Below are 71,811 nucleotides of genomic sequence, written 5' to 3'. Positions count from 1 at the left end.
AGGTTATACCTTCTATGGTGACGATGATGATAAAAAGACAAATCCAAACAGTTAAAAAACAAAATGAAGTTAACAAAGAAAAGAACCTTGGGGATTTGTAGACACGTGTCCCAGAGCCAGGCCTTCCCTGCCATGCTTGGCCGCTTTTAGTGCTAACAGCTCAGGTACCCCTGTCATCTGAGGCTTTGACATAAAAGGGAAACCAGGCTTTTCCTTTACCACTCGGGGATCTTCACTACATTTCCCAGAGAGGACGAGTTTGAACAAGTGCTGCAAGAACCTGGCAGGAGTGTTGCCCTATCCTCCATTCTCACGCCTACATCTGGCATTGCCAACCGATCACTTTGCTTCTTTCCTGCTGAGCACAGATGCAGTCTCAAGATCCTTCTTCATACAGTGCACTCCTCACCACTGATCAGAGCTGATGCATGAGATGAAACCTGTTTTGTACCTGGGGGTTTGGAGGTCAAAAGCTGGGCCTGCAGCCAGACAGAGGATGCGCATCAGAACTTCTGGCCCTGTCCCTGGCAAGTGTAGCTCAGTTGGTTGGGTGTCGTTCCACACACTGGAAGGTTGTATGTTCAGTTCCCAGTCAGCGTACATGCTTGGGTTGTGGGTTCAATCCCTGGTTGGGGCACATATGAGGGACAACCGATCAACGTTTCCCTGTCACATGGATATTTCTCTCTCTCTTTTTCTTCCTCTCCTCCCTTCTCTCTAAAATCAATAAGCACATCCTTGGGTGAGGATAAATTTTTTTTTTTAATTCCTGCTCTGTTCCTGTTCCTATGTCACCTTTCTCCAAGTAGTCTGGCTACTTCATAGTTGCTCAGGACAACACTGGGCTTCTGCTCTTGAAATATATTAACTATTTTATTTAGGAAATGTACTAAGGATAAAGTACCAGTAAATTGAAACTTAAATGCATTACTGAGCTTGGGAATGGCAAATAAGTGAGCATATGGATAATACCAACTAAAGAATTTCCCCCATATTTCCAGTCATTCCCTTAGAGCAGCTAGAAACCAAGGTGCCCACTGCCTCCTGGTTGGACAATTACAGCAGAACAGAGAAGAATCATGGAGTCAGGTCTTTGGCACACAGGGTTTCAAATGCCTCGGAGCCTCTTGAGTTACAAGACCTGGGCACCAGGTGCCCAAGTCCTACATGAGTCAGGGTGTAAATTTTCTGCTGTAAATGACAGATCTGGAAGAAATGTGACCAGTCTGAGCCCCTCCTGAACACTCCCCAGACTAAATCACTCCACATGCTGATGTAGAGGACGAAGCAGAACTCTCAGATATGGGGAGACCCCACGAAGGTGGCTGGTACCCTGTCCACTTTCCACCCACGACCCGGGCCAGGCCTCAGGGTAGGAGAGGCTGGCATCTAAGAGCAGACTCCCCGGGCTCACTTCTGGGTGAAGCCTGGGCAGGTAACAAGTCCGTGGGCTTTCCCCTCCCAGAACTCAGCAGGGAAGGGAAGGTTAATGAAATAGTTGCAAGAAATGTAAACCTGCTTTGTTTGTTTGTTCGTTTATTTGTTTGTTCGTTTGTTTGTTTGTTTTTACCAGAGTGGCACAAATCTAATCTCAGTCAATTCCATGAAATTTCATTCAGTCGGCGTTTTGTTAGCTATTCTCCTTTGTGTTATTTGTTTTGTCTTATTTTGTTTGGGAGTTCCAAGGCATGGCAGAAAGATGTGTCCATTCTCAGTCATGGTTGGTCCCACTCAGCCACTGGTGTGTCCCTGGGCCCATTTGCTCTCTGCACTTCAGTTAACACAAATGGCTGCTCCAGGGAGCCTTGGGCCAAGGCCTGCTGGCACTCCATGTCCCGGTGTAAAGGACCACTGTCTACTGCTTTCCACAGTTCGTGTGGCATATGAGGACCCTGGGAGACTCTCTGACTGCTTAACACTCTCTCACATTCAGTGTAAACGTAGGCACATTACATAAATTACATAACCTCTCCATGCCTCAGTTTCCTCATCTGTAAAATGGACCTCTAATAATAGTACACACCTCAGAGAGTTGCTGTGAGGACTCAGTGAGTTGACACGTTAAATGTCTAGAGCACAGCAACATGCCCACTGATGTTATTATTTGCTACTAGTAATAAAGGGGTGTATGTCAGACAGGCTCCATATACCAAAACCAAATATTGGACACTTACCACAGGCATTCTGCTGCGCCCTTCTGGGTGGGGGAGGAAGGGTGGGGTCACAGCCAGGGCTTTTCGGAGCAGTGTGTCACAGAACGCTAGAAAGTGCTGACATTCAAAATCAGGCCCAACAGAACAGTGCTGGAGGCCACTTCGGGGCCAGGCATGACGCCTTCAGTTGCTGGATGGTGGAGAAGACCTGGGGGCCCCAGGATGAAAGGGCAAAGGGCCAAGGCTGTGGGCAGGGGAGGAGAAGTGGGGACCTCCAGGGTCTCAGGACACTAGCCCTTTAAGCAACCAGTGTTAAAACTGTTTCACTCTTTTCACAGCCAGTATGGCCTCACCGGTGTGAGCTGGCTGGTCCCCTGCCCTGGCCACGTCCACGGGAGAATCCTGTGCATGTGAACACCACTGTCATGAGGCTGGACCCACCACGTGACAGCAGCAGGTACAAGGGCTTGTTAGGCTGCCCCTTGGCTAAGTGTTCAGCATGGGTACCAGGTAAAGGGAGAGAACAAGTTTGAATCCAGGTGGTACAGATGTCAGCCTGAGCAAGTACCTTGAAACCAGCCTACCTGTCCCCTTAGGGCAGGGCCAGCACCCAATCTGAATAAGCCCCTGGAAGTGGGGCTTTGTCCTAGGCCCACCATCAACCCCTTGACCTTAGTCCACGTCTGGGGCTCTTGGATTCTGAGTCCCCAAACCCTCCATTGGCCTGATGCCCTGGGGGCTTCACTGGTGGAGCCTTACCTACTACATCAGTTTCCATTGGCAATTCTCCCCTGAGTCCCATAGACTCCGGGAGAAATGACCCAGTCCAAAATAGTCAGTAGGTCTTACCTTTTACATCAACTCATGCTGATTGATAATAAATAGGTCTTATCTTTTGTGTCAACTTACTCACTGACAGCACTCACCTGGAATTCAGCGTTTGGAAGGTGGCCAACCAGGACAGTGGAGGGAGGATCATTTAGCACTATCTGTCCCGGGGTCAGGACACAGAGGAAGTGATAAGCGTGTGTGGTGTGTTTGTTCTCTCTGCCTGGGATCCATCTGTGGGAGAATTGGACACATGGATAATTAAGAAGAACGAAGGGACAGAATTAAGCTCTGGGGGGCCCAAGTTGTCACCAGAGATGGGTTCACCAAAATCTGGAAGCGATCACCTGAGCCTCATTGGAGACCGTTAACAAGGTACCAGGCACAGCCTGGGATGCCCATCTAGCCCCACCTGTCCTCAACGGGAGGCTGGTGAAACATCCCAGCTGGCCTGGAACTGCTCGGGTCTGAGCACTGGAAATCCCACCTCCCAGGAAACTCCCCAGTTCCAGCTGGTTGGTCACCCCACCAACAGGAGCTATAAAAGCTTTACCTCCACCCCTTTGTCTCCCTCTCCCTGGGAGCCCAGGGCTCATCCTGCAGCCTAAAAGCCAGGAGGCCACCACCCCTCTTTAGAAGATAGCCCTGAAAAGCCCATCTCAGGGTGTACCCAGGGCCTCTTATATAAATTGTTTACCTGAGATCCTATGGACCTTTGTTCATTCCCTTGATGCTTTCCTTGTGAGTGAAGAGGAAGTACCGGGACTGTACGGAGACGGCCATCCGGAGCCAGTGTGCTTAGCAGCCCTTACCCTCTGCAGGAAATAAAAGCTATGAGATGGCATCCACTCAGCGCATGGGCTGCTGCTGAACTCCTCACAGAGAAAGCACAGATAAAACGCCAGATGCCCTGGCCGTGGGTCTGAGCAAGCATCTCTCCCCTATGGGGGAAGACACTCTTGGAGTCAGACTAGCTTCACGCACCCACTCCTTCCTCCTCCAGCTCTGCAGATCAATACAAGACCTCCCAACCCCTTAAATTCCCACGTGCTCTCGCCCAATAAGCCAGAGGCAATTAACAAGAATCTTTCTCAGGTGCTCAAAAGACCTCTTTCTGTGGCAACCAGGAAAGAACACATTCTTTCTTGCTTCTCTCGAAGGAAAAAAAAAAAAAAGTACTTGTCAAAGCCAAAAAGGCAGGAAAGGGGAAGAAAGCAGGATACAGAGTAAAATCATTTGCATTGGTCAGACGTTCAAAAATAGCTATCCAAAGGAAAGGAGAAAATTGAAAATTAACTACAGCTCCCTGGTTCGTGTCCCCGACGCCTGCAGCTTGCTAAGAATCATCCCCGGTTGCACTCTGCTGTGCCTGCCCATGGTGACATCTGTCAAGTTGGGAGTTTAATTGTCGGTAATAGTATTTCCCTGTTATTGAGACACCACGCAAATAGCATAAATATGATTTAACCACCCTTGCCAGAAATCACAAATTTGCATCGTGCATGCTGAATGCTAAAGCTGATTAGCACAAAATTTAATTTGGTTTAATATCAGCCCAAGACAAGTAGAGCATGAAATTAACCTGATGTGTTAATATTGTGCTTCATAGTTCCAACTGTATCCTGTAGATGTTCTCACTGGAGACAGGTGCCGCTCGGCATGGGGAGGAACTCTGGCAATCAGCACTGTCTGCGGGACAGCAGGAGCTGGCCCAGGGGGCGGGGCTCCCCGCAGCTACCAGTGTTCAAGAAGGCATTGAATGACAACTGGATAGTATGTTGGGAATTAAGAACTAGCAGCCTCTGTGGTCCTTTCTAATGCTGGGGTCCTGGTACTTTAAATCTTAAGAAAACTTCCACAGGTCAGATGCTATTATCTAAGACAGGAGTTGGCAAAGTCCACGTTGCAAGATAAATCCAGCCTGTTGCCTATTTTTGCACAACCAACGAACTAAGAACAGTTTTTACATCTTTAAAAAGTTGAAAAAAATCAAAAGAAGAATAAGACATCAAGAGGTGAAAATTCTATGAAATTCAAAGTTGCATCTATAAATAAAGTTTGATTGGAACTCAGACATGCCAGTCATGTTCCTATGATTTTTTTACCATGTCTGGCAAATCTAAATAGTTGCAATGGAGACCACAGGGGCTGGCATCCTTAAATATTTACTATTTTGCTTATGACTCCGGACCCGAGACAGTAATAATTTTCAAGTGGGCTGCTTAGAGAAGGGACCAAGCACATCAGGAAAACAAGTGGGGCTCCAGGCTTCAGGTCTTCATCAGTTACACACAGCAAACTTTCGTTTGAAGAAAGGGATTGTAGCTAAAGAAAGGTTCGGGATACATACAAAAGTCCAACAATGGTTTTCTTTTGGAGACCCTTCAGAGAGATCCGTGAATGGTGGGCTGCAAGGGGGCCCCAGCTCTCCAGAAGACCCCAGCCCAGGCCCAAGTGTACCTGAAACAAAAGTTGGGTGTGTGCATGAGTGTGTGTACACTTTGTGCATGAATGCATGCACTCCTCCAACCAAGGGGTTGCAGTTGGGGGTGAATATACGGTTAAACACAAATATTATAATCCTCATGGAGCACACTGCAGGAATTCCACACACACTGCCTTCCTTTCCCCTTCTGCCCAGCAAACACCTGCTTATTCATTTTTAACAAAATGGTTTATGTGATTAATTCAATTAAAACATTTGTAGTAGGCCAATGTCTACATCAAATCCCTGGAAACTGTGAATGTGACCTCATTTGGGTGAAGGGCCTTGAGGATGTGATTGACTTAAGGATCTTGAGATGAGAGAGCCCTGGATTATCTGGGTGGACCCTAAATGCCATCCGAGTATCCTCATAAAAGAGGGAAAGGCAATGTGACAACAGAGATGGAGATTGAAATGGTGGGGCCCCAAGCCCAGAGATGCCAGAGCAGCCACCAGACATTGGAAAAAGCAAGGAATAGGTTCTTCTCAAGAACCTGACAGGTTTCAGATGTCTGGCCTCCAAATTTGTTAGAGAATTAATTTTTGTCAATGTACTAGGCCAAAATTTGCACTATGTGACCCCATCTTCCCTCCTGGCCAATAGTGGCCAGACACAAGCATTTGGCCAAAAGCCAGGTAAACCATAGGCCAGCTACCAACTGAGACCCCCTTGCATGAAAAGAAAAAGGAGCTGGACCAATTGCAATAGATTCCCCTCTCTCAGAAATGAAAGCAACAACACAAAGAAAACAGCACAGTCCTCAATAGGAGCAAATAATGAAAAGCTAGAATGGCTATGATTAATCAATACAAGACAAAAACATGAGAAATTAAGAAAATGGAAGCTATAACAGAGGGACAACACGGGGTAAAGTGGGAAACAGCCAGCTGAGACCAGAAAAGAAAGAAGTGGGTGCCATTAGAATATCAGTGAACTAGAGCATAGAGCCCAAGGCTACATCCCAAGGTCAATAGACTGACCTTGGATCTAGAACCACCCTCCAGTTTCCAGCTCCATTAGGCACTAGAGTAAGGCCTGCTCTTGAATCTCCATGATAGTCTATCTCCCTTTTCTTGCAACAAATAAACCCTTAGCATAAACCCCTCTTCATTTTAGTTGAACTAGCCTGAGTGAGCTTCTGCTCTCTGTAACCAAAAACATCCAACCATCATGCCTGGTGTGCAGTATCAGTGGGTGTGCTGGTAGATGCTTAACAAGCAACTCTTGGCATGGAGAACCCTGATCCGAAGTGCTTGCTGATATCTGTGGTGTAAATACTCTACCGTGGTCAATTCCAAGCTGCCAGTGTGACATCATTGAACACAGGTGGGAAGAGATGGGAAACAGCTCACCAGTGTATACTATTTTCACCACCCAGCTGCAGTAAATGTAAATAACCTGAAAAGCATAAATAGTAGGACAAAAATTAGTTGAGTATTTATATACAATGTGAGTATAATGGAGTATTTATTACCTGTGTTTTTAATATAATTTACTTAGTCATAAGTCTATATAATTTAAGTATTTATAATGGTGGTGTTTATTAACTAGCTTACAAAATTCCTGAAAATGTACCACCACTGAAGTAGATGCTCACTAAATGCTCACCGAGTATTTGAATCCCTTCCTGTCTTCTGTGCAAACGGCACTACCGCAGACTCCTCACTGTGCGGGTTTCAGCTGCCTGGTTCCAAAGCCGGGGGGGCACATGCAAATAGAAGCAAAACAAATCATGTGATCGAAGTGTTGTACTAGATTTTCCACTGGAGATTTCCACTGGAGATATTCTAAACCATGGAAATAGACATGTCATGGCTATATTTACCCAGACAAAAGCTCGCAGCTTTTTGGTTTGGGAGTCTGGTTGGTTTCGTTTGCTTTTGTCTAACAGCGGAACACAGGCATGCATGTTAGGTGGTCCCAGGAAACTCTGATGCACTGAAGTGGTCCCTGGTCAAAAATGCAGCAAATACCAGAGCTCCTTCCACATGCCTACCACTGTGCTGGGCACTGTGGGCACATAAGTGCAGTAAAAGCTATAGGCTTTGCCTTTCAAGGGCTTTCAACAATAATGATGCTGATGATGAAAGCTGACATTTATTAAGTGCTTACTCTATACAAGATTCTCCTGGCTGGTGTAGCTCAGTGAATTGAACATGGGCTTGCAAACCAGAAGACTGCAGGTTCAATTCCCAGTCAGGGCACATGCCTGGGTTATAGGCCAGGTCCCTGGCGGGGGGCTCATGAGAGGCAACCACACACTGATGGTTTTCTCCCTCTCTTTCTCCTTCCCTTCCCATCTCTCTAAAAAATAAATAAGATCTTTTTTTAAAAAAGATTATTTTCCAAGTACTTTATGTGCATAAACTCAATTAATCCTCAGAAAAACCCATCCTGGTACTATATTATCTTCCCAATCTTACAGATAAGGAAACTGAGGAATAGAGAGGTTACGTAGGAGCCTCTGGTTAAACATAGAAATCCAAGTATCCGAACTCAGACTGTGCCGCTAACCACCGGACAACCTCTCCTTAAGGCAGGAAGGAACCAGCGTTGTGCTAGTAAATACAGGAGACACAGAGAGACTCTGTATTAGTACATTAGGATCAGAGAAGGACGTGGCAAGCATGCGCTGGATCATTCTTAAAGGATGACTTGAAAGGTTCTGTGAGCCATTTGATGGGTTAAAGGACAGACTTGAACGCTGGGCAGGATTTGGGCAGACCAGAAAGATGAGGTGGGTAGCTTTGAGCGGGGCGAAGACGAGAGCAGAAATGAGCACCGTGTACCGGGCAAATGAGGAAGCTGTGGGTGTGCCCAGAGCCATGGGAGAGCAGGCTGTGGCCGGATGGCAAAGGGAAGGATCACGAGGGAGCATGAGGACATTTTTACGGTGGTGGCAATGTGCCCTGTCTTGATTGTGGTGATATCACAAGTGTACAATTTATTAAGACATTCAAATGTACACTTTAAGTACGTACAGTATATTGTATGTCAATTACACCTCCGTGGTGCTGTTTTTAAACTGAAAAATAAAGGCCATATGCTGCATGATTCAGTTTATATGACAGTCTGGAAAAGGCCAATAGAGGCCACACAATGCCAGCAGTTGCTGGGGGCTGGGAATGGGACAAAGGGTCGATGACAAAGGAGAATGAGGGAATTGGGGAGGGAAGGAAATGGAAACGTTCTATGTCTTATGTTTTATATCTCGGCTGTGATAGTGATTACATGATTATATTCTGTAGTCAAAACTCATAGACCTGTTATGCCTAAAAAGTGTAATTTTACTGCATGTAAATATTTGTCAATAGACCTTTTTAAAAAAAGAAAACTACACACACACCCCTCTACATTTGTTTGTTTATTAACAGAGGTCTGTAGCTAAGTCTTCCTCCTCTTACCTGAGATGCTGGAAAATCCGGTGCAGGCTGCCTCCCCACCCGCGTCTCCCCTTTACTGGTTGTTTTCATACCCAATATGTCATTTGATCTGGTTGCCAACCCCAGGAGGAAGGCGGCAGGAGGGACCCCGCACTGACTGGAGAATGAGGAAACTGGGGACAGAGAGGTTGAAAGGCTCTCACTCATCATTACACAATCCAGAGGTGACTTATAGTCCGGAGCTCTTCCCATACGTGGCTGCCCCCCACTGCCAGCTCTGCTGGGTCCTTCCGCGTCAGCAGTCCACGGTCTTGCGGGTCCACAGGGCAGGACCCAAAATCCAGATGCCCAGCTGGAGGGGGCTCCTCAGGGCCTGCCCACTGCCTTCAAAACCAGGGTGGAACCAGTGCTCATGCTGGCGGCACGTCACTCAGGACGTGGTGATGAGCTGCCAGAGGTGGGGGTGGGGTGGGCAAAAAGGGTGAAGGGGCTCAAAAGGAACAATATCCCAGTCGTAAAATAAGTCATGGGGATTTAATCCCCCAATTACGTACAGCATGACTCTACTTAATAATGGTGTATAAAGAGAGTAGATCTTGAAAATCCTCGTCATAAGAAAATTCTGTGCCTATGTATGGTTTTGGATGTCATCATTTCAGAATGTTTACAGATGTCAAATCATTATGCTGTACACCATAAATGAATATAACTTTATATGTTAATTATACCTCAGGAAAAAAGAGTTTTTAAAGGATGAAATCAGAAGAACACTTCGCCTCAGTGGTCTTCCTCCCCCAAAAACTCATAACCCCAGTCTCCACATGAGAAAGGCATCAGACAGACCCGAGCTGAGAAATGTTCTATTAAACGCCTGGCTGGTGCCCCTCAGAACTATGGAGGTCATCAAAAACAGGGACAGACTGAGATATTGTCACATCCTAAGAAACAAAAGAGACTCAATTGAATACAATATCACTCATGGAATTCTGGACCAGAAGAAGGACATCAGTGAAAAACTAATGAAGTCTGAAATACGGGTTGGGGCTCGGTTTACAACAGTGATGCGCCTCGGCTGGCGGGTGCCTTCGTGTGGACGAATGTGCCCTGGTGATGTAAGACAGTAACAGTAGGGAAACCTAAGACAGTACATGGAAATTCTTTGTGCTATACTTGGACTTTTCTATGAAGCTGAAATTATTCCAGAATTAAAACTTTACTTTAAAAAAAAAATCACTCGAGGCAATAGATGCTTTTGTTCTTCTTACGGAATCTTTTCCCAAGATGTAAAGAGTGTATTTTATTTTTTTTAGCCAAGAATTAATTTGCCAGCCAAGGACAGGAGTTTCTCAGCTTTAACTCATGAAACTACCAGGGCAGCCTCATAGTGGGAGTGGCCCAACTCTTTTCCTGCTCACCAAAGCCCCCCTGCTTTTTCCCATCAGCGGAGCCACCTGACTCTTTGAACTCAATAAAGGCATCCTAGTCACCCAGAGAGCCAAGGGTCAGAGGGCAATGCTGGCCTCATGTGCTGCTCTCTTGAAGTCCTACTGGTCAGGTCTGCTCTGGGCAGGACCACCGCAGGGGCTGGGGGAGGGGGAGGGTGTCCCATCTGAGGACAGGGATTGCCAGTGCTGCCTATGAATAAAGTGGGGTATGTGTGTGTGAGAGAGAGACAGACAGACAGAGTCGTAAGAAATTGAGCCTGGAGGAAGGCTATGGTCAGCGACCTGAAACAGGCCCCTGGAAATAATCTCTCAGCAGAGGAGCGGTGAGTCCTTTTGGAAACCAACGAAGCAGAAAAGTGATGTTGACCAACCTATTGTGCAGGCGTTTATTACGTGTAAATAAAGGAGAGGCTGATCCTGTCCCCTGCCTCTCCCCACCCCCACCCTCCATCAGCCCTTGGTGATCGGTTTCCCACCCGGCATCTGCCATCGACACCCCCTTCACGGACCCTTCTCCTCCTGACTGGAGCAGTCACCACTGCTCTCCTGCTTTCTCTTCTAAACTTCCCCCCTTTCCCCTTCCTTCTCCTCTCCACATGTCCTAAAGGATTATTCTGCTCTTCAAACCTGGCCACTCACACCGAAGCCTTAGCGCTGCCTGCCCCATGCTCCCCACTCAGCAGCCCTGGCCCTCGAAGCACAGCCACACCCCATGGCCCCGAGCGTCCAGGTGCCAGGTGGCCCGCTTGCCCGGGTGCTTCTGCAGAGTCTGCACAGGGAGGGCTTGAGGAGAAAGGCCCAACATCCTCTGTTCAGAGCAACATCAGCACCTTCACTCACAAAATGTGTCCTTTTCAGCAAACTTCTCAGGGAAAACGAAGTCTGGGTTCTCAGAGAGGGTCCAGTCAGAAAACAAAAACCACGTCAGCTATTTTAACAGATACTTTAGTGTAAAAAAAATGGCCACAACTCATTGTGGTAACCACTAATATATACATTATACATGTTGATAATGTTGACATATAGTAGATAATGTTGATAGCTCCATAAAACTCGGGGCAGGTGGTGGGGGAGGGGGGAGACAATTGTTCACCAGGGATTAGAGAACTGAAAAGGCGAACAGGAGTACTGAGGTTTCCCTGAGCCGACTGCAGGAAGCAGCCGTGGCCGATGGCCGGAGGAACAACGGGAAGAGTGCCAGGCTGCTAGGACCTAGGTGCGTGAACCGGTCCTCCCAGAGAAGGAGCCCAGCCTCCGGGGAAGGCAAACCGACTGGCCAGGGCTGGAGTTCCCAGGGAGGGACAATGAGCCTGGTTTTGAGAGAGAGAAAAATAAAAACCAGAGTTACCTGCTCTATTGAAACAGTCAGCTGCCACTGTGAAGGTTAGGGGTGATGCCGGCAGGAACTGGGAGCAAACAGGAAGAAGCCCATCCCTTCCCTCCTCCTGCCTCCCAGTCTCTATCTAGCACCCCCTACTGGCAGAGCCTATTTTTGATCCAGCTGCCAATAAAAGAGGAGTTTACAGCATCCCAGCCCAGCTTCACAGAACAGAGTATAAAAAGTAGGTTGGAATTCGAGTCACACTAGTGTAATAACCAGCCAAAGCCAATAGAAACATAAGGTAGAACAGGTATAAACTTAAATTTATCAAATTACTATGGCATAGACAAACTGTATGTGAATGTATACACATGTGAGTATGTAATGCATGTCTCTGACTAGTAATGCGTCATGTTTCACGGTAGCTCCCTATTTGTAAAAACAGTATCTAATACATACTAAGAGGTTGCCAAGTAAAAGGCAAGCACCAAACTCTTCATATCAATGATCTAATTCAACATTCACAAGAACTCAAGGAGGTAAATACTATAAGAATTTTAATTTGGAAGCACAACTACACAACCACATAAACCAAAGGAGCAGCAGGAGTGCTCGCATACCCGTTCAATAGCATAATATGCAGGCAGTAAAATGATGATGTGGAAATACAGGTACCGACGTGGGAAAATAGTACCATTTAAGGAGAGGCCCCCAGGTGCTAGATTCTGGGCTTTCAGATGAACATATTCAATCCTCAGTCCAGTGCTGCAGACTCCATCGTTAATATGCTCATTTCACAGATGATGAAACTGAGGAACGGGAGAGGTTATACGACGTGCCCATGGTCATGGAGCAGGAATCGATGGCCTCAGTTTTGACACAAGGCAGTCAGGGCTCGGGGCACACGATGCTGACACCACCCTATCCTGACACCAGGAGGGCGGAAGAATTTTTGTGACAGGCTACTCAGTTAAAGAGAAATCAGGTTACAGAATAGTGTGGGTAGTGTTTCTTCATGTTTGAGATAAATATATATATGATTTTTTTGTCCATAAAGGAAAGTCTGGAAGAATTTATAATAAAATATTAACAATTGGTATCTCAGAGTGGTGGCTTTAATTTTTTTTTCTTTCTTAATTTTAAATAACTGTATGCTCTGGTTTTTCTACAATAAAATAATTTCTAAAATAAAAAATTTAAGATTTTAAAGAAATGAGTGTCATCTCAGGGAAAATGATCTGGCAATTTGAACAGCTCCTAATATTTGGGGTGGATGAGAAGAGGCCCCTGGTGTTGCCAATGCACACGTACAATAGAAAAGAGATTCACAAGCCCCTACCTCATCCTGGCAGGGTCGTCGAACCCTCCCTGACCATCATCCCCACACATGAATTAGCCCAGGAGCCAAACCCCAGTGCGTTGTTTTAAGCATGTCTCCTTTTCCACTGCCTCTAAGAAGGGTTTGCAAATTATTGAACGTGACAACAATGAGTCCACTTCGAAACTCATGCCACCTCAATTCTAATCAGGATGACTCGGTTGCTCAGAACACCCAGCAGTTGCGTGCTGGATAGCATCATTGCGGTTGCTGTGATGTTATCCCTCTGCACCAAGACTATTCTCTCCAATTTCCCCAAGCCATGTGTTGCCTTGGAAACATCATGATTCTCATAGAGATCTAAGCAAAGGGAAATAATAAAAATAATAAAATCTTACAGCTGAAGTCTATCTTTCATGCCACCAAGGCGCGTTGCTAAACCCTTCTTCTAGATGAAAAGACAGACAGGCAGAGCGGCTCATGCCAGTGTCATCCTGATAATTAACAATTACGGAAAACACACTGATCTCTGTTCTCTGGATAATCCAGGTCAAAGTCGTTTTCCACCTGAATTAAGAGGGTTGCCAAGGCCAACAATTTCATGAACAGGAAGATTTAGTCCCATGTCTAAAAACACTGGCATGAAAGAGGCCTCTGATCTGGGGAGCAGCAAAGCCTTGTGCCGCCACGGCATCAGCTCCACTGCTGTGGGGCGCCAGCAGCCAAAAACGAAACGGAAAGGAATGAGCCTGGCCGTGTGCCAATGAAATATTTTGTATGAAAACAAGTGGAGGGGTAGGTTAGGCCCATGGACCATAGTTTTCAAACCCTCACTCCAGAGAAAATACTGAGGACCCTCGAGGTGTGTCTACCATTGTGAAGAATCACCCTCGGAGAATGTCAACGCTGGCAGAGCTGTTCTCATTCATGTATTTGGTGGCACACCTCTGGTGGGCCAGGCTCCGGCTGAAGCACCGCCAATCAGAAGTAGGGAAGCAGATCGAGTCCCCAGAGTCTGCCCTTGACAGAGGAGGACATACCGGGCAAGTAAACAAACAAACAAACAAACAAACAAACATGAGAGACGTTCCGGTCATGATGAGTGATAGAAAGACAACAAATAGAGGTAATGGGTTACTTGGTGGGAGAGGGGAAGGTCCAGTCAGAATGAGGTGGGCAGAGAAGACCTCTTGGGGAAAAAATTTTGAGCTTACATCAGAGCAGGGAGACAGAGCTCAGCCAAAAGGATCTGAGCAAAGAGCAGGCTCCAAGATGGAAAGAATGCAAACAGGGGGAGCCCGGCGGCAGGTCGGACCAGGCAGGTGTGAGGAGTATCACGAACAAGGAGAGCATGGTCTGAGAGCAGGCTGAAGAGGCTGGCGAGAGCTGCAGCAGACAGGGCCTCTGGGACAGAGGGCCCCTCCCTGCCTTACTCTGCCATGGTCCTGCGGCTCTGGCCGCCACTGTAACCTCCATGGACGTTCCCAGCCTCTGCCTCTGCCCCTTCCTCACTGTAGGTGGAAGCAGGTGGAAAGACCTGCTTCCATCAACTGTGGCGAGTCCTGGGGGTGTTCTAGAAACACTAAGATGGAACAGGTTCCCCCACCAAGCAAAACACACTTCTTTTCATTGGAGCCACTGGAAGACAGACGGAAGTAAAATAAATTAACGCAGTAGTAAGATTTTAGGCATCTGGTTAAATGTTTTCTATCTCCCCTTCTTAAAAATCAGTGATTAGATCAAGAAGAATAAGGAAGAAATTAGCTGAGTGCTTTAGGGCCATGTTCACAAATAAAAAAGGGGGGGGGAGAAAGAAAGAGTACTTAATTCCTTTAGCTCTGTCAATGATAATAATCTTTAAACTAGAAAGCATAGAATATACATGTTTAGGAAGACATTGAAGCACGAGGTAGAGAACTACTAAGACAGTCTTAAGCTCCGTTATTTTTTTATTTAAATTATATTTTATTGTTTATGCTATAACAGTTGTCCCAATTTTTCTCCCTTTGCCCCCCTCCACTCAGCCGCCCCACCACCGCTCCCTCAGGCAGTCCCCACACTGTCATCCATGTCCGTGGGTCAGGCATATAAGCTCTTTGACTACTTAAGAAACAGATCATAAATACAGAGAACATTTTGATGGTTGCAGGATGGAAGGGGTGGAGGGGGAGGGTGGAAAAGGTGAAGGGATTAATCTGTTTTAAATGAGACGGGCCACCCACACCCAGAAACCCAGGGCAGGAGACGTCTCCTGTGCCAGTGTTACAGTGAACCGGGTCTGTGAGGCCAGGAGAGGAGCCAGAAAGGGCAACATCCATCTTTTCAGAAAAGGTTGACTGGCAGATTTCAAAAGCCACAACCTATGAATTGAATATCACTCCCTAAAAAGGACCTATCGGGGATCACTAAACAATCACATTTCATGAGCCAGAGGCAAGTGGTAACAGTGTGACCAGCATGGGTTGCTGGGAACAAACTTCACAGAATCAGCCTCATTTCTTTCTTTGATATGATGGTTACATTCAACAAATGTTTATTATACCACTCTTACGCTGGGGGTCGATGCAACATATGAGCAAGGCAGACACAGTGTCTGTCTACACCAATGGGCTCTCTCCTGGAACCTCTCTTGTTCAAAGTTCTTATCAGTAAGTCGTATGAAGATATGGAAGGTATGACTATCAACCATTGCACCACCAAATGGAGTCCAAAATAGTCTGAAATTAATGAAAAGAAGTTGAATATGAGCAACTATTCAATCTTGCACAAGTTAACCTTAAGGTACAGGGTGTAGTTTTCTAGTTTAAAGTAGTCCATTGACCCCAGGCAGAGAATGGGAAAGGGGACATGAGTGGATTGGAGATTTGAACAAAGTGATGGATGATGTAGAGGGCACAGAAAGGCACACATTAAAATGTTTACAGAGGAGCCCCAGCTGGCATAGCTCAGTGGATTGAGCACTGGGCTTCAAACCAAAGGGTCGTGGGTTCAATTCCCAGCCAGGGCACATGCCTGGGTTGCAGGCCAGGTCCCCAGTGGGGGCTGTGTGAGAGGCAACCCCACACTGATGGTTCTCTTCCTTCTCCCTCCCTTCCCCTCTCTAAAAGTAAATAAATAGCCCTGGCAGATGCTCCCTCTCTCCTTCCCTTCCCCTCTATAGCTAAATAAATAAAATATTTAAATAAATAAATAAAAACAGAGGAGAATAAGGCAAAAACATTGCTCATCTGCCCTATGGAACCTTGGAGATGCTCGAGACGTGAGCAGGACCTCCAGGGAGAAGGGCAGGGCCAGGGCCGAGCTGTAGGCCACCTGTGTGTGCACACTGGCAGCCCTTCCACTGGTTACGCTTCCACTGGAAGCACCAGCAGCTGGACATGCTCGTCACCCTCGCCCATCGCCACCTCCCCCGGGGTAGCCGGGGGAGGTCAGGACAGTCTCCTGAGAGAATCGGAACGGTCTCAAAACAAAGACTGTTACACACACTGTTACTCGGGTTCCTTCCAGTGCTCGTCGCCCACCAGGTCACCCAAGAGTCAGGTCTTCCTACTGACAGCCCCCATTTCCATAGCCACACACAGAGCTGTCCATCGGTCCTTTAATGTTGCCGTATTGTGAGACAGGGATGGACAACCAAGATCTTTGACAAGAGTCATCATGTAAAGAGAGGCTAAAGTCAGTCTGTAGGAAAAAGGAAACATTGAAACAGAGGACCCTTCCCGCTCTGATTAAATCCAGCTTTAAATCCTAGCTCTAGAAATATCTTTCTCTCCCCTCGCCGCTCACCCCCCAACCAGGGACCTAGCCTTCCCCTGGGTAATCAGCAGTCCCGGAGGCAGCAGAAGACAGTAGCCTGCACCTGACTAATGATCAGGAGGTCTGGACCTCAGGCAGGCTGAAGATTACATCTCGACCTAAGTTATGTTTCAGCTCCTGAGCCCTAAGGTGGAACGACTCCCTGGTTACCCTCCCATGAAACCAGACAGAGGGACTCTGGAGAAGAAATGATGTATTACCATTACCTCTCCTCTGACCAATCAGCTCCCAGCACAAATTCAAACCCATAACCATGGTCTCTTGCGATTTTGCCCTAGATAATCTGTAACCTATATGCCCTCAGGGAGTTTGGGCTTTTGAGCATTAGCTTTCTATTCTCCTGGGTGGAGCCATTCACAATAAAATAGCCAATATTTCTCCACTGCAATTCTTGGTGGTTACTCTTTGGCTCTGCTAGCGCCAGGGGACAACTCTGTTTGGTAACAGTGTAGCAAGGAAGTAGACTTAACAAAGGAAAGTACATCGGGATCAGTTTCTTCGGCGGGGGTGGGGGGAGACACAAAAAACTGACACGTACCTCCCCCTGAAAAAGAACATTATGAAAAAGAGGTCATCGAATAATAAGAGCTTTTGAAATTAAAAAATATGATAGTATGTATAAATGATAAATGATAGACTACATAAGCAGATGAAATACTTGGAAGATAAAGTTGAAGAATCTCACAAGAAGTAAAACAAAGAGACTGATGATATGGGGACAGAATAAAAGATTCGACACGTGAAGCAAGAGGCCCAATATCCGTCTCATGAGAATTCCAGGAAAACAGAGCAGAGCAAAAGGAGGACGAAGAGAGATGTATGAAGGAGCGAGACTCCAGGCGTAAGGGCGTGTTGTGGGACCAGGACGAGACTCCTCACTGTGAAATCCCGCGAGACTCCTCACAGCGAAATCCCGAACCGTGGGAATAAAGACAAACCCTAAAAGTTTCAGAGAGAAAACCGGGCTGCTCACAAAATACCAAGACCAGACTGACAGAGGACTCCTCAAGAACACAGCCTTCCAGAGCTTTGTTTTCAGCCTGTCGCTGACTGCTGCTTTTAGGAAATAGAGTACAGAAAATTACTAGGAAAAATAAAGCTCAAAAAAGACATATAAAAGCCCAAATTTTATTATCTACTTCAATAGACATAAAAGTGACACAAATGTGTGTAAAAGTTTGGAAACGCTTACTTTCGATTTCTGTACTTAACCTCCTCGCAGGTGGGTGGCACATAGTTTGCAGATGGACAGCGGTCCCTGGACCACACTTCGAGTAGCAATGCGGTGGCAGAAATGCCTTCAAGATTCTAGTTCTCAGCCCAGAACTCTATAACCAAACTATCAATCGTGATGACAGCAGAATAATGGAATACTGAGACTTGAAAAAATGCAGACAGTGTATCTCCATGAATCCTTTCCTAGAAAGCTACTAGGAGGTGCTAAAGCAAAATGAAGGAATAAATCTAGAAAGTGTAAGACAAGTCCAGCGGAGGGGAAGTAGCCCGAGGGGTCCTCCTGTCTCTCTGTTTACCCTGGGCTGGCGTGAGCCTGCCCCCTGCTGGCTGCTTCGGTCCCTGCCCGGCAGTACGTAACCTCTGCACCCTCCAAGGTTAAACCTGCAGGTGTGAACCTGTTGTGCAGCTGTACACGCGCCTGCATCAGAGAGGAGCTACCACAACCAGGCAAAGCAAGTGCCAGAGAAAGAAGGAACTTGATTTCGCCTGTGCCTTTGCCGAGCCTTTCTTATCTATGTGAGTCTACCCAGTGAGCCGATGGGCTCCCACCTCCCACTGAAATCCAGGCTGCAATATATATTGTTTAATATATTTTATTGATTATGCCATTACAGTTGTCCCATTTCCCCCCTTCATTCCCCTCCTCCTTGCACACCCCCTCCCTCCCATTCCCCCCTTTAGTTCATGTCCATGTGTCACAAGTTCTTTAGCTTCTACATTTCCCACACTACTCTTGCCCTCCTCCTGTCTATTTTCTCCCCATCATCTATGCTACTTATTCTCTGTACCTTCTCTCCGCCTCTCCTCCTCCCACTCCCCCGTTGCCAACCCTCCTTGTGATCTCCATTTCTGTGGCTCCTCTCCTGATCTAGCTGTCTGTTTAGTTTGCTTTTGTTTTAGGTGTGGTTCTTAATAACTGTGAGTTTGCTGTCCTTTCACTGTTCATATTTTTTATCTTTTTTTTCTTAGATAAGTCCCTGCTGCAATCTTGAGATTGCTCCTCTTTGAGGTTGTCAGAGGCAAGCACGAGAAGTGATGGCGAGGTTCCCGGGGTTGGTGTTGCTGTCTCTGGAGGTCCGCAGAGGCTTACTTCACTCTTGTCTGTCCACTCAAGACAGTGGACTTGAGACGGTGCTCTTGCAGAACAATACAAAATCTAAAATAACTTGCATTCCATTTGAGCTAATGCCACATTTTCTGAAATTACCCCCACTGATAAAATCATTTTCTTGTGTGCATTCTGAGCAAGAAGGGAAGGGCAGGAGGATACATTTTAATTCCTTGGCAACAAAAATCTAATTAACCAAAAAACATTGTCATTCAGGACCTCTTTGGCCCATGACAACAGCAGCCAAAGGGAGCAGGAATGGTTAGGTTGGTAGTCCAAAAAAAAAAAAAAATCAGGTGCTTCTTTAGACAGCAGCTTCCGTGAATGTGCACGAGGGAGGCGAGGCGGTACAGGAACCTGAGCAGGGGCTTTGGGGTCCCTCTGGGCTGCGTCTGGGTCCCGGCTCTGCTGTTTCCTACGGCACAACATTGAGCAAGTCACTCTGTCTCTTCAGTCTTACCTTCCCATCTGTAAAATGGGGACAATAATACTCACTGGTAAGATCAGAAGAGAGATTGAAACGATATCGCTAAAACTCTTACAGCTCTTTGTCACGTTAAAAACATGAAGCGCTGAGGGGGAAGGAGCGTCCCCGAGAGCTGCTGCCACTGCAGGAAGTGTAAACTGTCAGAGGGCAGTTTTTGCAGATTCTTCAAAGCTGTTTTAAATAGCTTTAATAAGTGTGTTATATTTTCAGAAACACATACTAAAGAAAGAATAGGAGATGCATGAAGACGATTAGTGTAGGTGTGGTCATCATGCTGTTGATTCTAATAGAAAAAGGAAAATGATCTAAATGTTCTAAAATGAAAATTGGTAAAGCTAGATCATGGTACACCCATAAAGTGAACAATCACTCTTCCAAGTGCATGTCAGAGAGTCGTTTATTGATGGGAGTGCGGGGGTGGGGGTGCTGGCAGCCAGTTACCAGTTTACAAAGCATAAACCACATTCATTACACTCAAAATGTGTCCTACCCGTGTGTGTGTGTATAAAATTTTCTGTCTGACAAAGATGGTTTTTCTTTTTTTAGTATGTATTTCCTTCTTCTGACCACCTGTATTCTCAAATTTCTTTACAGTGAACATAACTCTATGTGACTTAAAGCTTTTGAAATTTTACTTTACTTTTTATAAAGAAAAACACAGATTTTCTAGCTCAGCTCAACCTCATTGCTCTCTGGCTGCGGCCCTTGAATGATTGAAAGCCAGCCTGGGGCTCGGTAAACACGCGGGATGCAGTGCTCTGAGCCCCGTCAGCAGCCCGGGCCCCTGACGATTTCTGTGAACGCCACCAGTGTTTAACAGGCAGTAGCTCCAGTGAAACAAATAATTCCACCCTCACGTTAACTGGGGTCACCAGCATTGCGTGCGGGGTGGGGGGCAGGGGGGCATTGTTTGCTTGCCCTTTACCTTTGCTTCTCCTCTGGGGAGGCCGTCAGCTCCCTGAGAGCTCCAGGCAGGACTGGGCTGACAGCCTGCCCGCTCCCTTTCTCACCAGCTCCCAGCTCCCAGCTGCCACCTTCCCACAAAACCCTAATGCCCTGCAGCCTGCTTCTCCCCTCCAGTCCTCCTCTGCTCCCGTCACACAAATCCCTCCTTTCCCTCCTGGGAGGACAGACACAGGCAGATGTGATACCAATCACTTACAGCCACTATTGCATGAATTATCTCCACCCTCTGCTGCAGTGTGCAGATAGAAGCACCTACTCCAAGGAATAACCTCAGAGGTTCACACAGTCCTTTGGAGTCCGCGAAACCCTCTCCTCTCCAGGGTCTCCTGCAACCCTCACAACAGCCCCTGGTGGGGAAGAAGGCGATGCTGTCTCCCATTTTGCAGATGAGGAAAGTGAAGCGAGGCTGAGAGGTGAAGCGCAGGTCTCAATCCAGCTCTCTCGATGCTCCCTGCCGGGCCCTTCCATCGAGCTGGGATACTGAATCAGAGTTTCTTGCAGCAAATCTCATTAGCAGCTCACTGCACACTGAGACAGAAACAGACTTGGGATTTTTCACAGAATTTGAGATCAGCTTGGGGAGTACTGAGCTATAAATAACACCAGAACTATAAAGAAAGAAAGAAGGGCGACTGAGGGAGGGAAATAAGAAAGAGGGGGAAGAAAGAAAGAAAGAAAGAAAGAAAGAAAGAAAGAAAGAAAGAAAGAAAGAAAGAAAGAAAGAAAGAAGGAAGGAAGGAAGGAAGGAAGGAGGAAGGAAGGAAGGAAGGAAGGAAGGAAGGAAGGAAGGAAGGAAGGAAGGAAGGAAGGAAGGAAGGAAGGAAGGAAGGAAGGAAAAAAAAAGAAGAGAGTGAGAGGGAGGGAGAGACAGAGAGAAGGGCAAGCCAAAAGCAGGTGTATGGGCAAAAGCTCAGCACCCAGGCCTAGCACACTATCCTTGTATGGTTCAGACCCTACTTCCATGGCGAGTCTCAAGACTATGGTTTCAGGGTCCCCTGTCGCCTCTGTGCAGCCCACAGGACTCCCAAGGGGAAAGTCCCCAGGCTCTGAGCCCGGCTGAGCCAAGCACAAGGTGCTGTTGTCCTAGGAGCTGAAGGCTCTGATGGAAATGTGAAGACATGCCTTTGGGGCTTTCAGGAATTGTCTGCCAGAGACTTGCGAGGTATGAACAGGTGCCGTAATAAAATGTCATCCTGTTGAATGGAAGAAATAAACCTTGAAGCAGAACAACCCTGAAATGGAACGTTTCATCTGCAGAGCTAAAGGAGAAAGCAGTAAATAAGAAAGTGGAAGGAAGAATAATAATAAAACCCCCCAAACAGCTTGACTTGGACATTCTGTATTATTCATGTAATCCAGCAAACACTACGTAGGTCTCTGAGGGCTGTTCTGTGAGTGACACAGTGATTGGGACGAGGCTGGACTGCCCACTTCAGGACAAGTTTCTTCAGGTTCCTTCACATGTCAGACAGCATCTTCCAAAACTCAGCCAGCCGCAGCAAAAGTAGGGTCTGCTTCCCCTCCCCGAGGGTCCGGGCAGGCCTCTGTGACACAGCAGAACTGACCCTGCCCTTCTTCCGAGCTGAGTTGTAAAAGGCGATGTGTCCTCTAACTCTCTCTCTTTTCTGGACTCTCACTTCGTGGTTTGGGGGAGGCAGTGCCACCCTGTTACGGAAGCCCAAACTAGTCCATGCAGAGAGAGTTCCTGGCAAGAGCCATGTGGAGAGGAACTGAGGCTCCAGCCACAAGCCTCCATCAGCAGGTGGGGGCCTGATGCACAGCCTTCCTTCCTCTGAGCACAGCCTCCAGCCTTCGAGCCTTCCAGCCGAGGCTCCGGACACGTGGGGCAGAAACCAGCCTTCCTTCCTGCGCCCTCTCTGAGTGTAGAGGTGAGCCCCCCTGGTGGGTGTCTCCAGCCCCTACGTTTTGGAGAAACTTTACTCACAGTGACTGGGACATCTAGGGTTTTTAGAGCCAGGCAGACCTGTTTTTATGCCCCAGCCCTGTGATTTCCCAGTTGAGCGATGCCGGCAGAGTTACTTAATCTGTCTGAGCCTCACTTTTCCTCTCTGTAAAATGGGAATAATGTTTCTATCGTTAATGAGATAGACGTTTCTATCTCATATGGATGCTTTGTGGAATGCATGCCACAGTGTGCATAAAGCAGCTGGCCTAGTACAGTGGGAACAGAGAAAAACTGCCGTGAGCATAGGGGTTTTCCAAAGGGCGAGAGGCACCAGACGCGTGTCCTTGGAGGAGGTGAGATAAGCCCAGGTTTGAACAGTCAGGGTCCCCTCACATCAGCTCTGGGCCCTCTCAGTGTTGGGGAAGAGTACTACCTTAGAGAGCATAAAGTCCTGTGACACGAGCTCTGGCTCTTCACAGGAGAGCGTAGGGGGCAGTGTCCTATCAGCCCTGGGTCCCCTCTAAGACAACAAAGTGTCCTGTCCTATCAGCTTTTGGTCCTGTTATTTTGGTAGCAGCCCCACCTGAGAGAGTAGCAGGTCCTACCACACACTCGGGCTCCTACCACTGTGGATGAATAAGACAGCCTGAGTGCGGGAAGACGTGAGGTGCCTCCGGAGCAGACAGATGGAGAGGAGGTGCGGGGCCTCCAGGTGGGCCCAGGGGGCGCTCTCTCTGGAGGCCCCCCTCTGTAAGCCAGCTCTAGGTGGGCCTGCCTGGCCACCTGCCTCCAGGGCCCTGCTGTCCCTGATCCAGGGGCTACTCAACAGTTATCTGGAGTTTCTACTCTGCTCTGGAAGCAATTCTGCCCAAACCGAGAAAACAGCAATTTAGATGCCCAAACTCAGGTGCCCCACTTCCCGCCTGCTCTATCCAACCTCCCTAACAGACAGCTAATCAAGGCAGCTGCTGAGAATCCAAAACAATCCTGGCAACTGTGTCGGGCCTCCCTACTTCTCTCCCTCACCCCTGACCTGGGTTTTGTCTCACTTTCATCCATCCCTGCACCTGCGCTTTGCATTTGTAGAAGACACTGGTTTCCCCAACTTGAACTTCAACACTTTTGAGTGTTCTGGCTCTTCCCATTTTCTGGTTCTTTCCGCCTAACTTCAACACCACCCAAACCATAGTGATAAAAAATAGCTACCGTTTATTGACCTCCCAGGACGAGGCACACCCTCACATTAATCCTGCAAACATCCAACAATCCAGTGAGGTTGGTATCACCGGTACTGGCCATTTAAGATGAGGAAATACACACCACTCGGAGAAGTTGAATCACTAGCCCAAGGTCACCAACAAGCTGGTGCTGAAGGCTCTGGGGTCCCTAAAATCCGCCTATTGTAAATAAATCCTGATACTGCATTACCCTGCCTGGCCTACATGGCGGGTGCGCCCCCACCCCACAGCCTGCAGTAGCACCAGGTCATTGCAGGTCACTGAGGCCCCACAGGTAGCTGTCCGGACACCGATCTCTCCAACCCTGCCTGCTTATCTCAGCTCCCTACTCAGCAGCTGGGACACCCCCACCCCCAAGGGCCAGGCTACCTCAGAGGCTGAGGGTGTTTGAAGTGGAGTAGCTACAGGTGGTGGGAAGAAGATGGGCTGGGATAAGGGATCTCACAGTATCTGGAGAATGCCGAGGCAGCCCTGGGGGCACCTTCCCAGTCCTGATCTTTCTGCAGATTCCACTGCTGGGCTTATGGTATCTGCAGTGGTATCTGCAGAGAGTTCCTCAAATGTTCAGATAAGGCTTCAGCCGAAACACTCTCAGAACCTTGTTCCCCGAGGCGGAGAATGAAAGCGGCCAACTGCCTAGACAGTCCTTCTCATTTGCTGCTACCAATTATCAAAGCAAAGTTCAAGCTGTTTGTTGGAAACTGGCCCCCTCATTACAGTGAAGCTGGAATGACTGGATCAACTAGACAGAGTCCACATGGCAGGTACTCAACGAAGACTTGACTAAATGGATGAACACACTAAACTCTCAGTTCCATGAGGACAATGCCAGGTCTGCTTTGCCTATGGACGCTCCCCCAATGCCCAGCACTGCCCATGTAATAAATTCTTCAGAGGACAAGGGTGAGTTGATGAGGCCTGGGCCTCGGGGGAAGTGCATGAAAGAGGCCTTGTGACAGGCATCTGGAGCCCTGGGGGACCACTCGGTAAAGTACATGACTGTCTAACCCTATGCAGTACGCCTAATGTGGATACAGGGTAATATCGGGCGTAAACTGTGATTGAAAATTATAAAAACATAAAACAAAATTCTTCCAGGAAAAAAGAAAAACCGCTTATCCATCACACCTATGCTTTTCTAGTCACACGAAAGGCGGGACCCAGGAATTAAAAATTGGCAGACTAGCTGATGGATTCGGTGTGGAAGGTGGTATGAAAGAGAGAGCCAGGATGTCCTTGCGTTTATAGCCTGGGATACTAGGAGGCAAAGGAGGGCTGGGCCAGCAGATGTGGAGGAGAGGGGATGCTGACACGGAAGGGGCGTGGACCCAGGGTGAGTGCTCCGTGGGCAGCTGCTGCAGGACAGGAAGGAGGCATGCTGAGCTGAGAGACTGGAAGAATCCTTAGGGGGAAATGCCCAGCAGGTAGCTGGCTAGACAGGAGCCATCCTCCAGGAAGGGAGTCATCTGCAGAGGTGATAATTGAGGCTGGTGGCAGAGGGAAGGAGGCTGGAGTCACTGGGGAGCAGGTGGGGTGCCAAGGAGCTGGGCTTGTTTACTGGGAGATAAGCCACTTTCAGCTAATGAAGGACTTGCTCTGTGAGTGAGGTCTGGCATGACATACTCAGGGTCAGTCAGCCAACTCCAGGGTCGCAGCAACTCTAAGGAGAGCAACAGTGACACCAAGACCACAGGAGCAAGCAGAGACTGTGGAGAAAGACCTGAGGGGTATAAGAAGGAGAATTTGAAAGGACGTCAAATCACAAAGGCCAGAAGCAGTCTCAAAACAAAGCCAGGAGTCCGGGAAGGAAAGAAAAGCCAGAATAAGGAACCAGAGTGCAAACAGGGACAGTCTGGACAGTTGTCTGGGAGATAGGGATTCAAAGAGCCAGAGCAGGTGTGTAGCCCAACAGGGAAGAGCCAGGACTGGGGAGATAAACCAGAAGGCTGCAGATTTTGGCCCAGCAGCGGATATTTCTCACACCCAAAGATGTGACTTTCCTATAACCAGAGGTATGTGACTCTAGCTGGATGCTCCTTGGAAGGGACATGCAGAGGACACTGAAGCTTCACCAGGGCTCTGGACTAGAGGACATTTAGGGTCTGTCGCACCCTGAGATGCTAATTCTCACCAGCCACCTGCCACTGGTCATTAGTGCCTCACCACCAGCCCTTTTCCTCCTTCACTTCTTAGGTTACAATATCCATCCCCCCACACATTGTTATCCTTAATAAATGGTCCCAAAACCTACTGATGTAAAAACAACACTTGCTATCTCCTCATTTCTGTGGGTCAGGAACCCAGGGCAGCTCATTGGTCCTCCGGCTCTGACTCCCACAGGCTACGATCCGGGTGTTGGCTGGAGCTGCCGTGTCCTCAAGGCCCAACAGGGGGGATCAGCTTCCCGACTCACTCACGTGGTCGCTGGCAGGTTGGCTTGAGGCCTCAGTTTCTCAGGACCTGTCAGTCAGAGGCCACCCCCAGTTCCTCACCACGTAGGTCTCTCCCCAGAGCCTCTCACAGGTGGCAGCTTGCTTCATCAGAGTGAGCAAGAGGGCAAAGAAGAGAGAGATCAAGTTCAAGCCACTCTCTTTTGTAACCAACCTACCCAGAAGTGACGTCCCATCACTTTGGCTGTATTCTTTCTCTTAGAAGCGAGTCACTAGGTCCAGCCCACACTGCACAGTTGGGAATCACACAAGGCCGTGACTACCAGGGGCCCCGACTGCCACACTCCTCCACCCACCCACCCCAGAGGCAAGCTCCGTGACAGCAGGAACCTTCTCTGCCTTGCTCACCCCACTACCCCAGTGCCTGGCACACAGTCGGTGTTCAATCTATGTTTCTAAATGAATGAACAACGTGAACTGTAGGTTCCATGAGCTCCGAGTACTAGACTACGGAATACCTACTCATTGAGTGAGCGAATGAGTGAGTGAGTGATCTGAATGCCATAGTAAACACAATATAGTACCTAAATCACCAGCTAAAATAATTTGGGAGACTGAGTGGCTTAGTGGGTACCATGAAAAATGAGTTTCCAGGCATAATGACCCATAAATCCTATTTCCCAAATGTGCCCACGGGGCCATTTTGAAGATGCTTAATGACTTGGGGGTTCCTCCGGAAGACACGTGGCAAGAGGGCCTGATGCCCTGTAGAGAGAGGGGTGGAAGGCAGGCCTTTTTCCTCTGGCCAGGTTGTGGCAGGGGCTTCAGAGACTTTTAGTTCGCGTGACTGTTTCCCCTTGACTGGCCCCCCTCCCTGCTAAGGCCGGTGTCCTGGAGATGCCTTTCCCAGTGACAAGTACATTGTCAGCACCAGGCCTGCTGACTGGCAGGCCTATTAAATCACAAAGAAGGCCCCAAACCAGCAACTTGGACGGTCTGGAAGAGGAGGCTGGTACGAACCTGTTTGCCCCACCCCCACCCCTACCACAGCTGTTAATTGTGAAGAGGAGTCTCATTAAATTATATGGAAAACAGATAAAGAACTCGAGCTGTGTTTATTAAAAAAAAATAGTAGATGGCACGATGCCTGCACAGAGGAGCTTCGCTGTAATCAGTGTATTTATTTCACCCAAAAGGAAAGCCTGTCCGGGCCTCTTATAAGCCTGATAAAGTCATTATGCTAAGTTTCAGCCTCCATAAAACAGAGGCTTTTCTCTATGTTAATTTATTTTAGTAAATAATTGTTTGGCTGAGGGAATGCATGTCTGCATAATTTAATAATTGGGAGGTTTATTACATGTGATTAATAGGAATCATAACCGGATACTGGGAATATAATAAAGAGGGTCGGTGGGAGAGATTCCTCGTCCCCCAAGGCCCCTCCTTCTTTCCTTTTCAGAGTTACGGTTCGGTATTTGGAACAGGAGAGATTGCCTTTCTTCTCCATCTGAAATCCAATTCTGATCCATGGCCCACTTCTTTTTGGAGCTCTGCAAAGTGCCTCTGTGCATCGGCTCGAAGCAGATGAGAAAGGGGGAAGTCAAGAGAAGAACCAGAGAGCGAGATAGAGAGAGAGGCAGGAGTTTAAATGATTGGTTCTCTCAGGCCAGAGGCGCCCAGACGCCCACCTGGGCCCTGACTTGCACCCTCGCTGTTGTTGATCAGTGAAGTTTTCAGCAATCCTCAGAAATGAGAAATCCAAGAAAAGCACACTGGTTTTCCACAGAGCCAAAATGTACCCCAATTTTTTTTAATTCCAGGCTCATCCTTCATGCAGCTAGAACGTCGAATGTCCCTTTGTGCCATAAGGGTCATTGGCAACATCATTCTCCACCTTCTTACTTGGAAAAAATGAAAAGTTAGCAACTTTTGACCTCGTCCCTCTAAAATGCTTTGGCATTTTTAGTTTAGAAATGTCCCAGTCTCTGAAACCCCACAGTCTTAGAACTTCTGCTTTAGACCAGAGTCTCAAGAATGGAAGCCTCCTGGGACCAGACTTCCAAATCTAATTTTTCTAGGTTACTTCGTTGTTTTTTAAATGGTGAAACTGATTTACCGATTCCAGCAATTCAAAAATAGTATTCAAGCATCAGCTATCTGACAAGCACTTGTGGTAGCACTGCTGCTAAAGCAAATGATGCATTCCAGGGAATAAGTTATCTATTTGGTTGAAGGAGCATTACTTCTGTAGCTGCACAGATTCGCTGTACGTTAGTAAGGCAACAACCACAATTCCTGGTTCTTAATAAGGGGTCACTGTTTGTTGACTGAATGAATGAATGTATTGCTCATGGTTGTTATAATAGATATGAAGGTCCTTGGTGCATTTCAATGTTGTTATTGTTTCCATTGTTCCTTCCTGGAAATGGACCCTTCTGGGCCACCCGGGGCCAGCTCCTTATAGGCATTCCACACGACTGCCACCCCATCATCATTCCACATGTGCCAGCTCCCCAGCTCCTCTGCCAGTCAGCTCCTCACAGCTGCTTCCCCTCCTGGCCACCCGCAAGCCCAGGCCCTCTCTCTCACCCTGCAGTTCTGGTCCTGATTCCAGCCTTTCCCAGTCCTGACCTTTCCGAGCCCTGCCTGCCCTCACCTGCTCTGGCCCATGGGTCCACAGTCCAGCCTCAGGGTGGTCCCACCATTGCCCCTGCCCAGCTGGATCTGCTTCCCAGGCTGATTTGGGCAGAGGCTTTTGGGGATGAGGCTGCCTCTTGTCAAACAGGTCTCCTCTCTCCTAGGGTCCCGTGGGAATGTAAAAATGTACCCATCCTGAGGCCTTGCAGGCACCAGTGACCTAGGCCAGGATCACTGCTCCCGTGAACACAGTGGACAAGAAGGTAAAATCTTCAAGATGCATACTCCATCCAACAAATGCATTCAATTTGTATCAAATATACACCAGTCAGTGGGCGAAGCACTGAGCAGACAGCAATGAACAGGACTCCCCGTAGACACATAGAAATGCATGATTTAACACTCAGGGGTAAAGATAAATAAAGTAGGGCAAGGGGGTAAGGTCACAGAGTGAGTCTCTCTAAGGTGGTGTGACCTTCGAGGTGAAACTTCACAGTCCCTGGGGGAAAAGGCATTCTAGGCAGCGATAACAGCAATGGCCCTGAGGCCCAAGCATGCTGGAATGTTATAAAAATAGCCCCAAAAAAGCCAATGTAGTAAGCCCTGGAGGGGATGCAGAGTAGCAGAGAAAAGATAAGGGTCAGCCAGTTTGTGCGGTGTCTAAAGGAGGGCTCTGGATTTGTTCTCAGTACTTGGGGAACTAATCAGAACGTTTCTGATTGATTAAAAGCAAGGGGAGGCTCTGAGGCCTACCCTGGCCTGGCCAACTGCATAGTCTCAGAAGAGGTCATCTGTCTTCACAGACTTCCTTCCAGTCTTTTCTTCCTCCTATACCCCCCTGACACCCTTCCGACTGTCCCCTCCCCAAGGTCTCTCGTTGTCTCTCATTCCCACTGCTCACCAGCCAATAACCCTGAAGGTGGGGGACAGAGCACCATGCCCATGCTGGTTAGCTGGTAAACACAACCAGCAGGCAGCCTGGTTTAGTAGAGACAATACCAGATGTGGGATCGAAGGAGATGGTTCCAGTCCAACTTTGACGTTTACAGCTGTGTGGCCTTGACCAAGTTAGTTAAACTCTCTGGGCTGCTTTTGTCTTTAAATGGCAACTGAGATAACTGCCTGAGACAATGCCCCAGGTAAACTGCAGTTTGTCCATTGCTTGTGCCAAGCTGACTATAATCATTAAACCCTCAGCCTCCATACGGGGTCTCACCCTTGCAGCTAAGTGTCTTCATAAACACCATCCTTCCTGACCCCCGGAGCTGCCCCACCTCCATTCCACCCTTTGAACTTTCCTGACCCATTTCTCAGCACTCTAGGTAACTCTGACCTTTGAGATCCCAGAGGTCACAGGAAACACATACGACATGTGTAGGGAATGGCTTAGTGTCGGGCACACCCAGCACAGTACTGGGGGCCCTCCCATAGCTTCTCAGCCTTTTGGCTAAGATCAAGTGTTCTGGGGGACCTCCTCCAGACATCTGCCTCAACAGCCTCACAGACAGGCACACACACACACACACACACACACGCGGTCAAGAGGGCCCTTGAGTACACTTTTATCTCCTGCTCAGTTGGTCAGCCGATCTATACAATGGCAATGATGGAAAATCATATGTGTATACATTCATTCAGTCCGTCATCAAACATTAGTTCAGAGGCTTCTCTGTGCCAGGCCCTGGGGCTCCGTCAGTGACCTGACCCTGGCTGATAGGAGCATACGCAGACAGTACTCTTTGCAGCTGTGCTCAGCAGCGCCACATAGCAGCACGGGGAGCTGCTTGGGGGGGGGGGGGGATGCAGCCCTCTGAGGCGTCAGGGTCGACCAGGGCTCCTCTGGGGAAATGCTCATGCCTCTCTTGAAGACTGTTTGCCATTTTGTGGAGTGGCCCGTGGGACAAACTGACTTTCTCCAAGGGAGTGGCCACCCTTGTGCCTGGCAGTAGACAGCAAGCCAGGTGACCATGCCGGGTCAGCTTGTAACTTTGGACACATCCCTTCTGCGCCCTGGGCCTCCAGTCTCCCCGTCAGTCATAGGAAGGGCTGCAGAAGCCAAGACTTCTTACGAACTCTTCATCTAGAACCACCCCCATGACTTTGGCCCCATACACCCCTCCCACGTTCAATCCCCTTACTGTTACTTAGTTACTTATATTGGGCTTAGTATGAGCTGGGGAATGTTCCAAGTGCTTTGTATGTGCTAACTCATTCAACCATCGAAACAGCCCTACGAAGAGGCCCCTGTTTTTACAGGAGAGGAGTCTGCAGCGTGGGGAGGTGCTTGCCCATCGTCCCGCAGCCGGAGACGCCCCCGGACAGGCGGCTCCAGAGTCCGCCCCCTTAACTATTAGAGTACACGAATGGTCTTAATATCTGTCTTTAAATTAATTCACCTTTTCATGTCAATTAATTTTTTTTAACTTTGTATTGTAGCCATCAGCAGAAAACCTATGTGACTTGCCATAAATAGGAGACATTAACACGCATGACCACTGAATTGAAGCTCAGTGTTTCTCCATGTGACTCCCAAGATCACCTCTCAGACCACCTCTCAGGGGACACACAGGGACATGAGGAGGCAACGGGCTAATGACCTTTCAACTCCTTTATGCTGTGACTTTCTGTCACTTTCCAGGGAGGAGCTTGGGAGCAGACAGCCCTGCGCTCTCCAGCCTCCTGTCAACCTGCAGGAGGGCCACCCGCCGAGCGCCGTGCACGCCGTGAGGGCTTCCAGTGAACTCAGCGGCCACCAGCCCGGGGCTTCAATGACTCATCTGCCTCCTCCCCTGTGGGTGAGGCACCTCACTCAGGGGCTGGCCACACCCTGGCCTAAGGCTTCCTCAGCAGTTGGCTTTCTCAAAAACCAACCCACCCGAAGGTGTGTCCAGCCTCCAGCTAGAGCAACAGACAATTCTCCATTGTCCCTGCAGGGAAGACCAGCAACAACTGCAGGGGCAGGGGCAGGCGAGGGTGGGTGCTGGCCTTGCTGCCTGGGCCCCCGCCGGGGACGAATCCTCAGGATGACCCACACTAATCACACAGCAGATTAGCGTCTCTCCTACCACTCACCCCCGCCCCCCGCCCCCACAACAGTCTTTATAAAGCCAAGGGTTTTCTTGTGTTGACAGTGGAAAGGAGGAAAAGTGGGGAATTGATGACACAGGACAAAAGAGCCCCTCCACTGAACAGTTTTCTTTCATTTGAAGTACAAATCCACTAGGGGAAGGTGCAATTGTTTAGGGAATGAAACTCTGTGAATGCCAGTGAGCAGCTGCTCGGGGCTGCTCGGGGTGCCCAGTGGCCACCCTGCGGAAGGTGAAGTCAGGGGACTCACAGATGCGAGAGAAACTGACTAGGGACACCCAAAAAATAAAGTATGAATCCTGGTACCTCTCAGACAAGTGTGTGTGTGTGTGTGTGTGTGTGTGTGTGTGTGTGTGTGAATGGGAACAAGTCATTTATCCTCTTTGGCCTCCATTTCTTCATCTTTAAAAGGGAGATGACATCCTGGGCTTGCCCAGCTCAAAGGGTCGTTGTTGGGACTCACTGAGATGGTGGCTCAGAATGCGTCCTGGAGACGAATTCTCCCCGCGAGAGTGGAGGTTTGAGATGACGAGGCACTAGCCACCCTCCCCTGGTGACACCAAAACTAGCAGCAGGGGCGAGGGCGGATCGTTTGAGGTTTGTCCTCTGAGAACGAGGGCGTGACCTTGCCCACCTCTGCAAGTGAGCCATCATTTAACCTGTCAGATGGGCAGACTCCCGGGAGGGCAGGATGCCAATGGACTGAAGTCTTGGCTTAAGCAGGGTTGAAAGTATTTTTCAAACTCCTTACTTTGTTCTAGAATGAAACATAGGTTTGGCTCCTGTTGTGAGTGGTTTACCAAGTGAGATTGAACATGGAGGGTGGGGAGGAGACAACCTCATTTCAGTTGGAAATTCCGATAGATGGCAGATTCTTGGGTTCCGTTTAGGTTGCACGCAGGAGGCTTGTTTGCCCTCATTTGAGTTTGGAGTCTGTTCCATTTGGAGTTCCCTGACCTTTTGTAACAGGGTTTGGCTGAGCAAGTGACATTCATCACACCATGCCTTTCCAGTATGTTTGCAAGTCAAAATTAATTTGACAGATGACATTCAGACTTGGCTAAAAATGACTAAGAGAATAAAGCTGGGGAACAGTTTACCCAGACAACAGAGGGAGCAGCCACACACTGCTCCATTCATTCACTCATGCATTCACTCAACAAACATTTATTAAACTCCTACTGTGCTAGCCCCTCTCCTTAAAGCAGGCAAAATAAAGATACGACTTAGTCTCTGATCTCAAAAAGCTCACAATCACATGAAACACAAGCCTGTAGAGAAATGCATTCCAACACAGCACAGCAAGAGCTATGGTCAGACCTAGCAGCGGAACAGGACCAGGACAAAGGATTGAAGCAGCAGTGCAGGCCAGGGAAGCCTTCAAAGAGGAGTGGCCCCTTGTCTAGACCTCGAAAGACAAGAAGCTCACCAGCCACATGACACTTACTACATTCTGATTCCTATCTGTTTATTAGGGGGCATGTTTATTTCTACCCAAGCATCACATGCACACAGCACCATGAGGGTGGGGATTGATTTTGTTCACTGCTTCATCCCCAGCATCCAGAACATCTGGATGGCACGTATCTATTCAATGAATGATAGGAAGGAAGTATTCCAGGCGAAGAGCAAAACATGTTCAAAGTGGTCATTAAGAGGAACCACATTAAAAAGAGCAGAGAGGACAGTTTTCACAGATGGTGGAAGAGGAATCAATCAGGCTGTGGGCTGCTCAGGCAGCTGCTCAGGCCCCCAGCTGGCAGGCTGTTTGCAGAGGAGGGAGTTACCTGATAAGGAGGCTGCTGTGGATGGAGCTGAGGCTTTGAAAGTGGCTTTTGTTTTTTAGAATGTTTCCACTCACTCCACCTGTCCACACAGAGACTCAATATTTACACTAAATTCGCCCAGAAATTGGTAGATAGAGAAAGCTGACAGCAGCCACCGGGCAAGAGCATTAGCCAGCCAATGGGCCAAACAGAGCAAAAAAAAAAGGGGGGGGGGTGTTGATTCTGCACAGAATCCTGCTTTCCCTGACCAGCCATGGCCCTGGGACAAGCTAAGGGGACAGCGACGGAGCTAAGGAAGTCATTCTCACGGAACTGCTGTTGGGTAGGAAGCCACACGAGCAAATAAAGTTCATTTCAGATTCTGTGGGGAGGCTTGTGACGACTGAACAGCCACGACTTGGAGGGAAAGCAAGGAGTCTGAACCTCAATACCACACTTATCACTTATTACTGAGCCAGAAATGTAATCAGGGTGCTCAGTCTGCAAGCGGCAAACAGCGAAGTGACGTCTGACCTTGCCAAAGGGTACAGGTTGTGTCACGAGAATGTGCCAGTCACTGTGAGCTTGATTTACACAGGATCAGAGGGGGAGGCGAAGAAAGGGGCAGTGTGACAGGCCACTCGAAGTTTTCCACTCTGCACATGTCAGAGTGATGACCCGAAATCCCAGTGAGTATGGATTTGGAGGCTACAAGCACATTTTAGCAAGTAGGTGAATTTACAAATACAGAAGCCATGAAAAGTGAAGATCAGCAGCATCTACTAAGAACCTACAATGCTCATGCACCTTAAAAGGGACAGGTGACACACATCTAGACTTGACTTCACAAGGCCGTCTGAACTGGTGCTATTTCAGGTGAAGACCCATCTGAGTCCCACAGTGGGGGCTTGACTGGTGAGAACCACAGCGTGTTTCAGGCTGAGAACAGCAGCAAGAACAGATAAAGTCCCCTCCAGCTGGATCTGGGGACGAGATCACAAAGGCAGGCACAGGCTTCTCTCTCCCCACAGACACAAGACTCTGCCCTCAGGAAGAAAGTTGCTACCAAGGACTAAGCCACTCTGGTTTCTGCTGAACCCATGGGTCTCGGAGTGGCCAGTCAGTCAAAGCCCCTTCACCCCTCAGACTGAGCTCCTGCCCCTCTCCCCATCTCCGACTTGTTTCTGTCACACTGCCATTTGGAATTCAAATTTAACTGGATGTTCTGGGGTTTTTTGCTTCTCAATCTGGTACCACTACACATTTTATAGACAAGGAAACTGAGGATCCGTGACTTAAGGAATGTGCCCCGAGGGCACACATCAGTGGAAGCTGGAACTTGCTTTATCTGATATCTAACAAGTATTTAACCCCTTGCCCTCTAAGACCCTGTGCTTCCGTGAAACCATGGCCGGCTCTCTGAATCCAGGTACTCCGAGGGTTACCTTGCAGTTGAAATGTCTCCTTGACCTCCAGCAAGGAAGTAGTTTCCATGCCTGTGTTTAGTCATTTTTAGTAACTTGTATTAATTGTAAAAATATATACCTGCAATATATTCATAATGGAATACTATACACCGGTGAAAAAGAAACAGACTTCTGCTACACACAACAGGACAGATTGGTCAGTGTTTATGTACTTATATACATCAACTTAAAAATAATATTGAATAAAAGTCCTGGTACAAAACACAATATCCTGTATCATTCCATTTATGTGAAGTTCAAAACTAGGCAAAAGTAATCTACAGTGATAGAATAGTAATTCCTAAGGGGCAGTGCAGGGAAGACAGAGGGGCTACTGGAAAGTGACATGAGGGAACTTTTGGAGGTTTGGGGACTATATATCTTAATCTGTGTTACACATGGTTATAAATATATAAATACAAAACATTTACTTAAAATATGCATATTTTTCCACTTGTAGGTTCTACTTCAGGGAAAAACTAAATACAAACAATAAAATTAATACATGCTCATTGTAAACAAATGAACAAAGTACAGATGAGCATTAAAAAAAATCTGTATTCCCACCCCTGGGAGATATCATTATGGAACATGTTAAAGTGTGACCTTCCGGATCTTTCCCAATAGTATTAACTGTTCATGAGAATTTCCTAGGAAAGGCATCCAGGAGCTAGTACCAGTCTCTGGAGATGCTCATTTATTTAGGGTCTGAATTTCCTAGACTTGTCCTTCACTTACCCGGAAAGCCTTGATACAACTAGATTTAATTTGACCACTTTTAGAAGACCATGGTACAATTAAAGGCAAATAAATGGAATTAAAATCAAATTGAATACAGCCTTTCAATGATATGACTTAAAATTTGATTTTAAGTCCAGTAATGAATATAAAATTAAAGCTTGGCGTGGAAGGCTGAAAAGGGCTGAGGCGCCTGAGATGCAGAGCACCACCTACTGGTCATAGTCTGCAATTACATCCCACCACTCCATCTAAGAACATGGCATTGCTCCATAAGTTGCAAATATGATACGTCCTTTATTAAATGAGTTGTATGCTTCTCTCAGGAGCTTCCCGGACATTTCTGCTTCCCTAGTGCATTACACAGATCCTAGCACATAGGTAAATTAATAAAAAGTCTGAATGAATAAATGGATGGATGGATAAGTAGACAAAGGGGTGAAAGGGTATTCTTGGTCATTGTGAAATGAGGAAATAATCCGTCCTACCCATCTCTATTTTGCTTTTCCTTTTAATAAAAATGATATTATATATGTGTTTATATATATACATACATACATATATATACATACACACACACATATATCTGTCTGGAAAGTTCAACATTGTTCATGTAACAAGAACGGTTTCTGTGACATTGATGCAACCTGGCAGCATGGAGGGAGGACCAGAATGCACATGCAAGAACAATGACTACTTACTGTACTAGGCCGTGGGGACAGTAGACACCACTGAGAGAGCATGTGTACTGTGAGGCTGTCACATTCAAAATGACTGAGCAAGTAGAGCAAATCTGCATCAGATGTTGCATGAAGCTTGAACATTCTTCATGGAAACGACTCAGATGATTCAGAAAGGCTGCAGCTGTCAGCATCTGGTGATTGGCAGCTTCATCATGACAACACACCCGCTCACATGTCGTGTCTTGTACAGAGTATTTTGGCAAAACATCAAATCACCCAGGTGACTCAGCCCTGTGACAGCACAGATTTGCACCCTGCAACTTCTGCCTTTTCCCAAAACTAAAATCACCTTTGCAAAGGAAGAGATTTCAGAACATTGATGAGATTCAGGAAAATATGATGGGGCAGCATGGTGATTGGGAGAAGTGCCTGAGGTCCCAAGGTGCTTACCTTGAAGGGGACTAAGGTAGCACTGTCTTTTGTACAATGTTTCTTGTACCTTGTATCTTCTTTAGTAAATGTCTCTATTTTTCACAGTACATGGCCAGATAGTTTCTGGACAGACCTGTGTGCGTGTATGTGTGTGTGTGTGTGTGTGTGATTATTGGTCAAGAAAATGTATATATTGTCTTCTCACATAGCCCTTCTATGGTAAGAACGCCTGAATTCAACTCTTAGCATATGTCCAGTGCTCACTAAAGGGTTAAGAGTAGCCATCACAGTGCACATGAGATCTCTAGACTATTCACCCTACACAACTGCAACTTTGTAGCCTTTGACCAACACCTCCCCACCATGTCTCCACCTCGCCACTGTTCTACACTCCACTTCTATATATTTGACTTTTTATAATTCCACATATAAGTGAGATCATGCAGTTTATTCCTTTCTTCACAGACGTTTTTTTTTTTTTTTTTTTTTTGAAAAGTGGATAAGATAACCACTGGGGGAGATCAGCTGCCTGCAAGGGATTATTATGACAACAAAATGCCAGGAAGCAGAGTCGTCAAGTGGTGACTGGGCTGAGCAGTGAGGCTGCAGAGACAAGCACTGTGTTAAGAACGAGTAACAAATAAATGTGAAATGTCCTGAGCCAGACACTGAAAAGGTGCTGGACAGCTGCTAGCTTTTCCCCTTCCCTCTTCCTCCTTTACAGCCCTGCTCGCGAGTCCTTTCCATAGGACCCGAGGACCCGAGCGTGGAGATTTGTCCTTTCCCAGGCTCACTCCGAGGGGAGGTGATGTTTGATGTTTTTCTGTTGTGTTTTGAAACAGATCAGGGTCACCGTGCTCACAGGCACAAGCCAGCCTGTCAAAGCCCACCTGAGTTTGGAAATGTCGTTTCTGAAGTGTCACCGTCAGGCTGCCTGATGATGAGATGCCCCTCTGAACGTGTCCACTGTTGACAGCACTTTACAAGAGTCACGCTGGCCTTGCTTCTGGTTGCTGCACAGCAGGGGCGCTGGTCCTCATAATGAAGACCTGATGCAGGAGAAAGAATACGGGCTGGGCTCTGCAACTTGCCAGCTAAGTGACCTTAAGCAAGTCGACTTGCCCTTGCCAGTATATAAACCATCTTATTAGGGCACTATAACAAGATAAAGCCTGGGAAAACAGTTTGTAAACTAAAGCACTGGGCCCAAGTTAAGGTGTGGCTGTTAGTGGAACTCCAGAGGAGCATCACACCCCAGCAGTGGCCTGAGCCAGCTCAGACGCCACAGGGAATGTCACCTGCATTGGTCACCCGGCCTCTACTTACGGAACCCAACCTGTTATAGCAGCTGCACCACAACCTTACTTCACATGGAGCTTACGGGCCCCTGACACCTACCCACTCCTGCTTTTTAAAAAATATGGACTGCACTCCTTTGAAGTATCACCCACTCTTTGCGCAATCGATTTTTTGAAACTAAATTGTAGACTTTGTGTTATGTTTGCACTAGGTAAATTTAATCTTATCATTCTGGTCCATCCACATAGGCAATTAAAATATTTTAATACTGCTTTGGCCATTCCATTTGTTCTCTCCCCGCCGACTTGAGGTCAGCCATACCTTTTAACAGTATACAGTCCACACATCCATTCATTCAACATACATTTACTGAGCACCTACTGTCCACCAGACACTATGTCAGGAGCCAGGAGATACAGAGGGCATGTAGGACAGGGGTGGCAGTGCCACCGTGGAGGTCTGCCCCGGCTGACAGGGCATTCCCAATGCTGTCAGCTACAATAGGACAGTCCCCTAGTTCTGGAGATGTGGCAAAGGCCGACAGCCGTTCTCCTCTTCTTTCTGAGCATACATACCGCAGGACTATTATCTTCCAGCCCTGATGATTCTTAGTGCTTGCACGTTGGTGACCAGATCTTTTTCCCAGGCAGATGGAGGTGAAGCCCACTGTGACAAGTCTCTCGTGATTTCTTCTGCCTTCCAAGCAAAGAAACTGCAGCCCTGCTCTTATCTGCTAACCTCATGGCCCCACCCTCATCCCCTTGCTGGTGCACACATTCATTCGACAAATATCAGTGGAGTTCCTCCCGAGGGCCAGTACTGTGACAGGCTCTTAAATCCTCTCTGAGTTCAAAATCTCCACAATGGGGAGCAGGCACCTCCTCCATGGGGGTGAATCCCCTTCCCTAGCCCTCTCATCCCAGCCAAGATGGAGGTCTGAGCCTCTGCCTCCCTGTACACCTGGTTTAGTATTTCCAGGCACTATGTAAAGTGCCAAGGGAGGGAGGGAGAGCAAGGAGGCAGAGTACACCTTGTCTTGGTCTCTTCATAGCAGAGCTCTGTAGTGAGTAAAACCTGGACTGCGAGCGAGTAATGACAAAGAGCCAAGTCCCAGATCTGCGACCAACCAACTTTGCAATGTTAGATACGGTCCTCCGAGCTTTGTTATAAAACAACCTGAGTAGAGCAGGTCTTTGAGTTCCTCTTCAGCTCTTAACATCTTGATTCTTTCTATGTTAATCCCTCATTCCTGGGTGAACCTTCCACTCTTTTCTGATCTAGCTTTATAGAGGAATAAAGAATTTTACAAACAGGCAGAAGGAAGGGAAGAGTCTCGCCAGCCTTCCTTATAATGAAACATCTGCTGGGAATTAGCAGCCTGAAGCTGGAAAACAATTGTTCGGGGTTGCAACTTTGGAACATCTCAAGACTCTTCCTTGCCCATGACATGATTTCTTTCAGGCCCAGCCTAATCTGGAGTCTAGACTCAAGTTCCATACTAATTGTCAAGATTGGCTTGAATTATTCATGGAATTTCTACAACGAAATGGTTTCGGAGATATTCTTTGCTGATGTATTCATCCTTCATGTCTTCAAGAGCTCTTAATAATGAGCCATTTAAATAGGTGAATCCCTTCACTTTCTTGGGCCTTTGCTTCTTGACCTGTAAATACGGAAGCCAGTTCCTCCAGCTCTAGAATGTCTTTGGTTCTGTGTCTGCAGGTGCCTCGGCCTGTTATCACACAAGCTGCTCCTAACCAGCAGCAAACCACGTAGACGAAAAACAAAATGAAAACAAAGGATGCCATTGGTTGGTTAAATGAAGAATTATGCAATTAACAAGGGACGTGGGTCACAGAGCATGTGAGCCTAATTGCCCCCCAGGCAAACGTTTGCTGAATTAGATAAATACGGGTTTTTGGCTACTCTGGTTACACAGACTGAGTTGTAAAGTTAAGGAAAATATAAAAGTTAATTATGAGATGGGAGTGATAAACATAGGGTTGATGCACTAGGCCAATTAGGATTATTAGCTGAGTAACCACCTCATGCCTAGAAAGGAGTGTTACAGGCATCACTGGCCCATGGTCTGGGTAAGGAAGCTACCGCATTTCATAGGACATGGAAAACATGCCTTATTTTCATACAGTACGTATCACCTGGGGAACCCCAGCACTCGGGGCTGGTGGTATTGGCTCACCAACCTGCCCAACACACATCGCCAAAGCAGGCAAGGCTCTGCATTCCAGCTTTGAGAAGAAGTGCTAAGTCCTTATCAATCTCAGACTCTCCTGAACTCGCCACAAATGATAAGTCTATAAGCCCACAAATAGCTCTCACCTATTAGCCTCCCAGGGAAAGGCAAAAAGAATCCTGGAGAGGTAGCCACAGCAAAAACCTGGGTCCTAGAGGCAGGCTGCTTGGATCCTGGACCCATTGCTAATTCTTGACATGTTAGTTCAATTCACTGTGCCCTGGGTTTCCTTGTCTCCGTTACGGGGACAATAACGGCATCTACCTCTCAGAGTGACTGCAGGGATTAAAGAAAGTATTACCCAAGAAAGCACAAAGAACACGGTCTGGCACACAGTAAACACTCTATATGACTGTTTATTGCTATTTTGTTTTCCCTACTTGTTAGTCTATTCATCAGTCAAGTAAGGGTCCACCACGTCGTGCATGGTACCAGGCTAATGAGAATGACCACAGTGGGGGCTGCACACACACACGGGCTCCATCCTCATTTAGGGATGGGGAGGAAATACTGACACGAGCAAGTGCCGTGAGGCAGCACGGGAAATGTGCTGCGTAAGTGTTACACTCGAGGGGGCGCCATCCGGGCAAAGCAGCCGGAGAAAGCTTCACTGAAGACAGGCCACTGCGGCTAGAGCAGGAAGACAGTTTCACAGAGGGGAGGCTGGGTGGAATGATGTGTGACATTCTAGGCAGAGGATACCTCACAGGCAAAGATGCTGAAGTAAGAAAATCCAAGGCAACATCAAGTGATTGCGGGAAGGGAAGGGTAAGGCCGGAAAGCAGATTTGAGGTCAGTCGTGTGGGCAGGGAGTGGAAAGGCATCTCGATGGCAGGCCCTGAGCACCCACTTTATCCTGTGAGTCAGAGAGTCCATTTTAAGTGAAACATTTTAGGACAAAGCAGTGTTAAAGGAAGCCAAATCTGGCAGGGTACGCGGCAAGGAGAGAAAGGGAAAAGACTGGTGACTGTGAGCAAGGAGGCTATAGCAATGGTCCAAGTGTGCAGTGCAAGGGTAAGAATGAAAAGAAATGCAAGGGACAGTGGAAGGACAGCCCGACGGGACTCAGTGGCCAAGAAGATGTGCAGTGGCTTCCTGGGCAACCAAAGATTCTGATTCCTAGTTACCCAGCACATTATCCGAACACTCTGCTGGTAGACAGCGTAGAGCAGAAGTTCTGAACGTGAGCTTGCCCATGAGACAGCGAGGGGTCCCTGCTACACTAGCTATTCGCTAGCTGTGTTCCCCCTCAGCCAGTTTTGACCTCCCGGAGCTTTCCTCATTTGCAAAACAGGAATAAAAACAACGTACTTCTCAGGGACATGGTGAAGACTGCATGAGAGAACTGGGTGAAAATAACGTCAAGCACCTGCAAAATGCCTGCCCCATGGGGAGCTCTCAGTAAATGGGGGGGGAGGGGAGCCAATGCTCCCAAAGAGAAAAGACTAAATAAGTAAATATCTGCACGCACATTCTTCTGAACATGGTTTGGTCATGTTTTGACGATTCAGAAGCTCTTTCCAGATCTTGCACACCCACCAGCATCACCAACATCTGGCCACCACGTGAAGCCTCACAGAAGCACTGGTTGGCACATATCTGAGTCCAACTAAAGACCAGCCAGCTCCATGTACTGATTTGAGCCAGAAGGAGAGAGAGCCATGAGACACAATCCCAGATCTTATTGATGGAACTGGACCGCGAATTTGGGTATATTTCTCCCATATTTTCATCAAGGACCCCATCATTTTCCTTCTCACCTCTCAAGCAATGCCAACTTCCCACACACCTTTCCGGATTTCCTGTGACAAAGGTGCTGAAGATGCTCCCAGGGGCTGGTGTGTGTGGACTTCAAAGACTCGTCAACACAGCCAGGGGCAGGCAGCGGTGGGGCGCAGGCAAGCCTGGCTGAAATGCGCAAGCCACACCTTGAGAGCAGCAGCACCAGCAGCAGGGAGAGCAGTAAACCACCCCAGCTTTTGGAGCACTGTTATTTAGGCAACAAAAGTACAACCTGCCAAAGCAAATCAAGTGGGCCACTGGAGTTTGGAAATTATCGACGTGAGCCTTGGCCTGATCCACCTGCCATGACTGCAGAGTTCTGCTCACAGCTGATGTCTCACTACAGGAAAAGTTACCCTTCAGCCAAACTGCAGTTAATTTTCAAAAATACCCAAATCCTCTGAGACAAACCTTTATGGGCCCAGAAAGAAAAAGACAGCACGCTGGGAAGCAGGGCATTGACCACAGGCTGTCAAACTTCAAAGTCTGTGCTTTTTCCCAGTTTCCAGGGAAACTCAGTATTGGCATAAAATTATACAACGCTGGGCGATTCAAGTAATCCAGTCTGTGCCCCCATATCACAGGGGAGACAATTGCTGCTCAGAGAAGCCGAATGATTTCTCTAACATCACACAGCACACGAGTTTCTACTGTGGAAATTAATAAACTGGAAAGCGATTTGATCATATTAATGAAACTATTTCCTTATAATCAAATAGTAATTAATGTTTGCAAACATCTTTTGGCATTCACAGCCTCAGTTGTCCACACTATCAATGAAGTCTTTGTCACGGACATTAGCAGCTTTTCACAGAAGGTGAACCTGAGACTCAGGTAAGTGGCTTACCCGAGGTCACAGAGCTAACAGGTGCCACAGCCGGGGCTAAGGCCAGCATCCTTGAATTCTAAGCCAGTTGACAAGTATTAATTGAACCCAATTCTATGCCCAGGCCTCTGCTTGGAGCAATTACAATGTTTGTGTGCTGGTAGCAGAGGCCAAAGAACAAAGACAGGAGAGGCAACGTGTACTAACAGAGGCAATAAACTAGACGGAGAAACCTTAAATTATGATGCACTCACTAATTGTACTAAGAGATAAGTGTATGCTATCTTAGGGTATTTATCCTCTTCAACACAACTTTCTCAAGCATTTCTATAAATTATGTCCTAAAAAAAGAAAAGATAAAGCAGGCCGCTAGTTGTAAGGCTTCTAAAGACACTGAACATCTCCTCCCACAGCTGAGCACGAGCCCAGCCACACCTGCGCAGGGGTGGCGGGAGGCAGGAGAAAGAGGTGGAGGACTGATTGAGACCCGGTTGGTCAGGAGGAACAATTTCCTGGCCAAACAATCTGGGGACTGGGAATTTTGTTTTCTCCAGAGTGATTAAAACCAGAAAAAATCATTAAAAATGAATATTGATTCATCTGGATTATAATAATATATAACAATAACTATGACTGAATACATACCATAATGTGCTAACATTATGCTAAGTCCTTTACATCCATTTATCTCATCTAATCCTCAAAACATCCTTTCAAGGATGTTTAGGGTCAAAATACCCTAATTTTAGTGAGGGGGGAAGTGAAGCTCAGAGAGGTTAGGTAATTTGCCTAAGGTCACACAGCTGTAATGATGAGGTGAGCTTTTGCCCAAGGTCTGTTTCAACCCAAAATCCCAACTTTTATCCACATCTTATCTTCTATCGAGAAAAGTAACTGACTAGCAAATGCCTCTCCATTTCTAGACCCCAAGTTTTTCTAAGAAGCAGCCATCTTTGACATGATACAGATAGGACATTATTCTCACAATGATGCCAAGACAACCGGCATCTAAAATTTTTGATTAACTTTCTCTTTAATAAAAAAATAATGTCATTTCAGATTATTCAAACTAACTTAAAAACGACTATAGACTTTTATTTTAAAGGCTGAATTAATAACAAGCCTTAGCATTACTTAAAAAGCACATATAGAGAGTCTTGGCCAGGTGGTTCTGTTGGTTGTAGTCTTGTACTGTACACCCAAAGGTTTCAGGTTCAATCCCCAGTCAGGCATGTATAGGAGGCAATTAAATGATCTTATCTTTCCTTTTCTTTTCTTCCTTCCTTCTTTCTCTCTCTCCCTCTCTTCCTCCCTCCCCCCTCCCTCCCTTCCCTCCTTCCTTCTTTCCCTCTCTCCCCTCTCTGCCCCCCCTTCCCTAAGCACCAAAATTTCATATACCTGGTACCATGAGGTATATTAGGGAAAACGTGATTCTAGAAACCATGACTTTAAGGGATGTTCACAGGTGTCAAGGGTAATCTAGAAGGAACCTGTTTGAGGAAGAAGTGGGTGGTCAGAAGTTTTGGTGACTGTCTCTAACCCCTGAGGGGCACGATGCCCCCATCCCAGCCTCACTTGGCTGATCAGGAGCCTGTTCTGTCCTCCTGGCTCCTGGCTCCACCTGAGAGCTGGTGGAGGCTTAACTAACCCACTTAAGCTGACTCCAGTGATCATTCTAGCAGAAACCAGGCTGCCTTCAGTGACTCTGAAGCAGCTGTCCGAAAGGCTCAGAAAAGTAGACAACTTGCCCAAAGGAAGTCCGTGTCCCTGTTAAAGAAAGACAGAGAGAAAGAAAGGAGGTAAGTGAAAGCTGGGCTTTGTCGCTGCAATCCGAGGGCAGCCACCATGTCCTGCGGCTGGTGCCCAGCACAGTCCCTAGGCTCAGAGCAAGTAGTCCATGCACACGGGCTGAAAGAAGGACAGGACAAAAGGTGGGCTCCTGGGGGGAAAAGGAATTACACAAAAATAAAAATAAAAAATAATGTAGAGATAGAACACAGAAAAAAGGCTTTTGCCAAATTGAGTGATAAAGAAGTCTCACATTTACAGGAAAAAAATAACATGTCAATAGTAATATTAATAGGAGTTAACACTTTGTGCCGGACACTGTTCTACTGCTTGACTGTAAATTCCAAAGGTCAAGGACTTTGTCTCTTTCACTCACCTGTATCTACAAAGCATCTAATTCAGTAGGCATTCAGGATACTATGTTACAGCAAGTGAATAGATAAAACAGTCATGAGTAAAGGGGGTTAGAAATAGTACTTAGCTAAAGTAAAAACATTTTTAAAGGGTTGGTAATTATGAGATCATTTTTTTCTGGCATTATAGAGCACCAGGCTGCCTTCAGTGACTCTGAAGTCACTGGCCTACAAGCATAGGCCAGGCATTGAACTTGACCCTGAAAATAAAGAAGAGACGAGATATCTTCTGAGCTTGGTGATATGGCACTCAAGACCAGAGCTTACTCAATCAAATAACATTGTTACTAGTAGCCCAGCTGGGCACTAGGGTGAAGGAGGCACAGAAAGGGGAGAGAAATAGGAAAGTTCCCCTCCCTGCCCTCTAGGAGCTCACAGTGGGATAGAAGGGGTGTGTGTAACAGACGCACACACAGGGTCACCTGAAGGAGGTCAGCACAGTTACACTCAGTACCAGACTTCAACCCAAGGGTGGCGGTCACGGATCAGGGAGGTTACGGGATTCCTGCGTCAGCTGGGAATTTTTCACCCCCCCATTCCCTGTATGTATACTTTTTTAATGTTCTGGAACCTGGGAAAAGGGGTTCTTCCGACACACTGGTAAGTGCTAAGCCTATGTGATCCTCAGCTCTGTGACAATTTGAAGATCAGACGATGCAGTAAGATAATGAGGGCAGAGCTCAGACTCCAATTCTATAAAAGGGTCCTCAGTATTTTGTATTCTATTATCTCCAAAGCACTTTCAAAATTTAGACAAAGTCATTACTCGATAAAGAGCAGCAACTCTTGCTGCAGTTGAGTCCAGGGCTGCAAATACCCACCCAGGTCTCATCGGCTGAGTGGAGTGCCCCACAGGAAGTCACAGGAGAGCTGGAGGGACTTGACGCTCGGCCCATCTGCAGCCATCATCAGGCTCTGGCCAAGCCAGCTCAACAGGCAGCATGAGCCAGCTCCCAGGAGCTCCCATCTACTGCATCCCTCGTCATATCCACCCTCTTTCAACTCTGCCTGGATTGGACCCACTACAATTCAGTTTTGAACCCAGTAACCAATGAGGTAAAGGGACCCAGGAGGGCTGAGATACGGTGGTGAGCAGCCACGATCTAACGGAGCAAAGCACGTGGGGATTTGTGCGATTTAAAGCTCTGCACAGCTGTTTTGTGGTGACTGTGCGTACACATGCTGCAGAAACAGTACAGCCCCACCTTGCCCCACTGGGTCAGGAAACAGAGCTGGTGATGAAGCACTTGGGGAGGAGGGGACAAGAGAGCAAGAAGGAAAGGGCGAGGAGCCCACCAGCTAGAGTAACCCCTTCCTTAGCCCCTCAGCCAGACTGTCAGTCACTGGGAGAAGGGCCTGATCTTTGCACACACCCTGTGTGAGGCTCTGGTGATGATGAAAATGGACAGGATTTTGAAATCCTGAAGGTTGCCTTCAAATCTAGACACCTCAGACGATGCCCATCTTCCCCTTTACCTCTGATAGCTTTTTCATTATTTAGTGCCGAATGTGTTACGTAACAACCCAGCCCTGTAAGGTGTACAAGCCGTGAGGGTGGCAGCGCAGAGCTGAAGAACCAGTCTGGCTTCAGTGACACGCACATCACATGATGTGATGAACAAAAGACCAGAAACAAATGCACGGATATTTCCTTGGGTTATATAACTAATCACTGAAAAACATGTTTGATGGGAAAATAGGGGGAAAAAGACTTTCAACCTGTCCTCTGGTCCTTCTATCTTGGCTGGATTGTAAACATGAAAGTTTTCAATAGATTCAAATATCTTTGTTTCACACTCATGCTGAATTTCAAATGTACACACTAAATAGCGTTGAGTGGAACTGTTGCAGCTTGTACGTTGTTTTCATTACCTTTAGCTGAAAGGGTTAAGATTTCAAAACTGTCACTTCTCTCTTAATAGAGCCACTTTTCATCACAGTTAGGGATCTAGATTAAAATTTCACATGCTTCAATAAGACATGACAATTGTCATTAAAATAAGAATAACATATAATGATTTTTCTATACTTTGTTATGCTGGGAGAGGGATTAGATGGTTAAGAGCTGGTCTAAGATGTCACCAATACTGCTTTTTTTTAAAAGAAATATTTATTTATTTTTTAGAAAGGGGAAGTAGGGAGAAAGAGGGGTAGAGAAACATCAGTGTATGGTTGCCTCTCATACACCCAATACTGGGTCCCTGGCCCACAACCCAGGTATGTGCCCCAACTGAGAATCAAACCACAACCCTTGGGTTTGCAGTCTGGAACTCAGTCCACTGAGCTACGCCAGCCAGGGAACCAATACTGCTTTTATAGGAACTTTCAGAGGCACTGAATGGGGATATATGAACCGGGACCAGGTAGACCTGGATTATGATACTCTACAGCTAACTTGGCCAACTGAAATCTTTTTTGTGCCTCAGTTTTTCCTCTCTATAAAATGGGTACAACTATCTTGCAAAGAAAGTAAGGATAAGCACCATAAAAAACATGGCTTTCTATTAAAAAAAAAAAAAAAACAGGAATGAACACTTAACTTCAAATCTCAGCATTGCCTCTTACCCTAAGACCTTGGGTTTGTTCAAAATGCTCTGCTTCTCCTTCTGGATCATAACCCATTGGTTAACGTCTGCGCTGAGAATTAAATGAGATGCCATCTGAGCAATGTCACCAGAGATGGCTGCTCTTTGCATTACCGCCTGCAAGTATTTGGCACGCAGACACCTGGGGCATGAATGGCCCCATAGACCACAGATGTGAGTGCATTAGTCACCACCTCTGAAAACATCAGCTGCTTCTGAAAAGAGTCCCTTTAAAGAGGACCCCTGGGCTGTAAAGACTTAAGGTAGGTGGGTGGGGCCGAGCTAAACAGAAGCACTCCTATAGGTGCAGTAGGGAGGGGGCGACACAACAATCTGTGAAAAATTGGCTAAAACAGAAGCACCAACTACCCACTTTTGCTGGAGCAACCACACCTTGCTCCAGAAAAGGTACACGGGGCTCAATAAGAACCGCTGTGGGTGGTGGGGGCCTGCCCTGTGACCCTCGCTTTATTTTAAATCTGAGAGTTACAGGCATCACACCAAGAGCCAGCTTTCAGGTCCAAGCACTTTCTTGAGCAACACTTGCCTGAAGCCCGTCGGCACGGCACGCACCCGGCTGGCAGCGAGGGGAGGACAGAGACACCATTAGGGGCGGTCACCCTGCGCGCCCTGAAGTCCCCTTTCGCCGGGGTGAAGAGCCACTGCTTTTCACCCAGACCTCTGGGCCGGCGGCCGTATCCTCGGTATCACACCATTCCAGCCCTTATACCGCATCCGGGAATATAAAACGTCCCGCGCGCAAGCCAGCACGAGATGATTCACTGACACGCAAGTCTGAAGTGGGATTGGGGGGATCCGCAGCACTGGGTTTGCTGTAGTTTAGAGATGTGAAATTACAAAAGAGGAGGAAACGCTCAAACGAAACAGTCGATAGATGGGCTCCCTGTTCTAGGTGCGATTAGGCAATATATATATGCGGCCCCCCAACTCCGACACAGATGCCCAGCAAAGGGGAAACACTTTAAGGCAGATGACAGAGGAGCAAGCCAACGAAGGCGGAAACGATCCAGGTACAGGCGCGGCAGCGCTGCCAGCCAGGCTTCAGTTCCCCGTCTGAAAAACGAAGCGTTTGGGACTACAGCGTCTCCCAATCCGAATAGCAATCTAGAACTCTACAATATTTCATGCTGAAGCGGCCCTAGGCTCGGAAACGGGAAAAAGAGGGAAAGAGAAGGAAGGCGACAGGGAGGGAAACGGGAGGAGCGAGTGGGAGATCAGGGAGAGGGAACCTTGGACACGCAGAATAAGCTCGGCGAGCGTGCAACCTTCATCCTCCTCTTCACACACCTGAGTTCTCCCGTCTCGGACAAGACCCCGCGCCCACCCAGTTTGGTCACCAGTTAGTTAGCCAAGCCTCTCTCTCCACACACCAATGTCTTCTAGAAACCATGGGGCAGATAGTGGACAGAACATTAATGCACGCTAGGGATAGAAGGGGGAACGGCTCTGGCTGGAGTCCGACGAGCAGGTGAGTGGATTTCAGGCTGGGCAGCGGTCGCAGAAGGCCCGCGTCCCTTCCCACGTGCGTGCCCCGGGAGGGCCAAACTTCATTCCCCAAATTTGAGCAAGAGGAGGGGGTGCTTGCAAATTCTAAAAAAGTGGGGGGAAGTTGAACTTTTCCCCAACACCATCTCAGAGGCGGGACTGGAGGGTGGCGCCTGCACGGTGATTCGCGGCAGGTTCGGGTCCGGAGGCTCGGATTGGCGCGCTACGCCCGGGGCAGGGCAGAGTGGGCGTGGGGGAGGGCAGCGGCCCGCCCCGGCCACGGGATCTGCTCGCGCGGGGAGCGGGTTAATTTCAAATCGGGGGCTTGACTACTCCTGGACGGTCACGCTCCCTCTGCCCTCCCGCCGGCCCGCCAGTGCCGGGCTCGGCCTTTCCCTCTGGCACCCACCTCAGCACGCCCTAAGGACCGACTGAAGGCCGGACTCGCGGGCTCCGGAGCCTGAGCGGGGAAGAGGTGCCAAGAAGTCCCGGCTCAGATTCCGCCCGCTCCAACTGCGAGGTGAACTGACAGATCAGCGGGACTCAGAGGGAAGCTGTGCCTGGCAGAACCGGCACTGGGAGAAAGCTCGGGAGGGATACAGCAGCAGTAGCAGCAGCAGCAGCAGCGGTGGCGGCCGGCCGTTTCCCGCCTCTCGCTCCACCAGGAGCCAGGGAGGGAGGAGCTGAGCTCCCGCGCAGAGGGGAGGGGGCAAGCGAGGGGGAGGGGCTGGGATGCCGTGGTTGGGGCGCGGTTTGCCCGCGCTCCGGCTCAGCCTAACTAAGGGGCGGTGCCGGCCACCTCCGGCTTTCCGCGCCAAATTTTTAAATCGAAGGCGGAAGGTCCGGACCGCCCTGGCAGCGCCAACGAATCGCAGGCCTGTGGCTGGCTCTCTGATTGGTCGGGGATTGTTGCCCTGGAAACCTAGGGGATGCTGTCCGGAAACCTGTAGCGCGGGCTCCGTACAGGAGAGGACGTGGGGGGAGGGGCAATTGACCAGGCTTTGGGGAAGTGCTTTGAGCACTGAGCGTGTGGCGCCTGCGGGACAGTACCTGGTTGCCTTACTGAGCAAAGGCAATCAGTCTTCCCGAGTGGGTTCCAACATCGTGGCGTGAACTGGCTAACCGAATGGCGAGCGCATAGCGCTGTGCAACTTTAGGGAAGTCTTAATTAAAAAGTTTGAACCATCAGGCGTTCTTTAAATACCCAGATTAAGTTTGGAGTTTAAGGACTGAATTTGGAAGTTTTCTATGAAGCTATTTCCCAAAACTTCACTGCTGAACCTTATGCACGTGCGTGTCAGGAGGAAAATGCAGGCATCTACACGCAGACTTCTATCCCAATACTTAGGGTCGTGTCAGTTCAGCGGGAACCTGGGCTCGCGAGCTCAGTCTCAAACCCTGATCTGTGACTTAGGTCGGTGCTGGTGCTTATTACAGTCCGTTCGGTGGGGCCCCGAGAATGGCCTGACTTCTCTAAAGGTGGGAAAGGGCTGTCACTGGAAATTCTGTGGGTTGCTTGAAGTCTCGTGGCAGCGGATCGGTTTGCTGAAAGAATTTACTGGCGTTTGATGTAGTTTCCTGCCCAGTGGGGCTATCTCTAGTCTGGAATAAAATGTAAGTGCAGTTTGTCAGTTTTCGTTAGTCTTTGTTTCAGTAGCCTGTTGTGTCCATGAAGGAATTTTCAGCGGATCTCCTGCTTTTATTTTTCTTTAATTTTTCTATTTCCTTTTTTCCTTAAGGATACTAAACTTTTTAACAGAATTGATTGGACTACTTGAACCATCAGGATATTAGGAGGAACTTCAGATTCTTTACTTTTTAAGAAATTCTAAATGTATGAGACATTTACAGGATGGAGAACGAAAAGGTACCTTTTTAACTTCAGTATTCATCCTTGCAGTTTTAAATGCAATATCATCCTGATTTAACTCATAATTTTTCAATATCCAATCTCTTATTAATGCCACATCCCCTTCTAGTTAGCCTTTAAAAACCCAGAAGGAAGGGAAGTTTAATTTTTGAAGAGTGATAGAGTTGCCCAGAGTTAAAATTGTCTTTCTAGTTTTCAATAAAAGATTTGGTGGAAGTCTGAAAGAAATAAGCAGGAAGAAAAGTTATTTTTAAGAATAATAAAATTTGTTAGTCTCATTATGGTTTTTCTGAGAATTCTTGAACAAAAGGAATTTAGAAGAGGGCATTTGACATGGTTTGAGATTGGATTTCTTTTTTAAGATAATTTCCTCCCAAATCCCCAGCTTCTTGAACTATGGGGGCTGCAAACACTGAGAGAAAAACAGTTCTGTAAAATTACAAAAGAATTCTCAGTGTCAGGGCAGGAGGGGGTGAATTGATTGGTGTTCAACTAACTCTACTTCGAGGTTAACAAAAAAGAAATATGCAACTTTCCTACAAGTTTTATATGTCAGTCAAATAAGAAAATTGCCGTTACCTTGATAGCCCAAGGTAAGGGACAGCAGCCTTTAGAAAAACCCTATTCTTGGGTCAGCACCTCCCAGGTGCTCGTGCTCTGGAGCCTTTCCCATTGGATAACTCACACTGACTTCCATGGAACAGTACTGTAGTCAGGTTGAGGGTGGAAGTCCTGTGCCGCCTCTCAGCCTGGCTGTCCTCTTCTGCAGAATTAGGACAGTAGCACTTGGTGAAAATACAAATGGAAAAGCACTTGATAAATCTTGAGGAGTCACAGGCATACAAAATAGTCCCATCCATCTTTGTTTCTAAAGTCCTTGAGGAATTCGTGTGTGTCTTAGTATTCTTTCACTTAATTGTAAGCATTCAAGCATTTTCTTTAAAATAGACTAGAAGGATTCGTGAAGTCCCCAGTGGCCAAAAGAAGAAACATGCTCTCCATTCATCTAATTTAAGAACTACTGTCGATTCACCCTCTTATGTCCCAGTGGCATTCTGTGTTGAGTTGCATCCCCCTGCCCTGCCTTCCTGGTTGCAAAGAAGTAGCTCTGGGGCTTTGAGTAACTAATTTTACTTCTCCATCTGTAAAGTGAAGGACTAGATAGTCAGAGGGCAGCCTTTCCCAGTCAGAAACCCCAGTCCTTGGCACTCTGGATTTTGCTCCCTACTAGATTTTGCCAACAAGTGTGAGCCCATTCTAGCCCTCACCCTCACCTCCGGGGCTCTCTGACTCTTCTATATCAATGGTGTTTTATTGAGCACCTACTGCATGCAAGCCATTGTGCTAGATGGATACACGGATGAATGGGACATGGCTTCTGCTATGGAGGCCTTTACTCAGTACAGTTTCATGAGTGAAAGTAAACTAGAAGTTTGGGATCATTTAAAATTATCGCTTCTGTTAGGGGAAACTGAACAAAAGATACATAGAAACTCTCCTTGCTATCTTTGCAACTTTTCTCTAAAGCTAAAATTATTTCAACATAAAAAGTTAAAAAATATAAGTTTTGATTTTTTAAGTCCTTAAAATAAAAGATGAAAAAAATAAGTCCATGCTTTGTTACATAATTTAAAATGGGAAATTTAATTTTTAGAATGGACAAGTATTAATATAGTGACTAAAATAATCAACTCTACAACCTCATTAGGTGTTCTTTTCCTTAGCAATATTTCATTTATTGTATAATTCCCAGAGTCAAAGACTATCTGATAAATCTTGTTTTACAGTGAATTTAATTATTGTTTTAAACCAGGAAAATCTCTTTTCTGAGCCACATAAAAGGGGACAGATGAAAACACCGCTGAAAGAATCTACTGCAGCAAACGCAGTGTTGTCGGAGACCCAGTCTGACTTTGGCCCTTTGACCACACCCACCAAGCCCCAGGAAACCTCCCAGGGAGAACCCTGGACGCCAACAGCCAACCTGAAAATGCTCATCAGTGCTGTGAGCCCGGAGATCCGCAACAGAGATCAGAAAAGGGGGCTGTTTGACAACAGGAATGGATTACCAGAGCCCAGGGACTGTTTGCACGTAGGTTTACAGAGGACTAGAGGGACCTGGGGGGGGAGAATAGTAGCTGAATGGCAGCAGTATAAAGCATCGCCAGCCACAGACTATCAGCCTCCTTCAAAGCACCAGAAGGTTTAGACCCCACCCAATACAGCATGGAATTCTGAACCTTTGACTTACTTTCAGTTCAAACTTTCCTTTTAGATCCGCCAAGCAGTGTATACCAGCTCCCTACCTTTTTTCTCCCCCAAATTTTGCAGCTGTTGAAGTGAAGCACTCATACCAGTGTTAGTCAAAGAGTGCAGAGGCCCCCAATAAATCTGTCAAACTTTATTTCAGAATAAGACATTGTTTGCTTCTTTCTTTGTAGGAACACTTATCAGGAGATGAATACGAGAAATCCCAACCAAGTCGAAAGGAGAAAAGTTTAGGGTTGTTGTGTCATAAATTCTTAGCACGATATCCTAAGTATCCCAACCCTGCCGTGAATAATGACATCTGTCTTGACGAAGTAGCTGAAGAGCTTAGTAAGTATGCAAACTGCTTACTGAAATGGTTAACAGTTAAAGTGACATCGTGGCCTCGCTCCTTACCCACACTCGTCTAGCCAGTGTTTGTAGTGACACAAACTAGGCCATAGGGAATTATAAATCTCTAAAGCCCTATTAATGTAAGAATACAGGCATATAGTTTTCACAGTGGAGATTGCTTCTGAGGGCATTTCAAAAGTGCCTGCAGCTTTAGAGGAAGGCAACATTGTTTTACGACTTGTTTCATAAGAGCCACGACTTGGACCTTCTCTCTGGGCTCTGCGGTTGAAGAGCCCGTCTGTGGAATGGTGTCTGTGTGGGTCATGATGATTATCCGCTGCTGTCTGGGAGCAAGGCTTTAGCGCTCCCTGCCACTCAGCACGATTCCGAGGACCAGTGCGTTTTCTGAGTGTTGAGCAAAATTACTGTGTTCCCCTGCCTCCTTTTATTCCTCTATTTATGGATTCAAATCTGGTTATAAATAAAAAGGTCTATGGCAAAGATGGCTTGCCTTTGCAGTCATGAAAATATCATAAACTGGGAAGAGAGATGCAGGGTATTTTTATATATAGCAAGTATGCCATAAAGTTTTTCCCTTCTAATACATGTTTATAAATGTCAACTTTACTTAATTTTAAGAATATGCTATTGAGATTCATCTATTCACATACACTCCACTGTAGCTATGTAGGATGTACTTTGTAATTCAGCAGGTGTCTTGACTGCCTACTATGTGCCAGGCAGTGTTGTAGCAGTTTGTGATCACATCAGTGAACAAAAAGGGATAAATGCCTGTCCTGTGGAATCTACATTCTAGTGGGGACATTAGATAATATTCAAAGGACATAAGTTAGAAGGTAATACATGCTATGGAGAAAAAGAAAATGTAGACCAGGGTGAAGAAGGATCCATTGGGAGCACTCGGGGCGTGCTTTGTGGTGTTAAATTACGTTGTCGGGTCAGACCTCAGTTTGAGAAGGCGACCTCTGGGCAAGGATGAGAGAATTGAGGTGGAGAGCCATGAGACGTCTAGGAGAAGGATTCCAAGCAGAGGCATGACCAAGCACAGAGGCCCTTGGGCAAAGGCATGTCTGGCAGTTTCCAGGAACAGCGAGAAATCAGAGCACCTGGTACCTATCATATGACAGCCGTGTGTGTGTTGGGGAGTAACATAGTAAACAGGTTGTAAAGTGTGGGATTTAGAGTCGTTAAGACTCCTCTCACTGGCTCTGTGCCCTGGGGTGAGCCGGTTAGCCAGCCTGAGCCTCTGTGTGCTCATCATGAAAGTGCAGGAAATACCTTCCTCTCAGGCTTAGGCTGGAAATTTTTTAAAGCTGTGGCACACAGTAGACCCTCAATAAATGGTACCTCCATTCATATTAATTAATTTGTACCCTTTGGGAGCAGGAACATGTCTTTCTCATCTTCTCCTTTGTTGAGTGTAAGTAAAGTTGTATCATCCAGAACCTACTGACAAATAAGCCGTGGGAGAAAAAGTCATTCAGTTCTGTACACGTTGCAAAATCTGATCCTAGTAACATACAGTTGCTCATCCTTTGCAGATGTTGAGCGTCGACGCATTTACGATATCGTGAACGTCCTAGAGAGTTTACACATGGTGAGCCGCCTCGCCAAAAACAGGTACACTTGGCATGGGCGACATAATCTCAACAAAACCCTTGGGACTTTGAAAAGCGTCGGGGAGGAAAACAAATATGCCGAGCAGATCATGATGATCAAGAAGAGAGACTATGAACAGGAGTTTGACTTCAGTAGGAGTTACAGTATAGAGGATCATATCATCAAGACAAACGCTGACCAAAACGGACACCCGGACATGTGTTTCGTCGAACTCCCTGGAGTAGAATTTCGGGCAGGTGAGAGATGCTCGTGAGCTCTGGGGTCTGAAGAAAAGGCTCCTCAGCAGACACTGCTCTGAAGCTACTGCTGCCTCAGATGCTACAGTTGTCAGCTCTGATCAGTTGGTAGTATTTTTAGCCTTGTTACTTTAGACGTCACTTGTCCCTTGATGAATTTTAATTCATTAATCCTCATCCTTCTTCAAAGCTTCTGTAAACAGCCGCAAAGACAAGTCTTTAAGAGTGATGAGCCAGAAATTCGTGATGCTGTTTTTGGTGTCGACGCCTCAGATAGTGAGCTTAGAAATTGCTGCCAAGATTTTAATTGGGGAGGACCATGTGGAAGATTTGGATAAAAGCAAGTTTAAAAGTAAGTGTCATGACTCCCTGGGCTTTGGGACCTACTCTTATTTAAACAATAAAATCTCAGTTACAAACGGATTTCCAAATACAGTTGCTATATAAACAAGTCTTCTCTAATTGTGCTTTTGGATTTTCTCCCCAGAAGCCATAATCATGGCTTTAATTAGTGGGCCGGATTCAAACAGATGTATGTAACTACTCTTGTTTGTCTGACACTTTGACCTATAAACAGTTCCTTAAAGGTTACCTCATTTGATACTGTAGCACTGTCCTTGTTTTACTAATATACAGTCTGTAGTTGCCTGCAGTCTAAATAAGGAGTAAATTGTAGGACTGGAACCCTGGCTTCTGCTCTTTATACTCTCTCATATGTGCAAATACAAATAACTTCTAATATTGTCACCAGAAGTCACCTGCAGCACAGTTGGTTTGCCAGTTTGAAAGAATGGCTATAGCCAGAATATTTGCTCAGAGTTGGAATGGGATTATAGGTTGGGTCCCTGCTGCAGACTCGTGTCCCCACCTCTCCAACAGACTTTGTAGGAACCTCCACAAAGAGACGGAGGTAGAGAAAGGGTGTGGAAAGATGAGCTCAGCAGATGGGGAGGGGTCTGCTGCAGACCCTCTCTCTCCTGGAGGCATCAGCGAACGTCCAAGTAGGGAATGAGGCTAGCCTGAGCATGGAACACTTGGAGGAGCCTGCTGTGTGGTGGGGAAAAGCCACCTCCAGCAACAGCAGAGGCTGTGGGAGTGCCTGGGGGCTGTCACACACCCTTCCTGTCCCTGAAAAGCCATACCAGTCCTATGAAAATACATTCAGACATCCCCAGGTTGGTAGTGTCTCTATCAAGATAAAAATAAGTGGAGAGAAACACAGTAATGCCGGCGATTGCCTTGGGAGATCTGCGATTTCAGAAAACACTCCCCACTGCTACTGATGGGCTGCCTGCTTTTCTGAGTCACCAGCCAGCTTTCTGCTCTCCGTGTCCCTGGTTAGTCACAGCCTTGGAAACCATCCCTGGAACTGGAGCTGTGTAATTTGCTAAACCCCCGGGGAACTCGGAACCCTCTGGCATGGCTATGGAGAAGGGGCTCAGTTTATAATTTGGTACGATCAAGCTGGAAGTAAAAGCAGACTTTCTAACAAAACTTTAAGATATCTCAGTTCTGTAGAATTAATAAATCTATGCTTTGCGTAGTACATGAGGACAGTGTAACAGTTTACAAGTTTTGATGGTCTCTGGAACTTTCCATGCTTGTGATAGTAAATCGATCTCCATTTATAAAGTATCACAAGCAGGAAAGCAATGCATTTATCATTGGTGCTTTATTTCTTTTAAAATTCTTCTGAATCCTCACTAGAAGGTGCCTAGCAATAGAGACTTTCTGTCAAAAAAGTCTGTAACTTAGTTCCTGATAAGGTGACCTCATTACATCATTTTCCCTTTTCTGACGTGTGCTTTTGTCATTTCACCAGTTAGTACCAGCAGTAACTGATCCTTTTCAGTATTTAAAACTGCTTGTTTTAGTCACAGCAGTAGCACTAGTGTACCTCTAAAAGATTCACATTTTGTCTGTCTGACATTGATGTTTAGGATGGCTCTTCGAATATATGAAATCCTTATGAAGCAGAAGCCTTTGATCTTTTGTTATTCCATTAACTGGTTTATTCTATAAACTTTACTCCCCCAGCAAAAATTAGGAGGTTGTATGATATAGCTAATGTTCTGAGTAGCCTGGATCTTATCAAGAAAGTTCATGTGAATGAAGAAAGAGGTCGAAAACCAGCTTTTAAATGGACAGGCCCAGAAATCAGTCCTAATTCCAGTGGTATGTATTTGTTTTCTTAAATTCTTTGCCTCGTTGTTTTTGAATTAATGCATATTCAGAGATATTCTCCCTTCCCCTTCCTACCCACACTCCCATATACAAGTGATTGAAAAGACAAAGATGAGTGTCAATAGGGAAAGTTTGGCTTCTGGCTCCATCAGCAACCCAAGATCCGTAACCACCTCCCGTACGGTACCCAGGAGATAGAATCTGTATGTGAAAGGACTTGAAAAAGTCGAAAGCATCACATAACATGAGACACGGCTGCTGTCATTACTATGCTTCCCAGCGACTATAACAGAGCTTATGCATATCGAGAATATGAAATGAGTTCTTTCCAGTATCAATATTCTAGTCCCCTCTGTCTCAGCTGTGGGATTCTGACATTTTGCATTCCACCAAAGCTCCCACACAGAAGTGTTGGAAAGTGGCAAGAACATGGGCCATGGGGGCAGAGGGAGGCTTAGCTTCCAGACTCAGCTCCAGCACTTAACTAGCTGTGTGGCCTTGGGCACCTTACTTCTCCAAGGCTGGGTTTCCTCACCTGCAAAATAGGAAGAACCATGGCACCTTTGTGAGGTTACTGTGATTTGGGATGTAATCTCAGAAGTCCTTTGGCACAGGGATTTGGAGTGCGGGCTCTGAGGCCACAGTGATGGAATTCACATCCCAGGCCTAACAGTCTACTAGCTGAGAGCCCATGATTCACTTGGTTAATATCCCTGAAATGCGGATGCATTTCTTGAGAAGTACTTCCCTGGTAGAGGTGTTGAGGTGTGTTAGTGTGTTCAGGCTGCTGTCACAGAATACTGTAAACTGAGTGGCCTATAAACAACAGAAATTTCTTCCTCACAGTTTTGGAGGCTGGGAAGTCCAAGACCAAGGCACCTGTATATTCAGTGCCTGTCGAGCACCTGTGCTCTAGACAACCTTCTTTTTGTTGTAACCTCACGTGGTAGAAAGGGGGACCTCTGTGAGGTCTAATCTGTTCAAGAAGGCTTTGCCCTCCTGACCGTAGCACCTCCCAAAGGCCCACTTTCTAATATTATATTATTAGATTTCACATAAAAATTTGGGGGAGGGCATAAATATTCAGTCGACGGCAGTGAGGGTCACCATATTTCATCCTATCAAGACTCCACTGATTATAAGATGCACAACTTTTTATATATCAATAAGAAAAAAACCACTGACAGTTACACTACAGTACACCACTGGTTATAAGTTACAATGGGTTTTAGAAATGTTAAGTGTGAAATTTTGTCTCAGAATTCATTTAATGAGATAAACAAGGTTTTGTGTAGATGAAAGTCCTTAAAACAGTGTCTGGCACGTAACCGGTCTCTGCCATTGTTGCCACTTCATCCCTAAAGTCATTTTAGAGCTATGCTTTGACTCGACGTCCCAAAAGGAAGATGAGTCACCACGCCCTTCTCTCTTTCAGGTCTCAGCCCCGTTATTCCCTTCACCCCCTCAGACTCGGAAGGGGGGCAGCCTTCAAAGGAGAACTGTGCCAAAAACCTCTTTTCCACACGCGGGAAGCCAAACTTTACTCGACACCCATCTCTTATCAAACTAGTTAAGAGCATCGAGAATGACCGGAGGAAGATAAATTCGGCCCCCAGTAGCCCTATCAAGACCAACAGAGGTGCATTTTCAATCATGTCAGGGCTCTGCTCGCCAGGATTCCTTGTTATCTGATCTATTTTTAAGTTTACTTGCTGCCGATGGGGCTTGTGAGACAATTGTTTTTCTATCCATATGCCTAACCCCACCTGAAGCCTAACTCATGTATAAATTAAAGGATAAAAAGTAGTTCGTGGGTTTTTTCATTTAATTTCTGTGTGATTTCGGGGGAGGTGCATGTTTTCCGTTCCTTGGGCTTTGGTGATGTGTCATCTGCATGAGCGTTTATTCTTTTGCTTTGACCAACCCCACCCCCTCCTTTCTCTCTGTTTTACCAGCTGAGAGTTCGCAGAATCCTGTGCCCTTCCCAAATAAAATGGCTCAGCTCGCAGCTATTTGCAAAATGCAGTTGGAAGCGCAATCAAGGTAGGTTGGCAGGGCTCTTTAGTAACAGGGTGAACCACCTTTAATTGCATCATTAGGATTCCTTGTTTTATGTAAGAACAGGCACAGGCCTTGGAAACTGGTGGGATAATCTTTTCTTTGACGCATACGCAATTATCACAGAGACTATCTGCTAGCTTCATAAAAGCTGAGCTTCAATCTGGGACTCTATAAAGTGGTAGAACGTTTTAGAGAAAATGTGTTTATGTTAGAACATTTTAGAAAATATGTCCTGTTTTAAATCTTGTCTTTTAGTGAACCCAGAAAGAAAACAAAATTACAGCCGGCAAGATCCGGGCACTGCCAGCCAGGGGCCCCCCTGGACTTCCCAGTGAATGCTGAGCTGGACCTGACAGCACCGGCCCTCCTCCAGCCCCTGGGCGTGGTCCCTCTGATCCCCAGCACACTGTCATCAGCAGTGCCCGTGATCCTACCTCAAGGTCCACCGGGCTCGTCCTATGCCATCTACTTGCAGCCAGCCCAAGCCCAAACCGTGACGCCGCCCCAAGGCCTGAGCCCCACAGTCTGCCCTAACCCCTCTTCTAAAGCTACGAGATCGAAAGACTGCCCCGATGCCACCACCGAGGAAGCAGCCAATGACGCCACGAAGCCCAGTGCCTCCACCAGGCCTGGAAGCCTGTTGCTGGTGCCGGAGAGACAAGGTGCACAGAACCAGGACAGAGAACCTGCAGGAGGAAGAGGCTCAAAGAGGACAGGCATCGTCGAGGACACTGGTTCCAAAAAGAAATTTAAAGAAGACCTGAAAGGACACGAAAATGTTCCCACGGTAAGTACACCCTTGTACTACACAAAGCTTCGGGAACGCCCCAGTTGATTAAAGGAGGATTTGGGGGCTTGTGAAATTCACCAGGGCGAAGAGCAGTCCCTCAGAAGACAAGGAACTGTTTTTTTAGCATCCATAATCCAAACAAGGTCCCTGGACAGCTAATCCCCTTGCCGGGATGACAGCAGGGACATTTTTAACCTTTGGAGGAAGGGATTATTTGCTCTTTTTAAAGCACCACGGGCGGTTGTCCTCAAGTCCATTTCTCTACCACACACTGGAATGCAAACACCTGTCGCGAAAGTCTTAAATAATTTTACAAGCAGTTGTAACCCCAAATGAATGGATGGATACACGGGGCTCCAGTGACTCGGCTTTCTGAGTCATTACCTAATGTTTATTCGATGTCTCGCAACTGACATCTGTTGCCTGAAAGATAAATTGTTCCCCCTCCTTTTACTTTCTAAAATTTAACCCAAAATTTCTATTCTGTGTGAATAGAAACATTTTATCCTGGCCAATCGTAGGTGTATTTGATAGGACACTCTGGTTTCTAGGGAGCGGGGTGTTCCAGATCACTTTTTTTTCTAGGTGGAGTTTATCAAGAAGGAATTAACATTTATTGGATGCCGACCCACACACCTGAGGTCAGAAGGATTAGGCACTTCTACACACATTGTCTCGTTTTCCTCCATTAGGACAATTATATATGAAAGCCATGATCACCACAAAATGTGGAAGTGGAAGTTAATCTCTTATTTTGCCCCTGCTGTTAACTCAAGTTATTTTATTTCTCTACATATTGTTTCCTCACATCTCTGAAGAATTTGTTCTACCAGGGTTTCCCGATCATCTACTGGGTGTGAAGAACTGTGCCCTGGACCAAGTCAAAGCAGCACCTGCCTTTGGCAATACTTGCTTCTGAGCACTTGCCCCAGGGTCGTGTTGTGGTTTCTGTGAGGCCAGGTGAATTTATTATGGGATGACACACACGAAGGGGTTGTGATTCTTTTAAGGTGCAGTATAAGATGTAGGGTATTATCTGTAACTGTTGTTATTAAGGAAGCTTTAGAGTTTGTCAAGTCTTCCCGCAGGATGGCCTCATGGTAACCATTCAAAACATCTCTTACTGCAGTATCATTTTGCACTTAATATCCATGCTAGGGGGGAAATTGTAAGGCTTTAGACTGATTGGATTTTCTGGGAGGTCCATCATCTCTTCTGGCCAGTGGAGTAATTTTTTTTTTAATATTTACTTATTTATTTATTTATCTTTAGAGGGGAAGGGAAGGAGAGAGGGAAACATCAATGTATGGTTGCCTCTAGTGCGTCCCCTGCTGGGAACTGGCCTGCAGGGAACTGGCTTGCAACCCAGGCATGTGCCCTGACTGAGAACTGAACTGCGATCCTCTGGTTCCAGTGGAGTAATTTAATAGTGGTCTCCTGTTGCTTGCTTAGATATTCAGGATTAGGGTTTTCAGTGGATAGATTTCCCATACCCCCTCCTTCTTTTTTCATCTCTGTGACTTCAGTTTAACCATTTTTCTTAGCACAAACCGAGCAAAACAAAGAAAGTGTGTTAATTTGTGTATTAATTCATTTGGTGAACATTTACGGAGAGGCTACAGGTATGAGAGAGCAGAGGAGACAGTGTACAAATAACACAAATATGTCAGGTAGTGAATAATAAGAGCCATAATGAAAATCAAATAGGCTGTGGAGGCGGGTGGAAGAGGGCTGATGTGGCCTCAATGAGATAACATTCAACTTGAAATATGTCAAATTCATCCATCCTGCTAATTTAACAGTTCTCAAGTTAAAAAAAAAAAAAAGGAATCAGCATTACAGGTTAAAGGATATTATGAAGAATGTAATTTGTAGAAAATTGAAAAATAATACTTATTAGAGTACTACAGGTTTTGCTGAAGCATTGAATTAAACCATCAACCAAAGTAACTTGTACTACAAGGAAGTAGGATTAACAATAGCAAAGACGATTTGTAAAATCCCTAAATTGACTCGTTTAAAAATTTCTGTTCCTGCAGCTTTCAAGGAACCTTCCATTAAAGAATATGAACAGTGCTAAGCATCTTAGAAACAAAAATTGAAGTCTGTGGTACACTTTTAGCAGTGTGGATTCTGGATTTAATGGTTCCTAAGGAAAAGACAGGACTGTGAACCACTGCATCAAAGTGTGGACTGTTGTTTTAACAATGTCCAGAAGGATCTGGAGGGAGATAAAAGGAGGGTCCCCAGTTTTACAAGAGCTGCATTTAGTTTTTGCCAGTCCTACTCATGGTAAGGCCGAAGCAGACTCTTTGGGCGGCTCAGCCACCCCCGGTTCTCTCCATTTGGTAAAATCCAGTGCTCCAGCAGGCGGAGAGAAGAAACACACAGCCCAGCATTCTGGCTGTTTCCATCGGGTCTATAATTTTATTGCCTAAAGCTTTTGCTCTGTGACAGTTAGGTCCACTAATGTGAATTAATCAGTTCACTGTTTATACCTGTAGTTTGTGAGTGCCATGCCCTTTAGTGTGTGTAAGTGCATGTGCTTGGTGTCATTAGAACCTAAAGCATTAGAAACAAATCTGTGGTTGTGCAGCTCCTTTGTTCTAAGTCGGGGGCCTGTGAACACCTTTCTGCAGAGGACCATTTAGTCAGTATTTCTGCTTTGTGCACCCTATGGCCTCCGTTGTACCTGTTCGACTCCGCCATTGCAAAAAAACCAACAGGGAAGCAGCCGCAGACGGCACATAAATGAGTGGGCACGGCTGTGTCCCCGTGCCCTTACTTTCACACAGACAGGCAGGAGGCCACATTTGGGCCCGTGGCTTGGCAACTCCCTTCTCCACATCAACATTTCAAGAAATGTTTTTCTTGAATTCCGATACTACCAAAAAATGCAGCTGCCAGGCGGCCTGGGGAGCGCTACATGCACGACGCCCCCTTGCAGAGTTACAGTGCAGGCCCCTCTTAGACCCTCAGAGCTTCTCTAATTAAAACACCAGTTTCCTTTGTTGAATTCAGCATTTCCCAAACATATCTGAGCAGGATTCGAGCAGTGCCTGCTTGCATCCCATGAAGCTAGTGTCCCTCAGAATACTCTTTGGGAACTACCATTCTATGTAATTCAAGAACTGTCAGTAGTAACACAGCCGCACCATTATGGTGTCCCACGGCACTGGCGTGATTCTGATGGTCAGCACCACGGCACACCAAGCCGTTCCGAAAGCAGGATTTAGAGTGCCCGTGTGAAGGGGGTCTGCTGGGGGACTCCTACTCTACACAGGCTCAGTGGTAGTTTTAGGACATTTCCCCCAAGACCACAAAAGGCATTTAGAAGCACGTGGTTTGTATCACTCAGGACAAGTTGGCATAGGAGGGAGGTACCTGCCCGCAGCCTGTATCGTTGGGAGGCATTAGTCTCATGAGACAATCACCGAGCTGTATTAGTCCTGAAGAGGCAGGTGCCATTTTTCTTCCAGTATTCACGTGTAAAATAAACCCCTCCTTGTTTTCTAGACCTTGTTCCCATCAGGATACCTAATCCCTCTCACCCAGTGCTCTCCCCTGGGGGCAGAGTCTGTCCTGCATTGTAAAGAAAACTCAGGTACGCTTTCTCCGAACCACAGGATTTACAGCTCCCCCATCGCAGGTGAGTGTACGTAAGATGCCCTTCTATTGTGGGGCGGTCTCAAGTTCTCCTAAGTCCAGTAAGCTGCTCAGATAAATGCCTGTGTTTTGAAGACATTTTCCTCCCTTTTATTTCCAGGTGTTATTCCAGTGACATCATCTGAACTCACTGCTGTTAATTTTCCCTCTTTTCATGTAACACCCCTGAAGTTAATGGTCTCCCCAACTTCCATGACGGCTGTACCTGTGGGGAGCAGCCCGGCTCTCACTTCGAGCCACCCCATTCCCATCCAGAACCCAAGCTCAGCCGTTGTCAACTTCACCCTGCAACACTTGGGGCTCATCTCCCCCAGTGTACAGGTGTCTGCCAGCCCTGGGCCCGGAACTGTCCCCATGTCTCCAAGATTAGAGGCCGTTAGTGTCAGACCAGAAAATGCAGGCCCTCAGCAAGGACGGGCCACCAGGTACGACTCTCCTGCCCTGGGCCAGAACCAGCCGAATGGACAGTCCATCGCTGTGACAGGGGCACAACAGGTAAGAGTTTTTTCATTTAACTTATTTCTTTCCTTGGGTTATTCAGTCTCCAGTGTCAGTGTCCTGGGAGACTTACTCTTGCTTTTCTTCTCTGGGGAGGGAAAGGATGGGAGAGTGAGGAGAGCGAAGGCCTACCTCCTCTCCAAACATGGGAAGCGTGTACAGGCAGGCAGCCCCTGTTACTAAGCTCCCATGAGCTTTTTCTCTCGCCTTAACCAAAACTACCTGAGAATATAGAACTCACCCAGGCTCACCGAGCCGATTTCACAGTGGTGCTGGGCTCCCACGTGTGACACGTCCTTCCAGTCCAGCCTTCGAACAATGCCACAGCCTACTTGTCTGGGTTTGACCCTTTTTTTCCCCCGTTCCTCTCTTTCCAATCAGCCTGTTCCAGTAACGCCTAAAGGGTCACAATTAGTGGCTGAAAGTTTCTTCCGTACCCCAGGCGGACCAGTGAAATCAATGGGCTCCTCCTGCGTAGATTTCGATGGTGCTAATAAAACCTCCACAGGGACCCTCTTTGTCCCCCAGCGAAAACTGGAAGTCTCAACAGAGGATGTCGGTTAATTGACAAATTCGGCTTCATTTCATTTTCTAAGGAGTTGCTTCAGAGAGAAGGTGTACTCAGACTGGCTTGGAGAATACGGTCTCTGAAAATACTATAAATATGTTGAGGATTTTCTTACTTTCAAAACAAAGAATTGTTTTTACACACACACACACACACACACACACATATGTATTTGTATTAAACTAAATTCACCCATCAGTCCTAAAAAAATAAAAGTAAAATGTTGAACTAAGGTATACTAGCTTCTAGGGGGGAAAGAATGAATTATTTCACCTGTGCCTATACTATGCCATTATGCAAAGTAACTGTATTAAAGTTTACATCTCTGAATGAATATGTGACATGCCTAACACAGCATTCTCTTAAACTTTGCACAAAGAAAAAGCTGTGATTTATAATGTATTTTTAAATAGGAGGGCTGGAGCTATATTTTTTGTAATTTTAATGTTTTTGTTGCAGTATGTCTTTTTGTAAAGTTTGCAACAATTCTCAATCAAGTCTATGGAAAAATTATTTATAAAATGTATTTTTAATCATAAAATTGTTGAAATTAAAACTTTTCTAATATGTATTTAATACTTTCATTTGGCCAGTTAGGGCACTGTTGGGAGAAATGAAAATTTACCTAACTAAACTCCAAGGCACATTCTTGGTACGGAGAACACGTCGTAGGTTCCCTTTGATATGCAGTTTACAAAATGTTCCTACCTCCTGCTTCCCTTTTGATCTTCCATATGGCCCATTTTTACAGAAGTGAAAATGGCTTCGAGTCACTGTTTCTTGGCCAAGGTCGAGCAGCTAAGTTCCACGTGCTTCCCTTCACACCCTGGGAGATTAGAAGTGAAAGGGGGAGCTGGGTTGCTCCCTAGCCCACCCTGGCCGCACCAGCATCTTCCCCAGGCCCCCTGCTGTCTACGAGGAGGGGCTGCAGATACAGTCCTCTCACCACACTTTCCCAATGGCCCAGCTCTAGGAACGGGAAAGCAGCAGTAAGGTTTCCAATTCCCCCCACCGTCAAGAAACTACACTAAACCCCATGAGCTCCAAGACATGAGCTAAGGTGTGTGTCATATGTGCATCTCCTCGACCCCTCTTTGTTAGGGGATGAACTGCATCTGAGAATTGACGTGTGAGAGCCTGGCCAGGCTCTTAAAGGATCGTCATGTATCTATTTCCTATATGTTCACTGTATGCTAGGCACTGTGCTATTCACTTTAAAGGCATTACCTCTATGAGCTAGGACTGTGAGGTCACTGAGGCTCTCAGAAATTAAAGTAGTAAGTCCAGAGTCACGCTGCTAGTACATGCAGGGACTCAGCCATGTCTGCTGGCCCTCTTTATGCATTACCCACCTGCCTCCAGATGCGAGCCTCGCAGCTCTGGTAGAAGCAAGCACATTGTTCCGGGATATCTGAGCATTTGTAAGGTTACCCCTTTCGAATCTACTTAAATATGCATGTTTTGTTTGCATAACAAAGTACAGCTAGGAAGGGAGAGATTTTCACATGAACCTAGAGACCCCCTTCCTTCACACCGCTAGAGAACCAACATGCACTATTCCAAAGCACCTCTGCCTTTTACCCTTACTTGAAGGGCATGTGAATGGTTCCTGCCTTTAGAGGCTTAATCCAAGGGGTGGGCAAAGGTAGGTTTACAGTCGTAATACAAACAAATAATACAGTAATAAGTAATACAAGAATGAAATTTCACATACTCTCAAGTGTAAACCTACTTTTGCCCACCTATATATAGTTGAAGACATGTACATGTGAGGAAATGAAGAAAGAATTTCCATACAATAAAAACAAAAATTTACCAGCTGGTAAATCTGGAGAAAAGATACAGTTCAGTGGAGCCCACTACGTTCAGCTGCACACAGATAGCTTCGAGGGGAACACCAAGTAGACAATCACAATAGCTCAGAGGAGGCGAAGCTCCTTACCCTCCTCCCCTCCCCCACAGCCGAGCTGGAGACATGGAGCCTGAGGTTTTGTTCAGACCCCTCACCAGGTCTTCACGTGAAGTACCGCCCCAGGACTGAGGTTTAGAGAAGTCAGATGCACAGAAAGAGGTACTTTAGACTTCAAGGCAGCTCTGGAGATGGTCCCACCCAGTTTTGCAGCTCTGAGATTTGTGGGTTTGCCTCTAAAGCCCACCTCCTGGTATTCATTCCCCTGTGTGACCTCCTCCCCTTGATTGCATGTGGGGGTCTATGAACTCCTAACCAACAGGGTACAGTAAAGGCGATGGGGTGTGTGTGATTATATTACATGATAATGTGCTTACATGAGATTGTAGTGCCTGCCTTCCTGGAGTCTCTTCCTTGCTAGCTTGGAGGAGTCCAAGTGCCCATGTTGGGTAGCCCAACACAGCAAGGAACTGTACGCAGCCTCTCGGAGTGGAGAATAGCCTGCAGCCAGCAAGCAGCAAGAAACAAATCCTCAGTCCTACCTAGAACCACAGGGAACTGAATTCCGCCAACAGCCTGAGTGAGCCTGCGTGTGGCTCTTTCTCCAGTCCGGTCTCAGATAAGACCACAACCCTAACTGATACCTTCACTGCAGCCTGACGAGGTCCTACACAGAGAGCCCGGCTAAGCTGTCCCCAGATGCCTGACCCTTAGGAACTGTGAGATAATACGTTTGTGTTGTTTTAAGAGGCTAAGTCTGTGGTGATACTGCTATGCAGTGATAGAGAACGAAAGCAACCACTATTACACAGTGGTACAGTTATCACCAGCAGGACAACCAGTAATACACCAGTGCTCATAACTGCCCTCTAGTTTGTCTGATTATTGTCCGTTGGTTTTATAGGCATTCATAGGTGCAAACACCATGGGGACATGGTAACCCCAAAGGCCTTCATGGGAGAAGTCCCGCCCATTTTCAAAGCTGGAAGCAACTTTAAAGATGCCAGATAGCACAGTGGTGGACACAGTTATCTGCCCAGCATACAATTTCTGTTTCCAAACTGCCTTCTGATTTCCTCTTAAGGAATTACTTGATGGAAGCCACCCAGTGGGCTATAACTGGAGGTCCCACCCATATCTACAGCAAGGGTGGGCTTGTCATCCAGGTGAGGCCAGCCTCCCTTTTGTATCATCGTAGCAATGACCTCACCATTTTGGTCCTGCTGCAACTTTGTTGCTGGGGTTCCTGCTCCCCAGCTTCTGGAAAGGCCTTTGTACCATGTTCAAACCGATGTTCAGCCCTCCACCGATTCAGTGGGCCTTTGCTGTCCTTCCAGCAAGTTTCCTTTGCTTGAAGAAGCCAATCATTTCTGAGCCTACCAACCAAAGGACTCGTACAAATCACAGAGGGAAACCCGGAGCCAAGGCTTCCCAATTCCCACACCAATCCGTTTTCTGTTCCCTAGTGCTGGTGAAATCCAGCCAGAGTGAATAGGAAAAGGTTTAAGAAATGCTTATCACACCAGAAAATGCAAGTAAGTCACCTATGTTCAAATGAATGTAAAGAGTCGTTTAAAATATCTGAAAGGGAAATCGTTGAAATAAAAGACACAAGGAACCCAGGAAACTTGAGCAATAGAATTTGATGCAAAAAAAAAAATTTAAACCCAGCTTTAAAACAAGTTTCCTCAGCCTTGTCCTTTTCAAGTGATTAGTGTTCCTGCAGAGAAAGGATAAAGAGATTTCCAAAACTTAAGCAGATAAGCTGTCTGAGCAATCCTATTAATACTGTAAAAGACCAGGGCTGGCTCTAGATTCTTTACAGTATTTATCACCACCTGGAAGTTTTCAAATCTTGAGGTCCTAAAATAAGATAAGCTGGAAGGAAAAGTGTCATTATTGTACATTAAACATGTATCAACCTTTTATTTAACTTTTAAAGAAGCAGTTTTGCATCTCAATTTTCTATTTGAATGCATTCAGGTCAATTACTTGCTCCATCAGATAAGCAATTAAGTGCAGACTCATCAGGAGTGTCAACACTTTGTAGGAAAATATAGGCAGGGAATATATTACCAGTGTCATCCAGCAGGCAAGTAATTTACTGCATTTCCGAAAGTCTACTAGAGACTCCTCCACACTCTGTGAGTTAGGCTCAGAGTCTGATTTGCCCCGTGTATAGTGAATTCTATTTTTAAAATATTCATTCAATTATTGTCATGTGCTCGGCACTGTGTTATGCAAAACAATGCCTATTATCCTACTTCGGATAATAAAAGATCCTCTGTGTACGAGTCTTCTGGAAGTTTATCCTGAATGAAAACATTTTTATTTTAGTTTCTATTGGTTAAAATCTTTCTAAAATGATAAAATGGCTCCCCAGATTCTTAAACAGGGTACTTTGAATATAATTTAACTTTTTCTTCATGCTCTAACTCATGAGCACTATTGTCAAGTTCAATATCAACAAACAATTTAGGCCATCTGTGATACAGTGATGCCCTTGGCAGCTATTAAATGTGTAGGTCTGTATCCTCCTAAAATGAATGGCTCCAGAATAGTATACTTTTCAAATTCTGATTTTATGGTTCTCTATCTCCAACTGTTGACGTCGGCTTCAACGTTCCTCTGCCCTCTACATTCATGATTAGTCTCTGTCTTCTGACCCAGGAAAAACAGCAGGATTCCAGCAGAGCCGATGCCACCATCCTCACTTTTCCACGCCATTGGGAGTCAGTAGATTTATAACCACTTAAGGAGCGCTCTGCTTCTCTGCAGGGGCAGGGTGGAGGGTGGTAAAAGCAATGAGCTTCCACTCGGGTGTCTCCCTTGCCAGTCAGTGGTCTAACTGTCCACATGAATCCCAACTTGTTGATTCTGGAAATCTGGGACCTCATGAAATGCCAGAAATGCTGAATATAAATTATACACCCATGTTCATTATCACTATCCAACACTTAGATAACAAGAACATTTCTACATAGAGATGCTCTGTGAAACATGGCATGGCCTAGATATATTAGGGGAAAGGGTGAGACTTGAGATATGAATAATTTTTATTGAGTATATAGCATTATACCTACTTCAAAATAATAGTACAAGGTTGTTACTATTGGCTGCTAAGGAGTGTGTCCCAATTACACAGTATGTGTGCAAAACCCAGCCCTTGCTGACTGCAGAACATCATGCTTCAGAATTTCATCCCACTAAAGCTGTCACATGCTTTCAGACTAGGGTGAAACGGGCTGATTCCAGATCGTTCATGACTAATGAGAACAGAGCTTCAGGAGCATCACTGCGGAGGTGTGACAGCTATTTCTATTTCGGGCTCCCTACCTTTAGTGATTTATACGGTCCAGTTGTTGAAGCCAGAACAACCTTTCCCCCAAACCCCTCTGTGTACGGTTGTGTGCTGGAGTTAGCCGAAAGAAGGCTTGACTTTTCCGACTGCCTGCTTGGTGGCAGCTCTGATTCTCTGACTTGCCCTTTCAGACTTTCAGAACCCATAGTTCTGCTTCCCTGACTAAACTGTGAGTACACAATACCACGTGGAGAAGACATGGGGTGGGGGGAGTTCCAGAGGTGACCCAGGGCTCTCTGCTTCCCCATGCCCAGAGGATGAAATGTGCCACCAAACTGGCACGTTATAAGCTGTGGGCCATTTTGGTTGCCAATATTTCTATAGCTGCAAATCCAGGAGCTCAAACATTTTTAGGTCAAAGCGTCTTTTGCAAATGTATTTGTACGGAACTCAGCCACTACCCACTACAGGTTTCTGACCCACGTCAGTTACCAGGCCAGGAGATGATGCTGCATCCAAGATCCCACCTGGCTCAGGTCAGATAGAAATGCAGGGCCGGGGAGTCCAAGTCTGGCGGCTGGGCCTAGCTCTGACCCCCTAAAGAAGGCACTTAACTGCTCAGAGCTGGTTTCTTCTGACTTTACAGAAGTGAGCTCAAGTAATTTCTGAGGTCCCTTAGAAATAAATTTTTATGAAAAGTAAATTTAAACTCACTAGTAATTCCTAGCACATAAGCAGAAACTGAACTCGGCCAAAAGAATTTTGTCAAATATATGGAAAGGGCTAATCCTAGGGAGGAAAGGAGGCTCTTAATGAAACCACTAATCCTCAGGCGTCAGCATACCTGGCATTCCTCCTGGCTAACTCAGTCCACGTAAAGCAGATTTAGAATGACTGCTGTTCTTATTGCAAGAAGCTGCAATTTCCACAAAACTCCTCTGACAGGTTGTAAGTCCACTCAGTCAAAATACGACTTTTCCTACCAGTTGCACTTTTTAAAAATATCTTCTCTCTTACATTACTTTTCCTACGTGTTCTCTCTGTGTTTTTTGTCTGCTCTAGACCTAAGAGATCTAGAGCTTCAGGGGGAAATTGGAAGGAAGGGAATAGACTGGCACCTCACTTAGCAGGCAGCTTTGTGAA

The 71,811-nt window shown here is 46.7% G+C and overlaps 1 protein-coding gene across 1 annotated transcript; it reads left to right on the top strand.

Annotated features, from left to right (window-relative positions):
- The first annotated feature begins 49,637 nt into the window (after positions 1-49,637).
- On the top strand, positions 49,638-65,953 carry E2F8 (E2F transcription factor 8). The gene is made up of 13 exons (XM_037150579.2): positions 49,638-49,863; positions 51,083-51,210; positions 53,027-53,305; positions 53,655-53,811; positions 55,377-55,691; positions 55,882-56,043; positions 57,729-57,866; positions 59,311-59,514; positions 59,831-59,918; positions 60,192-60,723; positions 64,243-64,375; positions 64,493-64,887; positions 65,272-65,953. The coding sequence occupies exons 2-13, from the start codon at positions 51,196-51,198 to the stop codon at positions 65,452-65,454; spliced, it is 2,601 nt and encodes an 866-aa protein (XP_037006474.2). The 5' UTR covers positions 49,638-49,863; positions 51,083-51,195; the 3' UTR covers positions 65,455-65,953.
- The last annotated feature ends 5,858 nt before the right edge of the window (positions 65,954-71,811 follow it).

The sequence above is a fragment of the Artibeus jamaicensis genome, unplaced genomic scaffold, assembly GCF_021234435.1.
Source record: "Artibeus jamaicensis isolate MK-2021 breed Jamaican fruit bat unplaced genomic scaffold, CSHL_Jam_final contig_797, whole genome shotgun sequence".
In the NCBI taxonomy this organism is placed as follows: Eukaryota; Metazoa; Chordata; class Mammalia; order Chiroptera; family Phyllostomidae; genus Artibeus; species Artibeus jamaicensis.
This window is presented reverse-complemented; position numbering and strand designations above follow the sequence as displayed.

What these genes read in the sequence shown, in the direction of transcription:
- E2F8 (XM_037150579.2), top strand. An exon ending in AGCCCAGGGACTGTTTGCAC is followed by an intron (nt 53,306 to 53,654) that starts GTAGGTTTACAG and finishes CTTTCTTTGTAG; the next exon opens with GAACACTTATCAGGAGATGA. An exon ending in TGGAGTAGAATTTCGGGCAG is followed by an intron (nt 55,692 to 55,881) that starts GTGAGAGATGCT and finishes CCTTCTTCAAAG; the next exon opens with CTTCTGTAAACAGCCGCAAA.